The 72089-nt window shown below is 39.5% G+C and overlaps 1 protein-coding gene and 1 long non-coding RNA gene across 2 annotated transcripts; both read left to right on the top strand.

Moving 5' to 3' along the window:
- The first annotated feature begins 37448 nt into the window (after positions 1-37448).
- On the top strand, positions 37449-62223 carry LOC131233825 (protein PAF1 homolog). The gene is made up of 12 exons (XM_058230639.1): positions 37449-38609; positions 48639-48707; positions 50778-50885; positions 50975-51155; positions 51448-51527; positions 51632-51751; positions 56124-56229; positions 57495-57581; positions 58298-58366; positions 58549-58620; positions 58716-58874; positions 61830-62223. The coding sequence occupies exons 1-12, from the start codon at positions 37678-37680 to the stop codon at positions 61968-61970; spliced, it is 2124 nt and encodes a 707-aa protein (XP_058086622.1). The 5' UTR covers positions 37449-37677; the 3' UTR covers positions 61971-62223.
- On the top strand, positions 59351-61264 carry LOC131233826 (uncharacterized). Its single transcript, XR_009165361.1, has 2 exons — positions 59351-59420; positions 59498-61264. It is a non-coding gene; the product is annotated as an uncharacterized LOC131233826 (long non-coding RNA).
- Positions 62224-72089: the final 9866 nt, after the last annotated feature.

Below are 72089 nucleotides of genomic sequence, written 5' to 3'. Positions count from 1 at the left end.
AGTTTTTTCCACATTAAATCGTTGTGTTTTTTTGGTGCTTGGTTTGCACGATTGGATTACTTTCCTATATTCATCTTGTGTGCTTCTACAGTCTCCTAATAGGTCCATCATTGGATTAGGGCTTGGACCCAAGTGCATATATACCTAAGCTTTGTGTTGCAGAAAAATACCTTCACACAACCATGCAAGCAAAGCCCGACCAAAAATAAAAAAATCAAAAGAGATAAATTGCACAGAAATTTACATGCTTATGTAATGTTCTTACATTCATATGATAGCAACATAAGGCTTTTGCTTTTATTAAAACAAGAAAAATTAAATAATATAAAGTCCATTTCTCTTCTGATCTCTCATGGTATACATGGTCTCTAAGAGATTTTTTGGATGGTAAGTTACTTTTGCCGCAAGTAACTTATCTTGGTTTTTACTTAATCAGTAGATAAGCATGTTTAGTAAGTATGCTTTTAAAATACTTTGAAAAAAAATCTCAAGTTGACATGTCAAAACACCAAGTTCGATAATGTTATAACCGTGGTGCCCACTTTAATGAATATATTAGATATTCACTTTATCCATCTGTTTTGTCTACTCATTTTAGAGTATTGACCCAATAACGAACCAGATCCAAATCTCTAGTGGACTACACAATAGAAAACAATGGTGATTGCACGCTCTCCATTACAAACCTCCAAGGGCCCACCGTAATGTTTATTTGCAATCCAACCTATTGATAAGGTCAAATAGATGAGAACGAAGGGAAACACAAATGGCAGCTTGATCCAAAACTTTTGTGGCCCCCAGGTAGGGGTGTACACGAGTCGAGCTTGGCACAGCTCGACTCAACTCAGCCACTAGCTGACCTCAACTCGAACTCGGCTCGACTCGGTCCTTGAGCTTGACCGGCTACCTCGGCTCGGTTCAATCAATAGCTCAGGCCAGTTTGAGCCAAGATCGAGCCTCTACGGTATTTTCTCAAACATATGGAGTGCACCTTCAATTTCTCATGGAATGTAAAGCAGCAGCATTGGTTTATAGGTATTTCATCAAACACTCAGCAGGCAACATAAAAATCAAGATACAAGGGTATTTGTTTCATATCCATACCCTACTTGCCACCAGCTGACACTTCGTTGAGTCATTTCATCAAACACTTACTGAGTGATGTAGAGTGGGTTGCGGACAGTTTCATGGCCAAGATGGACCAGAAAAGGGCCGGTCGACGACAGAAGTGATCTGGACTGTCGAACCTTAAATCGGGCGTATCTCACAATCTGGAATGAGTTATCGGGCGTAAAATATATGATTTTGGGGTAGAACGAGCTACTTTAGCCAACCAACCTCGCTATTCTGGGTTGCGCAAGCCGGAATTGTGAAATACCCCTGGATCGACGGTCGTTTCCCTGTTTTAATTTCATTTTTACTATAAATAGTAAGTTTTAGTTTGATTATAACTCTTCATACATCGAGCTTTAAGAGTCGTGCCCAACGTGAAAAGAGCTTAGAATAATTAGGAGAACGGTTTGGTGAAGCCAAATAGGACACTTACTATTTTTGGCCGAAAAACTTGCGCACTAGTAGACATCACAACCGTCTATAAATAGTAAGTTTACTATTTATAGTAAGTCGCGGATTCTAGGAGTTTTAGTTGTAATTTGATTCTGATTTCTTTCCCATAGCTTAGTACCCCTATTTAAAGGGTTGTGAACTCGTTTTTATTCATTAATTAATCAATTTTGAATTTATTAGAATTTATTTATATTTTCTGCTTTCTTTCCTCGTGGATTCAAGAAGTCTATGTGAGGAGTTCAAAGAAGCTCCGTGGATTCGAAGTAGTTATTCTCATCACGTTCATCCCGACGACCAATCCATGGGGGCAATTATCTAGATCGTGCTAAAAGAGACTATCGAGGTAAGGCTTAACTTCCTAGTTTTAACGGTTTATTACGTATAGAAGATTTTCTCGATTGGCTAGCCAAAGTAGAGAGATATTTTGATTATATGGACGTGTCAGATCATAAAAGGATAAAATTGGTAGCGTTTAAATTAAAATCTAGTGCTTCTGCATGGTGGAAAAAATTACAACTCTCATAAGCCCGTCAGAATAAGGCGCCCATCTCATCATAGCCACGGATGAGACGTCTTCTTCGATCACGATTTCTCCCCGGTGATTATGAGCATATATATATTATTCCAGCAATATCAAAATTGCCGACAAGGAAATCGAACCGTCATAGATTACACTGAAGAATTCCAATGGTTGGTTACACGAAACGATTTGTCAGAGTCTGAGTCACGAAAAGTAGCACGGTTTATAGGTGGGTTGCGACCAACAATTCATGATCGAGTTCAAATATACCCATTCGGGACCGTAGATGAAGCAGTTCAATTGGCGGGTAGGGCAGAAACACAACTTGTATGAGCTCCTATTCATCCATATCCTTCAACTCGACCCATCATGACGGGTCCCACGTAGGATCTAGTGTTGACACGAGGTAAAGATCCAGTAGAAGAACGTCCTCAACCTCCTACAACCACAAACCGTGATATGAGGAGCAACTCATCCAGACCTCAACGTGTAGCACCCATAACAGCGGGCCCGAGTAGGATTCTAAATCCTTATGCTCGGCCAAGGTCAAATAATTGTTACCGTTATGGCCAGCCAAGCCACTTATCAAACACTTGTCATCAACGTCCCGCAGCGCACTTGACTATAAACGAAGGGGGCACTGAAGATGAGGCCGTAGAAAAAGATCATGGCTTTGATGAATATGAACAAACCACTGAAGAAATAGTAAGTGGTGATGAAGTGATGGGCGAGGATCGTAGCGAATTTCTAGTTGTAAGGCGATTACTATATGCCCCACGAAAAGAATTACATCCACAGTGACACAATATATTTCGTACTCGGTGCACTGTCAACGGAACGGTCTGTGATATAATCATAGACAGTGGTAGTAGCGATAATATCGTCTCAAGAGTGATGATGGACAAGTTGCAGCTACCAACGATGAAACATCCTTCCCGGTACTCAATTAGCTGGATAAAAAAGGTGAATGAGACCAAGGTAACTGAACAGTACACTATCTCATTTTTAATTGACAAAAATTATAAGGATCAAATACTTTGTGACGTGGTCGACATGGAAGCTTATCATATGCTACTCAATCGACCCTGGCAGTCGGACCGTGATACGACCCATCAGGGACGAGATAATGTCTACATATTCGTCAAGGATAGTCGAAAAATAATCATTGACCCTATGGCGACCCATCGGGGACGAGATAATGCTTCTAAAGTAGAGGAGAGTTTCCTCTTGACTATTCAGGATTTCATGGAGGAATCTAAGGAAACCGGCGAGGTATACGCCGTAGTGGTAAAGGGTGAAGAAGAGGAACCCTCAAACATCCCTTCAAGTTTAAGACTGTTGCTAAACGAATTCAAAGAAGTCAGGCCTGAAGATTTACCTGATAGATTGCCCCCCATGAGGGACATCCAACATCACATAGACCTCGTCCCTAGGGCTAGCCTTCCCAACCGCCCTCATTATCGGATGAGTCCGAAGGAGTGTGAGATACTTCAAGGGTAAGTAGAGGAATTGATCCGTAGGGGTCTCTTGAGAGAGAGCATGAGCCCATATGTCGTACCAGCATTATTAGCACGAAAAACAGATGGAAGCTGGCGCATGTGTGTAGACAGCCAGGCAATCAATAAAATTACCATTAAATATCGGTTCCCAATACCATGGTTGGATGACATGCTCGATATGCAAGAATGGGCCAAGGTGTTCTCTAAACTAGATCTAAGGAGCAGGTACCATCAGATTCGTATCTGACCTAGTGATGAGTGGAAAATGACATTCAAGACCAAGGAAGGGTTGTTTGAGTGTCTGGTCATACCCTTCGGCCTATCGAACGCACCAAGTACTTTTATGCGTTTGATGAATCAAGTTATAAAACCATTCACTGGCCGATTTGTGGTAATATAGTTTGATAACATATTGATATATATGGAGGATGAGGTGGAGCACAGGAAACATCTCAGGCAAGTGCTGCAGGTCCTACAAATTAACAAGTTGTACCTCAACTTGAAGAAGTGTAGTTTTTTTAACTGACAGCCTGTTATTTCTAGGATTTGTTGTAACATCCACAGGCCTTCATGTGGACAATGAAAAGATGCGAGCTATTAAGGAATGGCCGATCCCGACAAACATTCATGAGGTGAGGAGTTTTCAAGGGTTAGCGACTTTCTATTGTCAATTTATTCGAGATTTTAGCACCATAGTCGCGCCTATAACAGATTGCATGAAAAAGGGACTATTCCAGTGGACTGATAAAGCTGACAAAAGCTTTCATGAGATCAAGCATCGTTTGTCTAAACACCGATCTTGGTGCTTCCTAATTTTGATAAATTATTTGAGGTTAAGTGTGACGCTTCATACATCGAAATTTGAGAAGTATTATCACAGAAAGGCAGGCTGATAACCTTCTACAGCGATAAGCTCAGCAAAGCCCGAAAGAAGTGGTCAACTTATGAGCTTGAGTTGTACGCAGTTGTTTAGGTGCTGCGACATTGGCGGCATTATCTGATTCAAAGAGAGTTTGTTCTGTACACTGACCATCAAGCATTAAAGTTTATTAATAGTCAGACTAACGTGAACCGTGTGCATGCTAGATGGATTGCGTTTTTACAGGAATTCACGTTCTTTTTGAAGCACAAGTCAGGGCGGTAGAACAAGGTGGCTGATGCACTTAGTCGTCGTACATCACTACTTGTTACGATGAGCAACGAGGTGGTCGGCTTCGACTGTCTCAAGGAGCTGTATGGTGAGGATGAGGACTTCAAATATTCTTGGATGAAGTGCTAAGAAGGTCACCCCAATGACCTTCATATACAGGATGATTTTCTCTTTAAAGAGAATCGATTGTGCATCCCCCAAAGTTCTCTGAGGGAGCAGATTATTCAGGAGCTACATGGAGGTGGCCTCGGTGGACACCTTGGGTGAGACAAGACGCGAGCTCTTGTGGAAGAGCGATATTACTGGCCGCAATTAGTATGTGATGTGGGGAAAGCCATATAACGTTGTCAAGTTTGTCAGACCTCCAAGGGGTAATCTCAGAATACGGGCTTCTACACCCCGTTACCTGTGCCTGACGGTGCTTGGGAGGATTTATCAATGGACTTCGTGCTTGGTCTCCCACGAACACAACGCAGCATGGATTCGGTGTTCGTGGTGGCAAATCGTTTCTCCAAGATGGCATACTTTATCCCATACAAGAAGACCATCGATGCAACACACGTGGCAAATCTATTCTTCAAGGAGGTCGTACGGCTACACGGGGTCCCCAAAATCATTACTTCTTATTGTGACACGAAGTTCATTAGCCACTTTTGGCGAACTTTATGAACTCGATTCGATACACGACTTCAATTCAGCAGTGCTTACCACCCACAGACTGGTGGGCAGACCGAAGTTGTGAATCGCACGATGGGAAACCTCCTTCGCTGTATTTCAGGAGAAAAATCGAAGCAGTGGAATTTGACCTTGTCTCAAGCAGAGTTTGCATTCAACAACATGGTGAACCACTCGACAGGAAAATCACCGTTCCAGATTATCTACGGACGAGTGCCTCGCCACACACTTGACTTGGTCCCTCTACCCAAGCACTCAGGCACGAGCATTGCAGCAGAACATATGACAGACAAGATTATGGGCATCCATGCGGAAGTGCAGACCAAACTACATGCCTCGAACGAGAAGTACAAGAAACAAGTGGACAAGCACCGGTGACAAAAAGTGTTTGAGGTGGGCGACCGTGTTATGGTCCATCTGCCCAAAGAGAAATTTTCAACCGGGACGTACAACAAGTTGAAAAATAAGAAGATTGGACCCGTCTCAATCATTCGAAAGATCAATAACAATGCTTATGTTGTTGATCTTCCAAATGACATGGCGATCTCACGGACTTTCAATGTCGCGAACCTGACCGAGTATCATAAACCAGAGCAGGATGAGAATTCGAGGACGAGTTCTTTTGAAGTAGAGGGGACTGATGTAGAGTGGGTCGCGGACAGTTTCATGGCCAAGATGGACCAAAAAAGGGCCGGTCGACGACAAAAGTGATCCGAACCGTCAGACCTTAGATCAGGCGTATCTCATAATCCGGAATGAGTTATCGGGCGTAAAATATATGATTTTGGGGTAGAACGAGCTACTTTAGCCAACCGACCTTGCTATGCTAGGTTATGCAAGCCGGAATTGCGAAATACCCCTGGATCGACGGTCATTTTCCTATTTTAATTTCGTTTTTACTATAAATAATAAGTTTTAGTTTGATTATAACTCTTCATCTGTCGGGCTTTAGGAGTCGCGCCCAATGTGAAAAGAGCTTAAAATAATTAGGAGAACAGTTTGGTGAAGCCAAATAGGACACTTACTATTTTTGGCTGAAAACCTTGCGCACTAGTAGACATCACGACCGTCTATAAATAGTAAGTTTACTATTTACAGAAAGTCGCGGATTCTAGGAGTTTTAGCTGTAGTTTGATTCTAATTTCTTTCCCATTGCTTGGTACCCCTATTTAAAGGGTTGTGAACTCATTTTTATTCATTAATTAATCAATTTTGAATTTATTAGAATTTATTTCTATTTTCTGCTTTCTTTCCTCGTGGATTTGAGAAGTCTCTGTGATGATCTAGAGAAGCTCCGTGGATTCGGTATAGTTATCCTCATCACGTTCATCCCTGCGTCACTGAGCAACATCAATATCAAAATAACCGAGTCACTGAACTGGTTCGATCCAAGTTCGACTCGAGTTAGGGTTCGATCCGAGTCAAGTCGAGCTCGGACAAGCTCGAACTCAGCTTAAAATTTTTTCGAGCTAAAAAAATCAGTTTAACTCAGCTCTAACTCGGTTTCAAATTGAGTCGAATCGAGCTTTTTCGAGTCAAGTCGAGCAAGCTAACTGAGCTAACTCAGTTCGTGTACACCCCTACCCCAGGAAGGTTTAAATGGTGAGAGTACGTTCAACATGTTTCTTATGGTATACGGTCCACCTAAGATTTGGATCTGCTTCATTTTTAGGCTCATGCCCTAAAATGAGCGGGTAAAATGGATGGAAGACATGGATATACAACACATACATCAAGGTGGGTGTACTTGAGTATTGGATATCCAAGTCATATTTGAGCCCACCTTCGAAAATAAGATGAATAAAATAGTGGACAGGATGGATTTCTTAAAAACATCACAGGTGGATATCCTAACATGACATTTCCATTCGTCTTTATTAGAGCATACTCACCCATGGTGGCATAAGTTACTTTTCATAAGTTAAAAAGCAATAAAAAATAATTTAAGAAAATAAGTTATTTGATTTAATAAGATATTTATTTAAGTTGATTAACCAAATTAACTAAATTAAGAAAAGTAGCTTATCAACTTACCTGGGTTAAAAAAGCTATTTATTCGAAGGTATCCAAACAGGGCCTAAAAGAATTACTCCATATGTTTCTCTTTTTGTAAACAATACATAATCTAAAAAAAGACATCAAGTTCTAAAAACAGTAGAACTCGCACACAACCACCTTCATAATTTCCTAAATTCATGCATGTATGAAGCCGTTGGCTACTCTTAACTAAAAAATAAACAATTTCTTCTGTCAAGTGGGCTACATTTATGTACATCGTACAATATAAATTGATGGCTAAAAAATATTTAGCCATTCATTTGTTTCCTTACTGTGTAGACCATATGAGGTGTGAAATGGTCTTCTTATTTTTAACCCAAAGTTCTAAACAGTCTAGACCACTTGATGGAAATCTCATATCTCAAACATATGTCACATTGTAACACATGTGCACGTGTGTGCATGTGAAGGGGCTCTACACACTCGTGCATTTAGAATGTTGTCTCTCACTGAGTTATAACTCAAAAGCTCTAGTTTATATACCTATTGAAGTACTGAAATTACATTCATTTTCTGTTTATTTTGGATTAGAAACCAATACATGCATCATAATCACCAACAACAGTAGCGCTTTCTTAGACCATAGATTACGGCTTTCTTTATTCTATTGGACTCGCCCGAGTCAACTCAGTTTTAGTCTAGAACAGGTCAACACTCGACTCTTTCAAATCAATCCAAATGAGTCTAACCGTGATTGAACATGTAATGCAAGTAAATAGGACATGGGACTGGTTCAGCTCCGATGCGCCCATGCAGCAACAGTTCGATTTCAACTCATACGTCAGTAGGTAAAGATTCAACGCGTGAATGAACTAGATTTGGATGGTCTAACTTTTTTAATAAGAAAAATAGAAGAAGTCCTCCTTTTTGAGATTATTATGAGGAATTTGTCACAGATCTTCCTATAATGTAATGTGGACCGTCAATAAAGTCTTAGCAATGATAAATTAAGAGACCTAATCACCTACGTGCAATATAGCTTGAAATACCATACCATCTTTCCTACCAACACCCACTCTTCTAGGAAATGGGTGCTACAAAAACATGGGGCCCACCATGAAAATGACTATTGTGAAGAATAAGTCTGATCAGATCACGAGGTGGGCCACAAGTGTATGTCAAGTGAAACCATCGGTCGTTTATTGATTCTAACAGTGTGGCCCACCTAATGAGCAGACCAGGCTGATTTTTGTTCCAGGCAATCTTCCTTGTGGGGCCTACCGTTCTCACTGTACTGATGTCTTGCACAAGTAGCATGTTGGAGGAAATTATCCAAAGGTACGAGAAGTTATGGTACATGCCTTAGGTGACCGTTTCTCATGAATTAAATCAACTTCCAAATCTCTCCTTTTTTCCTTCTCTACTTTCACACACGCAATGGGTAGAAAGCTAAGAGCACCGACGACGCATGAGTCAATGCAAACGACAATAGGAGACCGATGTATGAATGTCGACAATCTTGTCAACATTTTATAAGGAAATACGAGGCCAACCTACTACAAACGTTTCTGCTCTAAGCTTAACCTACAAAATTAACATGTGGGCCCACTGTTATATTTTACTGAAATCAAATCCAGCCATCGTTTGTGGCCCATATTTTTCTTATTGGAGCCGAAAAATCAGACAAATCCAAAAATCAGGTAGGCCACAGCAGAGGGAACGGTTGGGATTATGACGTCCTTATAAAAACCTTCTAGATTGCATGTGTGGTGGCCCACTATTTTTTGTATATTCCATCCAATCCATTCAAAAGATGCATACGACAAGGAATGATGGACCCACAAAAAATTACGCAATTTCAAAATTCAGATAGGCTCAAAATATTTGAGTTCAGATGGTTTAGGCACGATTTAATTTACATGGTGCAGCCCACCTAAGGTTTGGATTGACTGAAGTGCTTGAGAGGGAAGGAGGATAGGTGGGGCCCTCACATGATGGAGTGATTGGATGTCGTTAAAACGTCAAGGTTGACCCACACCGCAATTTGGACGTTAAGCTTAGCTTAGACGTTTGTATCATATCCAACCGAAAAATTAGATCCACCGCCCAAGATCCTTTGGGGCCTGTTTGGCCGGACCGATCCCACGGTATTAGGAAGGATGGGATCCCGATATCCCGGGATATGCTTGACGAGCCAAACGGACCCGGTGAACTTGTCCCGGGATATAAGCAATCCCATGGATCTTAAAACAATCCACTGACATCACCATCATTAACTTAAAATTGATCCCATCCCTTGGTTGAATGGATTGGAAGGGAAAATCCCGGGATATGCCGGGCGTGCCAAACAGACCCAGTGAACTTGTCCTGGGATATAAGAATCTCATGGATCTTAAACCAATCCACTGACACCACCGTCATTACCTTAAAATCCATCCCATCCCTCCTAAACCCATGGAATTCGCGGGCCAAACAGGCCCTTGGATTGTAAGTTTGTGCGAGTAGGGTCCATGTGCTCGTGATCCAGACCATCTATCCGATTTTTTCACACAGTAGATGGAACATGACCCAAAGATCTCCTTATTCGAACAATCCTACCCACTTCACAGCTGTCCTGTAAATGGACGGTGAAGAAAAGAAAGTTCCCGCAACAGTCCACATTCAGCAAGATTAGATGGCTACGATTTTCAATCTCACCCGTTTTTATGTAGAACGGTCCATTGACCATGGGGCATGTCAGAAAAAAAGGACAGGATCATCAAATCGTGGGCCCCACCTGTGTAGAAAGTGAGATAACATACACATACATGGTCCGTCCCCTTTGTGGACCCCACTTGGGTACTTGGCCCGTGCACAATCCATGTCAGCTCGTTTTTTGTTTCGTGCATTTTTTTGGTACTTCCAGAAATGATCACATACAATGTTGTGCGTTCACTGTAGCATACGACGATTTTATGTTCTTCTTATGTGTAGCTTCAGCCAAAAATCCCAACCGTTGAAAGGTGGAACATACGATACAGATCATCTGAAATGAAAATCATAACGATCCACTCATCAGGTGAGCCAAACACATGCATTGTTTCAAATCATCGGTTTTCCATTGATTTTAATGGAGTCGACCAACTGATAAATGACTGGTCCTGATTTTTTATCCAGGTGGTCTTCATAGTACGATCCACTTTTTTGACGGCTAAGATTTTCCACTGAAGGGATGATCAACGGAAATAAAAACATCGGATGCTAAATGATTATACAAATCTATTTTCAAATGATGAAATAACATATGAATGTTTTTATATTTTGATGGAGCCAATCAGACGAGCTTTCTTTAATGAATTGCGTTCTAATTCCGCGTGAGAATGTACAAACGGCAATACTCCTCTTATAGTTCATCACCATTCTGAAAAAGGTAGTGACTCATTCTCATCAAACGTGGCACTCATTTCCAGCCATCCGAACCATCCAAATTGTGGACCACACTTCACACGGCGTATATCTACAAATTTATAGTCATCAAGAAATCCTAACCATTCAATCAATATCTATCAAATGAACGGATAAAAGTAAACAGTGACCGGTCCAAATTCCAAAGGAAAAAATCAGATGGGATATGTGTAATTGGTATGAGTGATTCGGATGTTCTGGATTTCCATACTATTACACCACATGTACGGTTCACGAGTTCCCACCATCTCTAAAAGGGTGATGAATTATCATAACGAGATGCCGGTGTCCAAATATTCCTCCCGTTGGTGATGGTTTTCCCGTAATTAGATGATGCAACCTAATATCACACCACAAAAATAATAAATAATAAATAATAAATTCTGTGGCCCCTATCGGCTATCAGTTGGATTATTGTATTGGGACTTTCTAAGCACGTCGGTTGCAATCCATAACCCAAATCTGATTTTTTTTTATTTTTTATTTTTTATTTTTTATTTTTTTAAATGGGTGGGATGATCCTTCAGAACTTGAATGGGACACATAGATAGTCTGATCATTGATCTAGACCGTCCATTTGGTCTAAGGCATAATGTATGAGCTACTGAGTCAAAATCACACTTATTGAATAATCCTAACCATCTAAATCAACCAGTTACAAAATGGATGGTCTAGATAAGTTACTACAAATTTGTTAGATCATCCAACTAATCTATCAATTCGATCGATTGATCCCGCCATGGATTGGTTACATCTCTCCAATGTCACTTTGATCAGATGATCATGACCACCCTACTATTCTATTGGGAAATCAATGGCTATAATTAAAAAATGTCAATTTTATGATGGTTAGGATATTCGATCGTGTGGTTCAAGCACCATGGCCCAAAAAGACTAGGCCATGTTATATAAACAATCAGGAATATCGATGTTTTGAGCTCTCCACGTACCCTCAGTGCAAAGTAGATGTATAGGGTATTCTTCCACACGGTGAGTTTCTTAAAAGCCCATGCACATACAGCCCATCTTCACACAAGCACACGTGCCAACATGGAAAGCGTGTAAAGAGGTACAAGACTTCCATCAGGTGAGCCACGTTGTTTAGGTCTTCTAGCCTAGAGTTCACTCTCATGGCCACTGTGCGCATATAGCATGCATTGAAGATCGTTGCTTTTCAAAGAAACAAAACAAAACAAAACAAAATAAATAAATAAATAATAATAAATGATAAAATATCATAGGCCAAAAAAGGCTTGATTGCCGCTGGGCAATGGATTTTCAGGACAGACGAATAATTAGGGTTTTCCTTGAACACTGTCTTTTATTATTCTCGGATGCGACTCAGTCATTCCCAATTATTATAAGAGACTGGTTCAAGTAGTTTGATGGAGGAAAAAAATTACCATTTTGATGTAAAGCAGACCACAGATGTATTCTTAGCACAGTTAAATTAAAAGAAGCTTGAATGAAAGTGAAAATAATCTATTAAAATTGAGCTCAATTCCACCTAGGGCATACCGTATCTGATCTCGAATGTGTCTGATTCTTGAATATAAAGAAATTATTGTTCAAAAGATTGACCATAAAACAAACCTAACTTTTAATATAGCATAACCTACTAATCTTTATATAATGGTGTTTTTGAGGTCAACCGATCTACTATGCTAGTTGAATTTATCTGTTTCACTAGAATATACGGTGTCAAAATCGATATTTTAAGAAAATTTTATTATTTCGGTATTTTTATTTTTGTTGTATCTCTTTATTATTGCAGTTTCATAATTTCCTTTTTGTTTTAAGTTGATTGTAATAATACATGAAATTCTCCAATAAGGCTTTGAATTTTAACAAATTTAGCCTTTGAAAGAAATTTTGTTATTTCAGATCATTTTTACTTAAATTAAAATATCAGATCTTCTATATAAGAATTTAGTCATTCAAAATTATTATACAATAAAAATATTTAAATTTTCTCTCTTTCTTCTGCAAATTTAAGATATTCTCTCTTCTGCGTATTTAAGATCTTATTTCGTGAGGAAGACCATAACCTTCCTCTTCACTCCGTCACATCTAGGTGGACTAATATGCACAAATTGTGAAATGAGAAAGAGAGAGAGAGAGAGAGAGAGAGAGAGAGAGAGAGAGAGAGAAATTCTGTGGCCCACCCGAGGAGTGAATCAGCTTCACTCAATGGCCAAAGGATATAATCAATGCGGCCCACCTGATGCATGTGTTAGCCTTTATATTGGAAAGGCCTTATTTTCTATTTCTTAGATTCAAGGTTCGAAATATTAGAATTCATTGCCTCAATCTCACGTGGATATGTCTTTTTATATCATCACATGCTAATGCACAAACCAGTATTATCATTTATCACAGATGAGAACTTATAAGATCCCTTGGACACCTACCTTCACATCTAACACCGTTGGTTTCAATTTGCAGGTAAAGGAGCCATTTAAGCCATCTCTTAGCTGAACTAGCATCATTAGATAGCTGACATTTCTTCACCCAACTAAGTGAATCGACGGTCGCAGCTCGTCACAAAATTGGGACGTGGATGGGTGGGCCAGGATCAAGTCAAGATCACCCTAAGAAATGGACAGCACGAAGTCCAAGCCCAAGCCCAGCCCAAACTAGAAACGGGCCGAGCATTTTACGCCCAAACCGGATCCGTTTTGGAGTTTCTACATATCTACACACACATAAAAAGGTTTTAGCCAAAGGAAAAGATAATTATGTATTTTACAATAAATCAAAACCATATGTTTCACAATATACGGTTGGGATTTTGCCTTCTCTAAATGAGAGAGTGGCTGAGATTTTTTCCACTTGAATGTAAAAGAATCAACCCTCACAAATGCATCTTTTTTTATTCCAACATCTGTAGCTCTTGGATATGGTTGCAATGATCCACACTATCTATATGATGGGCCACCCGGGGTGGGAAAAAGCATGCTATAATGCTATTTTAGCCGTGGGATTTGGGTGTCAACCGAATTGGGATGGCCCAGCATTGATGTTGTAGGGCTGGATTTGGGTTTATCATTTAGACCCATTTGTTTGAATCTTTTGATAATCGATTAGTCTGTATCTGGGCTGTAAATTTTTCAAGGCCCAGATTGGCCTGACTCAATCAAAGTTCAAAGACTGGGCATTTGGATAGTGGGCTCAGGTTGTCCCAAGCCCATTCAAAAGCTTGAGGTCTGGACTGGGCTTGGACTCAGGTAATCTCATGGACTTAACTCAGATATGTTTCAACCCGGTTCAGGACAGGCCACACTCACATGCCAACCTGTGTGAAATATGCATGAGATGAATATAAGCACTACCGGGCCTGATTCAACCAGGCCCATATGTTACGCATATGCCCCAGCCCACTTAACTACAAGCACGTGTATGTAACATCTGAGATTTATCTAGCTGGCCAAATTAAGATGAGTGGACCCTAAGCTAAATATCAGGTCAGCCCAAACCACGAGTGGGCTCCTCTTGGAGCTGGCAGATGCATGCGAGACTCGTGGTTCAGTGATCTGCACCATTGATATGATGGGCTCTCTTGTGTACGGAGGATATCCCATAAAACTCCAATATTGGAAGATCCTAACCCTTAACTCGGTAGCTGCAAATAGATGATCAAGAAAAATACAAAAATGATCTACATTCAACAGAAAAATGGGCAAAAAGATTTAATGATAAGGATAATCTAATCTGTGAGGAAAATTTTTTGAGAGATCCTGATGGGCCCACCAGATAAACGGCCCAGGTCACCAAACCATCTAGTATGCAATCATGAACTTTAGTAAACTACAGTACTTTAGTTATCTGGGCCTGTATGGGTCATGGGCTCTCTCTCGGTATCAGGCCCGTTAATAAAGGGTTCAGGCTCGAACGCACCCTCTTCTAGCCCAAACCTGGCCTGTTTATAGGCCCAAATCCAACTGCCATACAAGCAGCATCGTAGCTTCACAATCTCTATTTACCATCCAACGGACCTTATAGTGGATGGATCACCATGCAAAAATAAACCAACAGACAATCTTAACCGTCCACATTTGGGCCCTCTGGATGGATGGTCCGGATCATCAGATGATGATTGACAGGCGTATGATGATGCAAGAGCTTGGTTTCTCTTCTTTGCTAACAAGTATTCCTACTGGTAGAGTCAACGAGCTCGATGGGGTAGTAAATGGCCGAGCTGGTCTGGGCTTAATCATGTCCAAGTCCAGTTCATGACCCATGGACGTGAGCCGAGATAGGCGGATTACGCCCATATCCGTCCCAGATCGTAATGCATCCCAGTTCCTCACATTTATTGAGTATTGACCATGTATTTATATACCACTACCGGTAGAGCTCATTTATGGAATTTAATACAAATGCAGGCACCACACGGTTTACAAATCAAACCATGTTTATCTACACTCACCCTCAAAAGTCATGTTTATCTCAATGTGTACGGTTAAAACCAAGTAAACCATATTCATAAGTGTTAGTGACGCGGCGATGAATGTGATGAGGTTGATCACGGTCTTCCTCAAGGATAATTACTTTGAATCCCCGGGGCTTACATGGACTCCTCACTCAAATCTACCAGGAAAAAGTAAGGAACATAGAAAATATATTCTATAAAATTCGTAATTTGATTGATGAATAAATAAACAAGTTTACACCCCCTTTAAATAGGGATGCTAAGTTATGGAAGAAGTTTCGGAATTAAACTACAACTAAAACTCTTAGGCCTTGTTTGGGCAAACGGCTTTGGGTGTATTGAAGCGTATGGAATTACCGCGTCAAGTGCATTTATTGTCGTCAGTGGATGGTCGGGTGGTTTGGGTGTAAACACCAATCCCATACCCAGCAAGTGGGCCGTTTGGGTGTTATGGTATTACAACCATCCCACCAACAGTATCCGTTTGGGTAATCTAGGAATTGCTTCCACAAACCATTAGTACCACTGACATAACAGGAGATCAATACCAAGCTGTGGGTGCTCTGGCCATCGAAAAGCTCGGCGGGCAAGCTTTCATGGAGCTTGTTACTCCTCAGATTGATGTGTCTGAGGTTAGAAAGAGACCCAAGAACATAAGTAAGAAAACCCAATAGCCTTTTTTGGGGAATGTTGATAGAAATTACGTTGAAATCCTTGCATGTTATTCCATTCCATGAACATGGATTCTCGTCGGAAAATTTCCATTTGCTTAAGGAAGCTTCCGGGTCTTCTTGGATTGATGTCTTGAATGAGAGAAGAGCCAAACCTTCCTGATTCAAGCAGAGTACAGGAGGGTTGGAGATGGAGAACAGAAAAACCATGCAAAAGAGGGAGAGAAAAACCATGGGTGAGAAAAACCAGGAGGGTTGAATGAGATCGTTACAGAGAAATGCAAGAAACCCAACTGAGGGAGGAGTGTTTGGATGGAATCTCTGCTCAATTCTCTGGTGGAATTCTTGTGCGGAATGCATGTGGGTGGTTTTAACCACAGTAGAAAGTGGTTGTGGTTGGTTTTGTGAAGAAGGTAGAATAATAGATACATGAATCTGAGGAGGGATTTCAATCCCTCCATATCTCCCCCGTATACAGTAAAGGACGGACGACTTTATGCAAACGACGCCGCCCAAACAGGAAGAGGGGTAGGGTAAGAGGGATTTGACAATCCTATCCCACCTAATCCCCTTTAATACACCGAAAGCCGTTTGCCCAAACAGGCCCTTAGAATCCACAACTTACTATAAATAGTAAACTTACTATTTATAAAAAGTTATGATTCCTACTAGTGCACATGGTTTTCGGCCAAAAAATATTAAGTGTCTTATTTGGTAGAACCATGTTCTCCTAATTATTCTAAGCATTTTTCATGTTGGGCGCAAGTCCTAAAGCCCAACGGATGAAGAGTTATACTCGAACTAAAATTTACTATAAATAGTAAAAATGAAATTATTAAAGGATTTAGACCGTTGATCTGATGGTATTTTGTAAATTCGGCGTGGGAAACCCGACGTAGCGGGTTGGGTGGCTAAAGTAGCTCATCTTATCCCAAAATCATATATGGTACGTCCAATAGCTCATTCTGATTTGCGAGATACGTCCGTTTTAAGTTCTGACAGTCCAGATCACCTCCGCTTCGATCGGGCCTTTTCTGATCCATCTTGGCCATGAAACTGTCCGTGAGCCGCTCTACATTAGTCCCCTCCACTTCAAAAGAATTTGTCCTGCTTTAATTCATGATACTCGGTAAGTTACGTGACGTTGAAAGTCCGTAAGATCGCCATGTCATCCGGAAGATCAACAACGTAAGCGTTGTCATTGATCCTTCGAATGATTGGTACTGATCCACTTTTCTTATTCTTCAATTTATTGTACATCCCGATAAGAAATATTTCTTTACGTAGATGGATCATAACGTGGTCACCCACCTCGAATACTTTTTGTCGCCAATGCTTGTCTACTTACTCCTTGTACTCCTCGTTCGAGGCATGTAGCTTGTTTTGCACCTCCACATGAATGCTTATGATCATGTCTGTCATATGTTCTGTTGCAATGTTCATACCAGGGAGCTTGGGCAGAGGGACCAAGTCAAGTATGTGGCAAGGCACTCGACCATAAATAATCTGGAACGGAGACTTCTCTGTCGAGCAGTTCATCATTTTGCTTAATGCAAACTTCGCTTGAGATAAGGTCAAATTTCACTGCTTTGGTTTTTCACCTAAAATACATCAAATGAGGTTTCCCAACGTGTGATTCACAACTTCAGTCTGCCGATCAGTTTATGGGTAATGGGCACTGCTGAAATAAAGTCATGTATTGAATCAAGGTCACAAAGTCCGTCAAAAGTGGCTAATGAACTTTGTGTCACGGTCAGAGGTAATGGTCTTACGAACCCTGGTAGTTGCACGACCTCTCTAAAGAATAGATTCACCACATGTGTTGCATCAAGGTCTTCTTGCATGGAATAAAACGCGCTATCTTGGATAAACGATCTACCATCATGAACACTGAATCCATGCCGCGTTGTGTTCGTGGGAAACCAAGCACAAAATCCAAAGATAAATCCTTCCAAGGGCCATCATGGACAGGTAACAGGGTGTAGAAGCTCGTATTCTGATATTTCCCCTTGGAGGTCTGATAAACATGACAACGTTGCACTGCTTTTCTCACATCACGCATCAATTGTTGCCAATAATGCAACTCCTCCACAAGAGCTTGTGTCTTATCTCGCCCAAGGTGTCCACCAAGGTCACCTCCATATAGTTCCTAAATAATTTGCTCACTCGGATAACTTTGGGGGATGCATAATCGATCCCTTTTAAAGAGAAAACCGTCCTATATTTGTAGGTCATTGGGTTGACCTTCTTAGCACTTCATCTAAGAATCTTTGAAGTCTCCATCCTTGGCATACAGCTCCTTGAGATAATCAAAGTCGACCACCTCATTGCTCATTATAACAAGTAGTGATGCATGGCGACTAAGTGCATCAGCTACCTTGTTCTGATGCCCTAACTTGTGCTTCAAAACAAACATAAATTCCTGCAAAAACGCAATCCATCTAGTATGCACACGAATCATGTTAGTCTGACTATTAATAAGCTTTAATGCTTAATGGTAAGTGTACAAAACAAACTCTTTTTGAATCAGATAATGCTGTCAATATCACGGCCCCTGAACAACTGCGTACAGCTCAATCTCATACATCGACCGCTTCTTTTGGGCTTCGCTGAGCTTCTCGCTGTAGAAAGCTATCAGCCTACTTTCCTGTGATAATACTCCTCCAATTTCGACATATAAAGCGTCACACTCAACCTCAAACAATTTGTCGAAATTAAGAAGAACCAAGATCGGTGTTGTCGACAACCGATTCTTGATCTCATTAAAGCTCTTATCAGCCTCATCGGTCCACTGAAACAGTCCATTTTTTCATGCAATGTATAATAAGTGCGACTATCATGCTAAAATTCTACACGAATCAACGATAGAAGGTCGCCAACCCATGGAAACTCCTCACTTCATGAATGTTTGTCGAGATTAGTCATTCCCTAATGGCTCGCACCTTTTCATCGTCCACACGGATGCCTGTGGACGTTACAACAAATCCTAGGAACAACAAGTTGTCCGTTAAAAAACTACACTTCTTCAAGTTGAGGTACAACTTCTTAACTTGTACGATCTGCAACACCTACTTGAGATGTTCCCTGTGCTCTTTCTCATCCTGACTATATATTAGGATGTTATCAAAATATACTACTACAAATTATCTAGTGAACAGTTTTAACACTTGATTCATCAAACGTATAAAAGTACTTAGTGCATTCAATAGACCGAAGGACATGACCAGCCACTCATACAACCCTTCCTTGGTCTTAAATATTGTTTTTCATTCATCATCAGATCGAATACGAATCTGATATTACTTGTTCCTCAGATCTAGCTTAGAGAACGCATTGGCCCCTTCTAGTATATCGAGCATGCCGTCCAACCACAGTATTGAGAATTTATATTTGATGGTAATTTTGTTGATTGCCCGGCTGTTAACACACATGCACCAGATCTCAATTTTTTTTGTGTTAACAACACTAGTACGGCACATGGGCTCATGCTCTCTCTCAAAAAAAAATCCTTACGAATCAAGTCTTTCACCTGCCCATGAAGTATCTCACACTCTTTTGGATTCATCCGATTGTGAGAGCGGTTGGATAGGTTAGCCCCAAGGACGAGATTTATGTGATGTTGGATGTCCCTCATGGGGGCAATCCATCGAGTAAATCTTCAAGTCAGACTTCTTTGAATTCGTTTAGTTATAGCCATAAACTTAGAGGAATGTTTGAGGGTTTTGATTCCTCAGCATTCACCACTACGACATGTACCTCGCTGGTTTCCTTAGCTCCATGAAATTCGAAATGGTCAGGAGGGAACTCTCCTCCACTTTAAAAGCTTTAAGGTGGTTCTCTGGTATTATAGAGGCAAGGATTATCTTTCTACTGTCCTTGATGAAGACGTAAACATTGTTTCGTCATCGGTTGGTCGCATCACGGTCCAACTATCATGGTCGTCCGAGTAACATGTGGCATGCTTACATGTCGACCACGTCACAAAATATTTAATCCTTATAAGTTTTACCAATTGAAAATGAGACAGTGCATTGTTTAGTTACATTGGTCTCGTTCACCTTTTTTTATCCAGCCAATTGAGACGGGGAAGGACGTTTTGTCATTGGTACCTGCAACTTATCTACCATCACTTTTGAGACGATGTTCTCAGTACTGCCACTGTCTATGATTACATTATAGACTTGTCGTTGACGGCGCACCACGTACGGAATATATTGTGTCGTCGTTGATGTAATTCCTTCCATGTGGTGTACAGTTGTAACACCGAACTTTTCAATACCCGAGTATTGAAAGTTCTCGAGTGTCAACCATGACTTAGTATGTACATGTTTTACGATACCAATTTAGCAATCATAACCTTACATCCATTCTCGAACATGAATCTGATTGTTAAGAATGATGATCATTCATAAATCAAGTCATCCGACCATTGATTTTAAGACAAGATTATCATATGTCCAAGTATTCTCACTTGTCCATCATAATCAACCATTCAGTCAACTATCCATCGATAGGTAAAGATATATGACCGTCCACTTTGAGTTTAGACCACCCGACATAGTAAACTAACTACTTGATATCTGCATCTGTTCGTACACATATCAAATTGAGATTCTGATCCGTTCATCTTGATCACCACCCATAAATGTGCTTAATTAACCCACCATCAGAACTATAATTTGAGGAACTTACACATGCAAACAAGTCACTTGAATCTAACGGCATATATTTTCTACCTCTTAATCACTCCAAAAATCTACTTGTATTCATTCATTTACAAAACTGACAGTACAACCACCTACATACATTATCAAAGTACTAATCATTAAGTTTTCTTATTTTTAACATGTCATCGGACTGTCTATTATATTTGGATTCACCAAATGGGCCGCCTAAATATCAGAATAAACTGCTCAGTTCAAAGATCGTAAGGTATATGTCACAACTACCAGCTGACTTCTTTATTAGATATATGAAAGTGTTGATTTAGACCTCGGGGCGGTATAGCCCATTAAAAATGCATCTTGTCATTTATAAGCGATTAAGGCCCAAAATGGGGTGATGGAAAGAGAATGAAAAATAAAGAATGTCTATCAAATTTTAATGCATTTGGACGGTGAAGTCCGACGTTACGAACGGTGGAAGTTAAAAATAAAAGATGGCAAAATCGTAAATACTTAATGTCATTAACCTATACCCCTGGATTCTAGATCATATAGTTCTCATGATTCATTTAATGTAAAATTGTATACCATACCTATTTATCATAAATTAACCATACACGTCGAATTTTATCCTTTAAATCATTATAAAAGTGGCCCAACTGACAAATCAGCCCCTTAGCCATTGATTTTGGTATCCATCAAGTGAAGAAAGGTCATGGGTCGTTGTAGAAGGATATTTCCCTTCGTATGAACGACTTGGATTTTCCATCATATAGACCAAGTGTGAAATATGAGAACCCCACCTTGGTAAGCTTTTTCCTAGGCGCAAAGTTATCCTTTTTAGGCTTACCAATATTTATAAATCTGGACCTTCCAATCTAACTACTTTTTGCCGTCCATTGCAACTCAAACTTAGACAATACGTTAGCTTCATATGACTAAGATATCATATAAAATTTAGACCCCGATCTATGATCATACACTGTTGAATGATCACCGCCTTGACTCCAATTCATTTCTTTTGGTGCAAAAGGTGAAATTTCATATTTAGGTTTTTTCCACCATCGATCAACTACCAAATTTTGCATAAACATTTTTCTATTATGAATACACATTTTTCTCAAAATTGGGCCCTGATCATTAAGCATAGACCATTAATTGAGATCAAGAACATTTTGACACTCATTAGGAGAACTTTCAAGATAAGTCTCCGATCAACTCTATCTTTTGGCCCATGGCCTAACGTGACTATACGAATTCGATGAGGGGTGTAGATATCCTGAGAACTCACCACAGTGGACCCCCACATGAGCCATAGACAGCCTTATCAACAGAAAAAGGAAAGTCGTGCGCAAGGAGGATTTGAGGTAGAAACTTGCGCTCGCATCTCCTATTTAAACAGGGATTGAAAAACTTGAAAGACCCTCCAAAGTAAAGATCATGGACCCACCACGAACGCTCTAACGGCGGATCTCATCTTAAGGAACTTACCAAAACTCAAACTGTTATCGTGTTTCACGGAAACAACTGGAAGTCGGCGTTAAGAATTCGTGGCCAAAACCATCAAGGAAGTTGGTCCGAAACTATGATCTTAAACCACCTTAAGCTTTCATGGAACGATCTAAACCAACCATGACGATCAGATCGAAGAAAAACCCCGAGGACCCAAATCTGTCATTAAAATGGGTTCTCTTCCCCATCAAACCACGGCAATCATAGAGAGCGTTCAGCCACCGTTTCTATGCTCTATTTGATCACAGTAAGGCCCACACAATCAGCGAATGATCAATGAAACATAAAAACAAAAATCCAGCATCATGGATAGCCTACGCGCACGCACGACGGTACGTATGAGATTCCTTCGCACGCCGTGTAAGCTCGAACCAAAACTCTCTCTAAATATAAAGACTCTTTCCAAGTTCTAATTAAAACCTCCTTCCACCAACAGGCTATCCAGCAACAAAAAAAATAAAATAAAAAGAGAATCAGAGAAAGAGAGAGAAACAAGGGAGAGAGAGAGAGAGAGGACGAATCCAAAAGTACCATCCATATCTCATCAAAGTCAAGTCAAGTCAAGTCAAACTTGGACTAAAAAGGAACGCTGAAGCAAGGTAAGTACCATCCATATCTCATCAAAGTGTAGGTTTTTAATATGTGTAATAATGAGATGAAAATTTAAGTAAGATTTTAAACTAGCTTAGCTTAAGTTTGAACCTAGTTATACAACCTATGAAGTGTTATGAGCTAACCATACATGTGATGATTTAACCATATGAATCATGTTAATTATGCTACAGTTGAGTACGGCAACACATATAATTCAAATTCTAGCAACGTTAGAGTATGATCAAGTTTAAAAGGTGAGGATTTTTCCTTTAAATTTTATGATGAGATTAATTTGATTGTCTTATTTTTACATGTTTCAAGTTTAATGTTATCCATCCTTACTGTATGAATTCTTATTACATAATTTCAATCACTATATTATTACTTTGCACGCAAGTATTATGTTGGAAATCTCACTTCTAGTGCTCAATATATTATCATGGACGTAATGCGTTTCGAGTAGCGGCCCTCTTGGTTGACATGTAATCCCGTGGGTTGGTGAGTGGTGCACAATCGATATAAATAAATTGCCATGCATGTTACATCACTTCTCGGGATTGGATGTTACAAATAGTCGCTCTATGAACACATTGTGTCACGTAAATTAATCTTTCAATTGCGTTGTTGTGTCGCCCTGAGACGTTCACTTAAATCCACGTTAACGTTGGACATGCCGACGAATCTCTATAGTATGGGATGCAGGGCGAGCCGGATATCTTTAAACTACCTTCCGCATTATGATCATGATCACTGAGTGTGATGGACCACACATACTTTGCTAGGTATGCATTTCATATATAATGTTTCCGCATACCGATACCACTTGTATTTGTTGAGTATAAGATGTATCGGAACCCTTTTGTTATTCTTATAAATTATTTGAATCATTGAAAACTTTAAATAACAATCACCACTATGAGTAGGGCGTTGACCCTCTCTAACCATACAGATATTGCAGGTGAATCACAGGTTGATGATACGAACGATAATCTTCTATGGAAGATTCTTTCAAATAAAGATGAATGATAGCACCATGAATTATTTTATTTATTTTTCACTACAAACTTTGATAATGTAATAATCTCTCATTAATAGTGCGTTAAAGAATTATTTGTACATTTTTTACTCTAGTAGAATAATAAATACAGTCAATGTTATTCTCGTGGATGGTTACCTTCACGAATGTAACTAGATGTAATCCAAATTAAAAAAAAAAAAAAGTGTGATTTTGAAGCATCCAATGTTTACATTTTTAACACCCAAAATTCTCGAGCACGAGTATGTACTCGAGCCACGAAAATTCGGGATGTTATAACAGTAATCACCTCACGACTAGAGATTCACCATGATCCTTGCTTGTCCATTCATCACCATCTGTTCCTTCATCAATGGCTTGTTCATTTTCATCAAAGCTAAGGTCTTCTTCTGCGTCCTCACCATTAATGCTCCCTTCGTTTATGGTCAAGTGGGTTGTGGAGCATTGAGGACAGGTGTTTGATAAGTTGCTAGTTGGCCACAGCGGTAACAATTGTTCGGTCTTAGCTGAACATAAGGATTTGGAATCCTACTCGAGCCTGATGTTGTGTGCTACACGTTGAGGCCTAAATGAGCCGCTCCCTGTATCACGGTTTGCGGTAGCATAAGATTGAGGATGCCCTCCTACTAGTTCTTTTCCTCGTGCCAGCATTGGATCTTATGTAGGACCTATCATGGGGGGTCGAGTAGAAATTCTTGTCAGTTGCGTTTCTACCCTACCTGTCATTTGAACCACTTCATCCATGGTCCCGACTGTATGCATCTGGACTCGGTCCTGAATTGTCAATTGTAATCCACCTATAAATCGTGCTACCTTCTATGATTCAGTTTCTGATAGATCGTTTCATGTTGTCAAACGCTGGAATTCTTCATTGTAGTCTGTAATAGTTTGATTCCTCTGTCAGTAGTTTTGGTATTGCTAGAACAATATATGTTCGTAATCACTATGAAGGAATTGTGATCAAAGAAGGCGTCTCATCCGTGGCCATGATGAGATGGGTGCCTTATTCTGTCGGGCACGTGAGAGTTATAATTGCTCCCACCATGCAGAAACACCAGATTTCAATTTAAACGCTACTAATTTCACTTTTTTAATGCTCTGGCACATCCGTATAATCAAAATATCATTTTACTTCTGCTAGTTAGTCGATGAAATCTTTTATGCGTAATAAACTGTTAAAACTATGAAGTTCGGCCTTACCCTAATAGTCTCTTTCAGCACGATCTAGACGATCGCCTCCATGGATTGGTCGCCAAGCAAAGCCTTCATCAAAGTCCTCATCACTAAAGCTTAAATCATCTGGTATAGCCCTACGATTCACCACTAGTAGTGCTCTACAGATGTTGAGATTGTGCCGTACAACAACTACAGGCGGTTGAGCATCACCTAGATAGGACCTGGGGCGGAAGTAACGCATTTGCAAAATGGTCGAGGGTCGCCTACAGCCCTTGCATAGTCAACTGATTCTCTTGGTGGAAAGCTTCCATTCTTTTCGAAAGATAACAAATCCCTGAATCATCATACACAAGATTTTGGTTCATACATTCATTGTTTGTCGTCGGCCCGAGGGGAGTCCTCGCTCTGATGAGGTACATCACCATCTTCCTTAAGGATAACTACTTCAAATCCACGAAGCTTCTCTGGACTCCTCACAGAGACTTCTTGAATCCACGAGGAAAAAGCAAGAAAAATAGAAAATAAATTCTATAAAATTCATAATTTGACTGATGAATAAATAAATGAGTTTACACCCCTTTAAATAGGGATACTAAGTCATGGAAGAAGTTTCGGAATTAAACTACAACTAAAACTCCTAGAATTCGCAACTTACTATTTATAGACCGTCGTGATTCATACTAGTGCGCATGGTCTTTAGCCAAAAATAGTAAGTGTCTTATTTGACTGAACCATGATGTTCTCCTAATTATTCTAAGCACTTTTCATGTTCGGTGCAACTCCTAAAGCCCAACAGATGAGTGTTATTCTCGAACTAAAACTTACTATAAATAATAAAAACAAAATTAAAAAAGGATTTAGATTGTCGATCTGATGGTAATTCGCAAATTCGGCATAGGAAACCCGACGTAGAGGGGTTGGGTGGCTAAAGTAGCTCATTCTACCCCAAAATCATATATGGTACGTCCAATAGCTCATTCCAATTTGCAAGATATGTTCGTTTTAAGTTCTAACGATCTGGATCACCTCCGCTTCCGATCAGGCCTTTACTGATCCATCTTGGCCATGAAAATGTCTGCAACCAGCTCTACATCAGTTTGGGACAGGGGTGTCAATGGGCCGAGCTCAGGCCTACCAAATTTAGAATTTTGAATAAGCATGGCCTGATGCCCCGGCCTTTTCGACCGAAAATAGTTCAAAATTTGGGCCAAGACCAACCCTAGGCTCAACCCGTTGACAGCCCTAGTTGGGGACAACATAGATTGGCATATGACCATGCCATGTGTACAGGGCTGTCAATGGGTCGGGTCTAGGGTAAGTCTCGGCCCTGATTTTCGAACTATTTTGGGGCAACCTATTCAAATTTCTGATTTTTCAAGCCCGAGACCGGCCCATTGACACCCCTGATCAAAGGAAGCAGACGGCATACTGAGTAACTTAGTATGGGCCCACCATGATTTATGTCTTTTATCCACACCATCCTTCCATTTTACCAACTCATTTTAGTGCATGATCACAAAATTGAAGCATATCCAAAGCTCAAGTGGACCACACTATAGGAAACCATATGAATTGAACGCCTACAGTTGAAAACTTCCTAAGAGCCATAAAAGTTTTGGACCAAGATGACATTTGTGCATTCCCTTCATCCATGTATATGTGACCTTATGAGCAGATTGGATGACAAATAAACAAAGCTATGGTGGTGGGCCCTGGGAAGGTTTCAACTGTGGACACCGTTATTCTCACTGTTTCCTGTGGTATGATCCACTTGAGCTTTGGATATGATTCAATATTGGTATGATGCCCTAAAAAGGTTTGTACAAATGGATGTATGGCATGGATAAGACATGCATCCATGGTGGGGCCCATAAAGTTTACTCGGTACACTTAGGCTTACTAAGTAACTCGGCACGCAATGTGCTTCCATGATCAAAACCAAGTGGCCCACCTTATACATCTAAAGCAATGGCTTGAATGGTCTTGATTACAATACAATTATGCCATGTGCATGGTTGACACAAGAGACCCACCATCCATAGTTGAGTCATCAATTTCAATAGTTTGGTTTGACCTACAACTCCATATAAAGAGTCACCATCATATCAATATTTGTAAGGGCTCTTTTAATAGCTTTTATTTAAAATGCATTGGAATCCAAATCACAATTACATTGGAACCAAAGTAGTTAGTTACCAAGGAGGTGGGGCCAACGGATACTTTAGGCCCCACCCCCATTTAAATTTCTCTCTCTCTCTCTCTCTCTCTCTCTCTCTCTCTCTCCCCAATGACTCTTTCTTCTCTCTCTCTCTCTTCTCCCCTCTCTCCCTTCCCTATAAATAAAGCTTTTATCGAATAAGAAAAGGAATGACTAATATATTTTTTCCTTTTATGAGATCTTTTGATCATCCTTGAGAGTGAGTAAATATTCTTCTATTTGGGTGAGTGAATCCCCAAGCATTTATAATATGTTGTCGCCTCCATTTTCAATTAAAGCAATCAATCTTCTTTTTTCTTCTATACTTCTTCTTGTGTCCTTCTTTTCCCTTTATTTGTGTGTTAAATCGGTATAATTTGGTATCGAAGCAAGTCAATCTTCTTGGTGTGAGCACGAGACCAATGCCACCGTATGGCTCCACTCAAAGAATTTCATGTGTGAGCCAATGTGGAGGAATTAAAACAAGCCAACAATCATGTTCAACGTATGATGGAAGAGGTTTTGTGTATGCTCCCCGATCAAAGCCCCACGAATGAACCGATAAAACCTTCTACATGTATGCGACCATTATTTAATGTTCTTGATATGTTCGGTGAAAAAGTGTTCTTCGACTCTTCAAGTTCTACTAAAGCTCTATAACAACAAGCTCCACCGCAATAAACTTTGGTGATAGAACGATTTCCACATGCTCTAAAAAGTGACGATAAAAGCATTCGAATAGACGTTCCTGACTTTGATGGTAAACTTAATCTATTGTGATTGGATTGCTTCCTTGCAAACTTTCTTTGAGTGGAAAAAATTGTTGAAAGAGAGGAAAGTCAAATTTGCTTCTACAAAACTCTAAGGTCACACTTTAGTTTAGTTATGACAATACCAAGTCTTGAATAAAGAGGAACTCAACAAATTAATATATGGGCCAACAATAAAATCAAAGTTAAATGATAATTTCCTTCATCTCAACTATTCCCAAACTTTGTATCAAAAGTTTCTTCATCTTTAGCAAAAAATTTAAAAAAATAAATAAAATGATCAAGATGTTACCAAGTACACCTAAGAATTTTATAAATATTTAATTCGAGTAAATTTATAAGAAACAAGTGACTAATTAGGGCATGTTTGATTTTTCAAATACCGTGTAAATGCTTTGTAAATAGGTAATAATTATTTACTTAGGTAATTACAAGATCACTCCCAAGGCTAATGTTGACACCTACTTTTGAACACTAAAACCGATGACCAATGCCAAATAAATGTGGTGCCCATCGTGATGCGCATGGCTTATCCACACCGTCCATCTATTATGCCATCTGATTTTAGGACATGAGCCCAAAAATGAGGCAGATCTAAAACTTGATTGGACCACACCATAGGAAATAGTGGGAATTGAACACCTATCGTTAGAAACCTTTTGGGGCCTCGAAAAGTTTTGGATCAACCTGATACTTGTCTTTTCCCTTTATCCATGTCTATGTGACCTTATGAACCGGTTAAATGACCAATAGACATCAATATGGGTCCAATATAGGTAACAACTTTCAACAATGGAAATTTTAAGGCTACTGTTTTCCTTGGTGTGGACCACTTAAGCTTTAGATTTGTTTAATTTTTTCGCTCACAACCCAAAATGCTTTGTTAAAACCAATGGACGGCATGGATATGCCCCATAGATTACAATGGAGCCCACAAATTTAAGTCAATCTTTTTTTTTCCACAAGTTTTTAAGGTATAAATACAACTCGATTTTCAAACAAGCTAAAACAGTAATAATTGCCTATTTACAATCCATTTACGGAGGAGTTGAAAAATCAAACAGGCCCTTATTAGTAAGATACTTAAGTGGTTTGAAATCATCTATCTATGATGAGATAAGTTTACATCATCAAAATAATGTTGAATAAGCATATCAAAAGGCCTTAAAAGTGGAAGAAAAATTGAAAAGAATTTCTTTTAAGTACTTTGAGAATAGTTCAAATGTTGGAACCTCCAAAGATAAGAAGCTTGTTATGCGGTCTATTGAATGCGAAAACTGACATGATGGAAAAGAGGCTAAAGTGCATGTAACAACTTTATGTGAAAGAAGTCGAGATAATACATGTTTTCAGAGTTGAGATAAAAGACATTTGGTTTATGATTGTCTTCAAAAGAAAGTTAGCAACCATTTAAATCTAACCGATGAAATTAATGATATTGTTGTTTATGATTTCAAAAATGACAATGAGTCATACCAAGAGGTGTGTGACCCCGATAGTGGTGCCGAAATTCTTGTGATATGACAAATCCTAAATGCCCCTAAAAGCTAAGAAAATTATCATTGGTTTTAATTAATTTGGGTAATTGTGAAAATATGGTTGCCAAGAAAATGGTCGATAAGTTAAAACTAAAATGTGAAAGGCATCTCAATCCCTACAAAATTTCTTGGTTTAAAAAATGAGGCGAAGTCCCTATCAATGAAAGGTATTTTGTGAAATTTTCTATTGATAAGTATTGTAATGAACTTTAATTGGATGTTATAAATGATTGATACATTTTACCTGGGTGGGCATGGCAATATAACTGTGATGTTTATCATTATAGTAGAAAAAAATATTTATTCTCCCTCTTAATGAGGTGCAAACACAACCCATATCCCATGTTTGCTGAAAAGATCCCTCGAGACTAAGTTCTTCCTTATGTCTGGGATATGCAGTATGTTAATTAGGATTATCTTCTTTATAGAGGTAAAGAGTAATTCCACAGTTCATTTGCCAACGACCATAGATCAACCTTCATTTTCCATTTGAACCTCTTGACCGTTGGTCACGTCTTCATTAGTTTTGGAGGCATATCTATCGTTGCATACATGGACTATGACACTTGTATCATGCCACCAACCGGGGACTTTCTTTTGAATTAGGTCCACTTCCGTAATCATTGCTATGATATTATCGTCTACTACATTAGACTCTTTCTTAGCCTTTTCGCTGTCCCTACAGACTCAAGCGAAATGTCCGATCTTGCCGCAGACATAATAATAACCATTGAATTTGTCGTTTTTCTTCTTTTAGGTTTTATTGAATTTCGCTTGATCTTTGTTTGGTTTTAGAGAATCATTTTTCTCAAAGTTATTATTCTGGGATGGTTTTTCTAACACCCCGGTGTAGCTTGGCTGTGGTCCAAGTGTGGGTTGTCATCCGAGTCCCATTGGGATTGGTCGGGCTTCGAAAATAACGCTTCAGTTGATATGGCGCTGGATAATGTTAGTCCCACATTGAATGGATGGGCGCCCTGACTTTAGGCTATATGTGGAGCTCCCACCTTCCCTGTATAAGGCCTTTGGGGGGAAAACTCCGAGAACAAAACCGTGCGGGTGCGCGTGCGTGCCCAAAGCGGACAATATCGTATAGTGTCGGTGGGGCTGTTACAGATCTCAAGATTTATTGTTGCGCATTTTAAGTAATATTGATCCAAATTTTATTTTTTAGTATTCTTACTTTCATTTTTTGTTTCAAGGTTACTCTCTCATTAGTTGTGCTTAGATATTATTTACTTATTTTACTTGCACCCCTTGCCAACTTTAGGTCATCATGAAGTTAAAATGAAATTCATTTGAAATTTATAAAAATTATCCAAGTTTTGTTTTGGTTAGTTAGCAAATGATATGATATTTTCTAACAGTTTAAATAATAAAAGATGTTAATATAGATGGAAATAATAGAGACTACTCAAATAGGACCACATGAGTGTTTCTTACAACCGTGTGCTTGCATGTGCGTGCTTAAGGGTAGCTTAGTAATTTTTTTTAGTTTTACACATAGTTAATAACGTTTCCATTTGTTCTTGCTTTTTGAGGTGGTTGAGAATGGGATTATCCCTCATTTCGATTCTTTAGAGATTTTCTTTATATTTTTAGCCACATCGCAGAAGTTTGCAGCTTTCTTATCTATATCAAGTGTCGTCTTTCATTTTTATCACTTTAAAATGCCTTAGTGATATTTTGCTCGTAACAAGATCAAAGATGTTGCCTGCTCGTCTAAGGTATTTCCATATATCGTAATGGATATAGGTTTGTTTTGATCATTTGTTGAAATAATTTATAAATTCTGAGTTTGATTTTACACATTTCATGCATGATATGCGCTTCATTGATATGCTTTTATTACTATTGAAAAACTTAATGTTTTGTTGTTTGTTAAATTTTTACCAAAGTTGGAAATTAATTTTGAAACTCGTCATTTCCTTGTTTTTAAGGAAAATTGTATGGGCGGATTGTTAAAATGAGGTGTTAATGATAGTCATATTTTTTAAATAGGTTGCGAATTGTTTATTTGGTTATCGATTATTAATTTTTATGAGGTATTATGCTATGCTTAGGAGAGAGTTTGTCTTGTATATTTAGGTTTTACTTATGCAAGGAATGATCGTGGTTTATAATCCAAAACATTATGTAATAGATTTCATCCTTGATTACCAATCTGCCAAAATCCTTTAGATAGAAAGATCCTAGCAATAGAATATTTTGGCCTTTTATTGGTTAAAATTACTAGCACATTTTCTTTTTGAGCCGGTTATTTGTTATGCTACTTAATGAATTGCAATGATTTTTAATTTCAAAGATTTTTTGGTTCATGCACCATATATGGTGTGGCCCATCATATCAATGGTCTTGATCACTAAATCATGATACCCACATACGGTGGGAGTGGTACCCTACAAACTTTTGAGATTCATAATAATGGAGGCATTAACACTAATGATTTAACTTTATTGAGATTTTAGGGTTTGGGAAGACGAAGTTTACTTCTTTTTCGTGATATAGAAAAATGGCTAACATGCTTTTAAACATGTGCTCACACAACAAAAAAGAGGGCATGCATGTTTTGGCCATTCATAGCTTTGAAAAGCGAAGTTATTTGATACTCCAACTACTTATGTTGTTTGATACATATGCATTTATAGTTTCATGGAATTTTTTAGGACTACTTATGATATTTTTCATTTTACCCCTTTAATAAATGTCCACAAATTTGATAGGCAGATCATTAAATAGGTGTTATTATTATTATTTTTTTTATAAAACATCTAAACTGGGACTCATAATTTAGACAGTTTAATTTGAATTCCTTACATGATACGTGAGCAATTTCTTAGTAATTTCTAATACCTAGGTATTGTCCATCAGGAAATGCAGGATTATCAAAGTTTTTCTCTTTTTTGAATTTAAGGCCATCTAAAAATGCATGTACTTGATTTCTAGAGCGATGATATAGTTGGAGGCTATCCACCATACATCTCAAGACCATTGGTGCAAACAGGGTCCACCCACAAATTCTGCAATTTTAGTGGCTTGTGAGTGGGTCCATTTCAAGGTGCCCAGCAGTGCAAATATTTTCGTATCCTTTTTCAATTAGAGGAGTAACTATGATTACCATTGTTGAAAGTGAATTTCTTGAAAAAGCCTTTTGTAAGTTCTTTTGTGTAGGGAAGGCAGGTAGGCCTACGGTGATGTTTGTGAGAAATATACCTGTCCATCCACCTTGCAACCTCATTTCAAGACACTTGACAAAAAATGAGGTGGATCTAAAACTCAAGTAAGCTACATCAAAAGGAAACTGTGGCAATTGAGTGACCACCATCAAATTATTTGTATGGCCACAAAAGTTTTGTATCATGCTTAGTTTTTGCATTTTTAGTTCATCCTAGACGGAATGACATTACAAATGGATTGGATGGCATATAAACATTAAGGTGGAGCTAAGGAAGGTTTCAATGGTAGGCATTTCTTTTCCCACCTTTTCCTCTGGCATGGCCTCTTTGAATTCCAGGACCATCTGAATTTTTATCTCATACCTCTATATATCCCTATATGATATAAAAAAATGGATGAATGGGATAGATTTCTCACAAACATGATAGTGGGCCCAATCTAGCTTTCCATCACGAACTTGGGAGCAGACTAGGTATTACTCAGCTAACACCATGGTGGGTGTTGTCCTTACCATGGGCCCACCTTGTTAATGCGTTGTATATCCACACTGTCCATCCGTTTCAACAATCTATTTTAAGATGTAACCCCATAAATCGAGCAGATGCCGACAACACTTGGAAATGAAAGTGATTAAGTGCCTCACCATTAAAAATTCCAAACGGCCCATCATCTTGTAGGGTTTTCGTAGTGCTTATTTTACATCAACCAGTTAATAATGACAATAAGACCCTGACGAAAGGAATAACAAAATATCATATTGATCCAACACTTTTTTAGCCCACAAATTTTTTTTAATGATTAATTATCTCTATTTCTAGTGGTGTGGTCCACCTGAGATTTGGATCTTCTTAAGATTTGGAATATCATCTAAAAATGGGATGGAAAAAAAAAAAACGTTGAACGGCATGGATATACAAAAAGATATATGAAAGTGACCCCACGTGGTTAGAGTAACACACACTTAGGTGTTGCCCGGGTTACAGCCAACCCGCTCCCACTAACTCGCGGCTTTGGCGGAAATCCGGCCATAGTTATCACTCTCTGTGTACGTAAGTATCATGACGGCTGCAGATTGCCTGATGAACCCGGCTCCACATGGATACGCGGACTTTGTGGGCCCAAATAATGTATTTCTTTTATCCACACCTATTTTTCCAGCTCATTTTAAGGCATTAGCTAAAAATAGTAGCATATACAAATCTCCAATAAACCACACTGTGGAAATAATGTATATGTTTTATCCACACCGTTCATCTATTTTTTCAATTAATTTTAGAGCATTAGCTAAAAATAGAAGCATATAAAAATCTCCAACGGACCACACCGTGGAAAACAGTGAGATATTAATGTCCACCGGTAAAATCTTCCTAAGATCCACATTGATGTTTATTAGCCATCCAACCTATTTACAAGATCACGCGTACGTGGATGAAGAGAAAACGCATCACCTTGATCCAAAATTTCTACGGCACTGAGAAGTTTTCAACCATAGATGTTAAATTTCCATTATTTTCTATGGTGTGGTCTATTTAAACTTTCGATATGCTTCAATTTTAGGGTAATGGCCTAAAATGAGCTTGGAAAAATGAATGGATGGTGTGGATAAAACAAACATAACACGGTGGTCCCCTTAGAGTTGTGTAGCGGGGTGGTGTTGGGTCACCATACATCCGGCGTCCATTACAGCACACGCGGAATAATAGCCTACAAAAGGATAGTTATTGGAACAACTCCGGAAAAGATGATCAACACTTACATTCAATGATTAATAATAAAAAAAACAACTCATAAAATTAGATATTCAGGACCGTCCAATCTCCATGATTTTATTTTCGGTCCATAGGCCATCCATTTGGTGGTCCACTAAATTGACCACCATATCTTGCTCGTTGGACTTTTAGAAGACTGTCCTTTTCCCCTGGAATATGCTCTGGGCCTCGTGCCGTGGATTTGGTCCACTGACTTCAAGCGCGGTGTTCACAAGGAAAATCCTATCCGTCCAATCTCGAGCACTATTCTATTGAACGTCGATCCTCGTCTCAATCTCTAGATTTTAAGGGCACTGTCTATCAACAACGAGGCCCACTGGACACATTTTCCGTGCAAGTCCCGATGCCGATATCATAACATTAGCAGTGTCTTGATGCATGCTCTCCGTAAAGTGGGGTCTACACTACACTGATCGATGTTGTTTGTCTCATGGGATCCGGTAGTAAAAAACTCTTTCGTAAGAAGATCCCCAGTCTTTCCTAAACTATTCCCTCAGGGTCTGTTTGGACGGTAGGATTAGAAGGGATTAGGTGGGATGGGATTCAAAAAACATAATTATTATCCATGGGATGGATTGTCCCCCGTCGCGGTGGATAAGATTAATCTCATGCTTTGTTGGTAATATGGTGGTACATTGAATGGATATACCTATTATTATTTGAAATTATTGAGAATAACACACATGTGTTATATCTAAACTGTTAATTTGTATTGTAACCTCATTTTATGGCATGGGCCTAAAAATAAGATAGATCCAAAACTTATGTGGCCCCAAAGAAGTTTTCAACGGTAAGTATTCAATGCCGGTTGCTTTCTATGGTGGGGCCCACTTGAGCTTTAGATTTACCTAATTTTTTAGCCTATCCTCTAAAATAATCTTGAAAAATGGGTAGATGGTGGGAATATAGCCCACACATCATGGTGGACCTACAACAACTTGCTAACATTGAGTGAAATTGGTACAGGACCAATGCAATTCCATTTAATGTAATTCCGAGCTTTTCCATTCTTCTCATACATAGAGTGGAATTGGCACAGGATCGGATGAATCCATCCCACCTAATCCCTTCTATTCCAACCGCCCACACAGGCCCTTAAGGTCTATCTTAGGCCACTGATTAAAGCATCAGGAACCTCTAATCAAGGTGAGTCTTAGGGCGTGTTTGGGCAATGGGATTAGAAGGGATTAGGTGGGATAGGATTCATCAGGTCCTATGCCAATTCCACTTCAGGCTTGTTTGATTTTCCAAGTGCACCGGTAAATAGGAAGGAAAAGAGTTATAATTACTTCCCTGTGCATTTACAAGACACTTAATTTGACTACTTACTTTTTGACACCGGATGACTGAAAACATTACAAATTATATATGGGTCCCATTGTGATGCATTTCGCTTATCAACACCGTTCATTAATTATGCCTTTTGAATTTATAGTATAAGCAAAAAAATGAGGTATATCTAAAACTTAAGTGGACCACACCATATGAAAACAGGAATCGAATACTTACCGTTAAAAACTTTGTGAGGCCACTGTTTCTTTTGGTGTGCGCCACCTGGGTATTGCATCATCCTTATTTTTTGGCTCATGCCTCAAAATATTGTAGTAAAACATATGAACAGAATTGATATACCATATACATTACCTTGAGGTTCTAAATTTTTAAATAACTATTTAAATCGTTTCCGAATGCAGAAGTTTCCCAGGATTTTCCAAGAGAGGAAATGGTAATAATTACTTCCTGGGTATTTACCCAAGCTCTTGGAAATCAAACACCCTTTCATGTTTGGGAAGAATGGAAAAGCTTGGAATTAGAATTTATTGGAATTGCATTGGTCCGGGCAAATTTCACTCAATGTTAGCAAGTTGTGTAGGTTTCGCCATGATGTGTGGGCTATATCCACACCGTCCATCCATTTTTTGAGATTATTTTAGAGCATGGGCCAAAAAATCAGCTAAATCTAAAGCTCAAGTGGACCCTACCATAGAAAGCAACGGGAATTGAATACTTACCGTTGAAAACTTCTTTGGGCCATATAAGTTTTGGATCTACCTCATTTTTATGCCCATGCCATAAAATGAGGTTACAAAACAAATGAACGGTTTAGATATAACACATGTGTGTTATTCACAATAATTCCAAATGATGGTGGGTATATCCACTTAATGTACCACCATATTACCCACAAAGCATGGCAATAATCTTATACCATGGCATCAGGGACAATCCCTGCCATGTAACAACTAACAATTATGTTTCTTCAATCCCATCCCACCTAATCCCTTCTAATCCCACCGCCCAAACAGGCCCTTAGGGAACATCACATCCATGTTTGGACCTCTAAGATCAACGTTCTCGATCACCCTACGATAGGCCCCACTAGTAAATAACAGTGCATCAAGACACTAATCACGTCCCGTCCCACCCCCCATCCGTATATGACTTTCCTATGCATGTGGGGCCCACAATGATATCTGTGAGGAATCCACTTCGTCCATCAGTTTCGCCTGCGCACAGTAGAACGTGAGCTAAAAAATTAAGGCAGATTAAAAACTAAAGTGGGCCACATGATACGAAACAACGGGAATAGAACTAGTCACCGTTGAAACGTTTTAGGAGACCACCGTGATATCTACATGCCATCCAAAACCATTCATAAGGTTATTTACAATGGGATAAGCTGGAAACATGCATATTAGCACGACGCTAAACTTAAAACTTGTGTAGCTTATGAAAGCTTTCAACCGTAGGCATTCAATTCCCACTGTTTCCCGTGGCGTGGCCCATTTGAGTATTGAATCTGCTTCATTTTTAGACATGCATCCTAACATGATCTGGAAAAACTGATGGAACGACTGGATGTCACACGGGAATCGAAGGTGGGCCATGCATGGCTTAGCGTCCTTATTATTCATCCACTCCCATGGCCCACGGAACCATGGCCCCCACCTGGCTGCAGTCGATGGCCCCGAGGTCCATGCGACAAACGTAGTACCGAACATATCCTCGGGCCGAGGTCCGTCACAATCCCTCTCGTATAAAGTCCCGTCCGACTCTAGCAGAAAAAAAACTCCTTCCTTTCTCTCTTCTAAGATCTCGCTCCCGAACACAGTAAGCTGCCGAATATAAAACCCACGCCCCGCCGCTGTTTCTTCCGGTAAGCTTTTTCTCCTCCCGATCATCCAACCTTCTTACCCTACACCATCTGGCGCATTGTAGAAACGCCCACGAGATGCTATTTCTTCCTTCTAGGGTTTCAAGCTATTAGCTTTCTCTTTCTCACACGCTCATGGCATCCTTCCGACCCTTTCCTCCTCCCCACTCCTTCGGTCCGCAGAGCCAAACCCCTCTCCCTCCACCTCCCCAAAATCACTACCCTCAGAACCGGAGCTTCAGCGGATCTCAGCCGTCCGTTCCTTCCTCTTCCTACCCACCTCCTCAGAATCCTCAGAACTACAACCAAATCCACCCAAATTCAAATCACCATCATGGATACAATAGCAATCCTCCTTCCCATCACTTCGGTCAATCAAGGATGCACCAGCCATCCCAACAGCAGCAATATCCCTTCCCACCATTCCAACCTCCATCTTCGATAAATTTACAACAGCAACCGCACCCTCAACCACCGAATTCCCTATACTATCCTCCTTCTTCTCAGTACTCCCAATTCGACCCACATGGGCCGACCCCACCACCTCCACCGCCGCCCATGCCGCCACCCCCTTCATCTCCGCCCCCACCGCCCCCTCCCACCCTCCCCCCTCCACCGCTGCCACCTGCCCCTTCAGTCCCGCCACCACCCCAGCATCAGTCGTCGGCAGCTAAAGAAGCTGTAGTTGGGGTCCATGGGCGCGAAAAGCTGGCATTTCCGCCAAAGCCACAAAAGGGTTCCACTGCTCCTGCTGGGAAAGTGGGCTCAGTGCAGGTGTCCAATGGCCCGCCTGCTGCAGTCGGGAGAGTTGAGACGGAAGAGGAGAGGCGGATACGGAAGAAGAGGGAGTATGAGAAGCAGAGGATGGAAGAGAAGCGGCGGCAGCAGTTGAAGGAGTCACAGTCGAATCCTCTGCATAGGGCACAGATGGCGTCGGCATCGGGGGCGAAGGCGCATGGGTCAATGGCAGGGTCGCGAATGGGGGAGAGGCGGGCTGGACCATTCTTGGGTGGGGAGAGGATCGAAAACAGGCTGAAGAAGCCGACAACGTTTTTGTGCAAATTGAAGTGAGTACCTTGTTGCACATATTCAACTCTTGCCATCTTTTTGTTTGTTTTTAGAAGGATTGATTTCATTTCTAATCTGTACGTTGATACCATCGAAGCTATTTACTGTTAAATGTTAACCCTGACTGATAACCATTTAAAATTAACAAAAATACCGTTAAAGACGTGAACATTCTTAAAAGTTCACTAGTCTTTCACAGAACTCGTGGAAAATAGCCATCATAGACCACAGAAAGCCCTTCAAAATGAGCTAAAGATTTCTCTAAACAGATATCTGAGTGCAATGCTATGCCTCTTGGAAGGTGATTGTCTTGGGTTCGCATGCGGGATTTAAAGATGGGTGTTTCTCTCTTCCCAGTGTCCGTTCGAAGCGCCTTCAATTGACTCTTGAATTTTCACTTTAATCTGGTCCTGTGATAGTCTTAGAATCTTGGTTTGGAAGGCTTATTACCTTGGATCACTTCAGGTTTCGGTGCTTCTTTCTTGCAATTGTACTCCTGACTATTAACGAAGTTCCTTATGAAAATAACTTCCTAATGTCTTAGAAGTCGCATATAGTCATGTGCCAGAGCGCAATTAATACTCATCTTTACATTTTCCCTGTTAATATGAACAAAAGGTTTGTGAAGATTCTATTACTCTCTTTCCACCAACCCCAAAATGTTCTCAGAGGGGAAATTTTCCTTCTAGAATTCATGAGACGAGATAATTGCAAGCCACTACGATGGAGGAGCATGGATGCACCTCCTATGTAGGATTTTAGCTCAACAATCAATCTGTTTTTCTTTCAGTGCTCTATAAATTATTGTTCTTGAACACATTTCCTATCTCTCCACTCAAAATAATTGCCTAGATCTATGAGATGAGCATTTATTTAGGCCATTCTGGTGTCTTTTTTCTATGTTAGGTATAGGAAAGAATGGGAAAGAACAGAGATTAAAGAGATATCTTACTCTCTACCTTAGACATCTATTTATAGACCTCAATGGTTACAAGAGATAAGCATGGCCTAAATGAGAATAAATCAAAAGATCATCTACAATGTGATTCACCTCAAGATCATACAAAAGAGTATTCTTAACACTCCCCCTCAGCCTGGAGCATAGATGTCATGCATTCCCAGCTTTCCAACTATGTAAAAATGTGATGCAAAAGGATCCTTGTTGAGAATATCAACATATTGTTCTCTAGAGCGAACAAATGGAGTATATAACAACTTAGAAGAAATCTTCCCCCTCACAAAGTGACAATAAGCTTCAATGCGGTCCACCTATCCAAGGGACTCCAATGTGCGAGGTTCATCCTTCCTCTGGTGAGTGTGTGGCGTCACTCAAGGAGTTGGGGTGTACACGTGTTTGGTCGGATCTTTTTTTTTTGCAGGACTATTGTCCTCCTGCCATTTCTCTCATGTTCTCTTGACTGAAGTTGCTATTTGTCCTCGATCTGCCACCCAACCATCCTCGGGTGCTGATAATGCTACATGGATGATCGAGATCCTGCCATCGATGAAGGTTGCAAGAAATCACCCCCCGTTGCTACCATGTAAGGGCAATTCTATTTCTTGTCTCGATACATTGTTTGCCTCATCTCACTCGCTGGCACCAGGTTGCCATTTCTCTATTGAGTGTGACTCTTCCTTTCGGCAGATGGTCTACGAGAAATCTCTATCAGATCCGGATGCATTTATGGCTGTTAGCAGGCCTTCTTTTCCAAGACTCGCCTCGAGCAGATCCTTGGACATGTGGACATTGGGAGAATTCCCCCTTTGCGTCCTTGTGTCAGTAGTGTGCTAGTTGATTCTCCACATGTTGACTCTCTTGATGCTTTTTTTGAGGCACTGGGGTAGAGGTGTGTTGCTTTCGAGGACACATGTCTTCCTCCGTCAGTGGATGGCAATGTTCTCTTGCCATGTGATGACCCTCTCTTTATCCCAGGCGACGTTAGTCAGGTGAATGACATTATTGGCTTTTATTATTATGAGGCATTAGATTTTTAGGGAGAGAGAGAATCCCCCGACATCCCAAGTTCAGACGCATGTTTGAACTCAACGGATGACATGCTCGATGCAAGCTCGCCTATAGACACGTCAACAAAGCTCCCTCTCTGCTTCGTTGATGGTCTTAGGTTAGGTCTCTTCTCGCTGTGAGTAACTCAGTTCCTTCTTCTAGAGCCCCCCCTTTTATTTTCTTCTCTAGCCTTCTATGATCCCTTCAGGTCCTGGGTCATTCTGGAGGAGTTAGGTGTTCATTTCGTGGAGGGTTTTGGCCCTTTTGGCCTTGATTGCCCTTCCCAGGCTTCCCTCGGAAGCTTCCCCTTCGGTCTGCTATCTAGAAGGGGAGTCTCTAGGGGCAATGTCGTTGGGTTCTGATAATGTTGGCCCTTCTGCAACTTTCCCTACCCATGTCTTCTTGCAAGAGCGTGTGGAGGAGCTGCTAGCTATCATTAAAACGAAGAGGTGGATCGGGGATGCTATCTGCCATGTTGGTAGGTTACTTGGGGTGGTTTTTGGGGATAGGGACGAGGACTTTATCACCCTTTTTTAGCTAGTTGCTAAAAGGGACCATCGGGCTTCCTTTGTTAGTTATCCTAGATGTTCCCTGAAGTTGATTAAGGGGAGTAGAGAACTCATTAACTTGGGGGTGGATTATGATGGTCTTTTCGAGGCCATCACTCGTAATGATAAAAGTGGTAGAGGGGCCATATTAGTTTTCCAATGAAAATTTGGTCTAGTTTCTAATGCAGGGGCATTTTCACACTGGGTTCGAGTGGGGTGGCTTGTAGGATGCGGGGGCACACTCGGGTGAGCGGCCCATGTGATTTGGGGCCCACGAGGGGGTGAAACCCATCTGATTTGGAGCCCACGAGGAGGGTTTGCTTGAGGACCTAACCGATGAATGTGGGGCTTGAGCTATGAGATAAATGAATTAATTTGCCATGCTCTATCAGTTCGAGCTTTTAAAGCAAGTGGTTAATTGTCCCGCATCAAATTAGTATAAGAGCAGGAGTTCTTATGTTCGATACTCCTCACCAGGGGTGATTAATGCAGGGGCATTTTCATACAAGGTTCGAGTGGGGTGGCCTGTAGTATGCGAGGGCATACTCGGGGTGGGCGACCTATGTGATTTGAGGCCCACGAGGGGGTGAAACCCATGTAATTTAGAGCTCACGAGGGTTTGTCCGAGGACCTAAACGATGGATGTGGGGCTTGGGCTATGAGATAAATGGATTAATTCGCCATGCTCTATTAGTTCGAGCTTTTAGAGCAAGTGGTTAATTGTGCTACATCAATTTCCCAGGTGTCCACGTGCTCTGGCTTCAGTCTCTGGATTCCTTTCACATAAGAGCTTTCCCACTTGATTAGTGAGATTGCCTACTGTATGCATGAGTTGATCTGCTCGCTCTGTGAGTGCTCGGATGAATAGAGCTACTTGTGCGAACTCTTGCTGTCTCTTCTCGTGTCACTCCCTTTAATGTCATTAGGAGATGGCATAGAGTGAAAAATATCCAAAGATGACTTACTTTGGTACTAAAATGGTGCAACTCGGTTGTCAAGTCGATGAGATTTCGACACTAAAATCGCAAAGAACTTCCTCAACTAAGAGATTGATTTTAAATCAATCATAGTTGATTTCAAACAGGGTGTCTCGTATCCGTTACGATATGGCCGTATCGCCCGATACGTAACGGTAACGGCCGACACCATTACGCGATACGGGATCGAAACGGGCACCCTCCCGATTCTACGACTGTAATGACCGTTACGGCCCCGTAACGGCTATTACGGGCCTCTTTTTTTTTAAAAAAAAAAAGGAAAAAAAAGCATACCTTTTTTTTCTTTCTTTTCTTCTCCTCCTCCTCCTCGGACTGCTGTGGCCGTGGCTGCGGCCATTCTTCTTCTTCTTCTTCTTCTTCTCTCTCTCTCTCTCTCTCTCTCTTCTTTTTCATTTCGGTATCGAAAACGGAATGGAAGCCACGCACTTTAAAATTGTTTTTTAACGTGCTCTGTGGTGCACGCTGAACAGTGCACTTGCACTATTTTGTAACATGGGCCCGCCTTAATTTATGTATAGTATATCCATGCCGTCCACTATAATGTTTATTTTCCATTGAACCTGTTGATAAAGTCACATAAACTTTGACCTTAATGAAGGGATAACACAAATAGTAGCTTGATCAAAAAAAAAAATGTCTTAAGAAATTTTTAATGGTGGGAATTAAATCCTTATTTTGTGGTTCACCTAAGATTTGGATCAACCTCATTTTTTGGACCAGGCCCTAAAATAAGTTGGCAAAAAGGATGGCCCACGTGGATATACAACAAATGCATTGAGGTGGGCCCCACTTTTAAAGGAATACTCACTAGTGGTCCACCGAAGATTTAGATCTACCTAAATTTTTGGACCATGCCTTAAAATGAGTTGGCAAAACAGATTGATGGCATTGATATACAAATACATCGAGGTGGCCCACCTGGCCCACTTGTGGTCCACCTGAGATCTGGATTTACCTTTTTTTTTTTTTTTTTTCCAATTGTTTTTTGAAATAAGACCATTTGATATTTTTCATTTTTTATTGTCGAATAAATGTCCACCAATCCATTAGTGGGATAAGTGCCAATAGATTGCATTAATTTGAGGTTAGTTTGGGGCATCAAATGGTCCTCGAACCAGCCCCGAATCGACAACACTATTTACCTCTATTTAATTTTAATTTTTTAAAAGATTTATGGAGAAAAATGATATCAAATTATTAGGCATATGAATTACATAATAGGATACAAAAGTCCATAAACTCTATATATTGAAATAAAATGCATGTGAGTCACGAAGTATGCAATGCACAAGTACTATAAATAAAAGGAAAACTTGAAAATATAAGATGTTTTGGTATTACATTCATTATAATAAATTTACATAGATATTATATAGTTAGAAAACTAAATATAAAAAGTTTGCAAATAATTCTAGGTTGTTTAGTTCATAAATTCATCAGATAGTCCGATACAAGTTCTCACCAAAGAGTGGACCGTTACACCACCATAAACATGTTCCAATTTATAAATGAATACATATTTGGAATGCTTAGAATATTCCGGATTTAATCCATATTTTTTTGGAAAAAAAAATTGTATCGTTACGGGCCGTTACGCCCCCGTATCGCCGTTACACCCTCGTATCCGTATTAGTATCGGTGGGCACCATTACGCCAACCGATACCGATATGGAATACCTTGATTTCAAATCAATCTAATCTTCCAAAGATGTTTAAAGCCTAGTAATAGTTAAAGCAAATATAGGAAATAATTTTCAAAATCTTTAATCACAACTTTAATTCAGCCCCCATATCACCAATCACATCTCCCCTTATCTTTCATAAATAGTAAATTGTAATTCTTAAAATTTACTCCCCAAATCTATAAATAACAGTCCAAAATCAGCATATGTTGGGTATTCAGTGGGCTATGGCCTTGCATAAGATCTCCTTTGATTGTCGATCATATAGTCAATGCTGACTTCAATAGGAGTATTTACTAGATGAGCTCCAAGCAACCTAGATTTTGAAAGCAAATATAACATATTCTTTGGAATATGAATATCTCCCTCTTTGATCTTGCCACCTCTATCCCAGGAAAATATTTGGGAGGCCTTAGATCCTTCATATCAATTGTTGTTGGCATAACGTTCTTCATGTTAGCTATCTTGATAATGTTGTTTCTTGTGAGAACAATGTTATCCAAAAAAAAAAAAAGAGTAGTCATGTAACCTTTGTTGCACTTTATAAAGATGAGTGATTAGAGGAGCACTTGACAAAATCCAATATGAGAAATCATGTTACCAAACTTCTTAAACCATGTCTTAGGGGATTGTTTAATGCCACAAATAACCTTAGTTTGCAAACTTTTTCTATCTCCCGCTTAGGCCTAAAACCTAATGGCATATTTCGAAGCTTGCCCTAAGGTAATCATTCAGCACATCTTGTTGGGATGGAGTTACAATGAGCAACAACAGACACTAGAAAATGGACAGAGTATAGTTTGGTTGTTGGAGCAAAGGTCTCTTCATAGTAAACTGCTATAATGCTATGTAAGTCCATTTGCTACAAGTCTAGCCCTGTATCTAAGATATTTTGTAATGGTAATGGTGGCCATAACGACTACCAATGTTACCTTTACAACACGGGTTGTAATGGCCGTTATGGTCTCTTTTTTTATTGAAAAAACTAAAAACCTATATCTGCCTCATAACGGGGCTGTTACGGCCTTTACGGGTCATTTTTTTATTGATGGCTGTTACGACCCCGTAATGTGTAACAGTTGCCACCTTACCTTTATGTAACGACGTTTATGGCCCCATAATGCCCATTATGGCACACCATGTCCGTATCCCGTTAGACTATTTCAACGTGTAAGCCTAGTTGCTACAAGCCTAGCCCTGTATCCCATTAGACTCTTTTAACATGCAAGCCCATTTGCTACTAATCACATGTTTTCTTATTGGAAGATCAACTAATTCCCATGTTCTATCTTATCAAGGCGAATATTTCCCCTACCATAGCTGCTTTCCGGTTAGGATCAACTTGGGCATCTATAGTGTTAGAGGGAATATGAACAGAGGAAAGGGAAGACAGGTATGCATGGTAAAGTTGAGATAAGGATTCATAGGACACAATGTTATCAATAGGATGAGATGTACATGAGTGGGTTCCTTTGCAAAGAGCAATTAGTAGATCTAATGACTTGGCTCTGAATCCAATGATGGGTGGTGATCAGTAAGAGTCTTTAGTTGTTTATTTCTTATGGTGTATGCCTTAGACAATGTTTTCTGTATAATTATCGTGTAATCTATTGCACCCTTGGGATATGGTACATGATATATCGGGATATGGTACATGATATATCGGTTGTATCGTGTAATTTATCATTGTTGTTGGAAAAATTGAGAAATTGGTTGAATTTTTCAATGAAACTTTAGGGATTGTTAATAAAGATGCCAATACAGACTTAGAAATTTTTTTTTTTAAAAAAAAATCATAAAAAACAAGTGCACATAATAGGTTTCCTTTGTACAGGGTCCTAATCTATCCACTGCCTAATTGAACTGATGTAACTATATTTAAAGTCAAGTCATAAAACTTATAAATGTATGAAGACATGTATGGAAACACAAGCATTACATTCAAAAGCAAAAGAAGAAGTAGAAAACTAGAAATATACCTGTGGATTTCGAAAAAAATATATATATATTTTTAACATTTTAAAATTTTTTAGTTAAAAAATTAATTTTTGCTCGAAAATCTCAAAATTGCCAAGAATGTGTAGATCAAGTTATATACATTTTTTATTTTGTGTTTGGACACTGAGATTAATATCGATTTGGGAAATTTAATTTTTTCCCTAATTTTCCGTAACTCGGCCCATCTCCCCCAAATCTTGAAATTAAAGCGTTCCAAATCCACAATTTTTCATGCAAAACATGAAGAATTGTGGATTTCTTACCATTCGACAATATTTACAACACAAAAATGAAAAAAAGAATCAAAACTGAGAAATACACACCTTTGTTATCCTGTGGAGAGAAGTATGATACATTGCTAAAGAATGTAACATCTTTGGAAACATGACATTTTTGATTCATAGGATAGCAGCGGTTGTAACCCTTCTGAGAGTTGGAATATCCTAGAAACACGTTTTGTTGATTGAGGTCCTAATTTATTTCGAGAAGGACAGAGAATTTGCTCAAAGCAAACACATCTGAAAGGGTTACATGATGATGGCCCCATCCTAAACCATAGGAAAGAAGAAGAGTGTAGGAAGGAGAGAAAGGAGTCTCACCCTCTAACTCACACATTTATTTATACAACTCAGTGGTTACTAGAATAAGCATATCATAAATGAGAACAAAATATCCTCTACCATATGGTACACCTTCGCAACATACAAGTGGATTCCTAACAGTTATTTTGCTATATTTTTCTTTTTTACACGTCTCATGTAAATTTATCATGTTAAATGCATAGATTCATCTGAGAGTTGGAATATCCTAGACACACATTTTGTTGATTGAGGTCCTAATTTATTTCTGGAAGGACGTAGAATTTGCTCAAAGCAAACACATCCGAAAGGTTTACGTGATGATGGCCCCATCCTACACCATAGGAAAGAAGACGAGTGTTGTAAGGAGAAAGAAAGGAGTCTCACCCTCTAACTCACACATTTATTTATAGAACTCAGTAGTTACTAGGATAAGCATATCATAAATGAGAACAAAATATCCTCTACTATATGGTACACCTTTGCAACATACAAGTGGATTCCTAACAGTTATTTTGCTATATTTTTCTTTTTTACATGTCTCATGTAAAATTATCATGTTAAATGCATAGATCCATGAGTGTGTGCATAGTTCTATGTACTCCTGCCTTTATTTAGGTTATTCTAGGTCCTTTTTCTGTTTTCTGTTTTGGTATGTTGCTTCTTTTGCATATATAATGTCATTTCGTGATGTAGATGTTATGTTTTAGGCATTTACACAAACTATTTTATAAATCTATTTTGTTTAATTCTTGGTATTTTTGGTCTGTAAGATATAAAAATATTTGAAGAAAACAATGAATATAGAGTGACAGAAGAAGGAAAATATCCCCATGTCCTACATCTTTGTGGAGGACTCCCAGTGCTAATGTGTCTCCCTTGGGATTTTCACCCGTAAGGACCTGTTTGGCTGCCACTTAAAATGTGTTAATGTCATTTTAGTTGACCATAATATGTATTAGAGATCATACGTTATATAAATGGATGGTTATCGGTTTTTTATCTTCTCTCTCTCTCTAAGTGGCTCGTTACAATTTTTAATCCCTACTAAAACTTATGATTAGAGATCAAGTTTTAGTAGGAATTAAAAATTGTAACAAGGCACGCAGAGAGAGAGAGAGAGAGAGAGAGAGAGAGAGAGAGAGAGAGAGAGAGAGAGAGATGATAACCATCCATTTATATAACGTATGTAATCCCGGGGAGGGGAATCGAACTTGTGTCTGTGGGGAGCACACCCACGACGCTCGCCATTCGCCCAATAGTTGACCGCAGTCGACAATAAGGAGAGGAAGTGGAGCTCCTTAACACTCGTCCAAGTAGCTCATCTTATGTCTCCTTCATTAGAGCCACCATATCCAAGGGGCCCCAAATCCACTTGCCAATGCTGCTAAAATCACCCCATGTGATGGCACTTCCACACCTGCCAAGCTTGGGTTACCAAAGGCATTGCCACAAAAGTTGAGGGTTTGCACTCCTGAGGTAGAAGGCATCGAGGAAGTGTTAATGCTAGTTCGATTGATTCTCTCATCAATAAACTCCCAATGCCTCAAACAAGCCACTCTTTAAATTTGTCCTATCTAATGGAGTGAAACTCCTTGCATACAAGTCACACACCAGATGTTACCCCATCTTATTTTCTGAATAACCTTACAAGCTTCCCTTTTTCTAGAGGCCCTGCTATTTTGTTCTTTTCAGTTACTTTTTTGGTATTCTATTACTACTATTCTTTTGCTTCTTTCTTTCTTTTTCTTTTTCTTTTTCCATTTCCCTTTTTGAATTACATGGGTTTGAAACTAGTATATTTCTTGAATCCATCAAACTGAAGTCAATAGGTTCACTCAAAAGTCAAATATCAACATTCGACATTGGCCAGGAAGACGACAAGAAACATACCATGGAATATACTAAACACACAACCAATGTGACAGCTGAGTACCTTAATGCCGCTGTGTTTACTTGCTACTTTATTTGTGTTCCTCTATTTGGTTTGGCTTATAGAAGGGCTGTGTTTTCTGTTGGAAACTTATTTTTGACCTTTTGGGTTTGCTTGGTAACATGAAGTTTACTTTGTCAAAAAATTATTGTGGTGCTTGCTTCTGAATGGGAAGTTCAGTGTATCTGCTAAAGTAACTTTCCTAAATAATGCAGGCTGGTCATTATCTATTACCCTTGCCATCAATACTGATAGATTTATTCTTTTCGTCTTGTACTCTTTGAAGGTTCAGGAATGAGCTGCCGGATCCAACAGCTCAGCCGAAGTTACTGGCTTTGAACACTAATAAAGACCAGTATGTTTTCTCACTCTTTAAGTCTAAGCACCTTGTGAAACCTTCTGCCACACTTCACTTTTCATGTGATGTTAAGTCAACTTATTTCTTCAAACTGATAGATTTATAAGGTACGGCTGACTATATGTTAATAGCTCTTTTCGTTGACACATTAGATTGTGTACCGAATATATTTCAGTTTGCCGTCTAAATATTTTGATTGATGCGAGTCTCATGTCACATTCCTTCTCATGCCGGCGTGATTTACATCAAATAATGGATGCCGGTATATCATCATATATGGTTTGGGTAATTTACTCGAGTGAAGCATGGCTTAGCCAATATGTATTGCATCAGCTGGTATGTACTGGTATTTAAAAAAAGAAAGAAAGATATCATTACATTTTTTTTGTATGCATAGGCAATGCAATACAAAGTCTTCCACATTGTTATGGATCAATATGTTTCCTTATTCTTAGAACCTTGTGAAACCTTGTGCCACTTCCATGGAAACATGTTTGGTCAACTTATTTCATGGAAAAAGATGTACATATAAGGTATGAATCACCATTATAAGATTCTATTTCCTTGACACATCAGGTGCTGCGCTGAATATATCTATAATTTTAGTTTGCCATCTAAATCTTGTGTTGATTAGGGTCTCATGTTGCATTCTTTCTTATGCTGGCACGATTTATAATTTGGGTAATTTATATGTGAATGAAGCATGGTTCAAAATATCGGCTAATACATCTCACATCATCTGATATATATCGTTACTTTGAGAAGATGATACCCATACATTTTTTTGTATGTATTGGCAATGTGGGCTTAAGTCATTTAGGGGTTGTTTGGATGCATGTCAATGGGAGTAAATGAGGGAAAATTAGTGTAAATGGGGCTTATGATGCGTTTGGCACTGTGTAAGTCTATTCCAAATGCATTGAATTGGGTGTAAATGGGAACCTCTCTCATCATCCCCTTATTATTTTTAATTTCCTGTGAATATACCACAAAATTCTAATGCATTCCAATTATTGGCTGCCAAGTAAAATATTTAGATTCCAGTGCATTTCAATTACAGGCTACTAAACACAACTGAGGATTTCAATTACACTTGATTCGAGTGTAATTGTGAATTGGATTCCATTTACCTCCAATTACAAGCTCCCGAACTAGCCCTTACATCAATTCGGCCAATTGCAGTTTGTATCAGTCGAGACATGCAAACACGAGTTCGAGTTCCCTCTTCATGGATTACCTGATGCGCGTGGTTAGTGGGTGATTGCATGCATCCGCGGGGAATAGTCTTGCCTCTGCAGGGAATAGTCTTGCCTCAAAAAGCGGGGGGCGGGGGGTTGGACACCCTATTGTCATAAAAAAAAAAAAATAATCAGCCAAGACATGCTTCCATGCCAATATTTTGAACCTTGATGGAGATTAAGGGGGTAGTTGAAATTGAGATAATGTAGAACAGTACATACCAATTTTGGAGCATCAATATTCACATCAGACTCCAATCCAAAGAAAGAGTGGACAGGTTTCTGGAGTCTCAACAAACACACACACACACACGAAAAAAAAAAAGTAATAGAATGTTAAAGCATGATGGATGCAGTGTTTCCAATCTTCTGTACATTTTTAATTCCTAAGCAGCCGCGGTGATGACATGATGATGGTCCATCACTCATTTCTAAGTTCTGTTTGCAAGTCCAACATGAATAATTATAGCTGCTGGCTTCAAGGACGCTTTGTTCCTTCATCAAATTACATTTTGTAGATTTACTGTGTTGGATACTAGCCAAAAAATTTGCCCTTCCAAGCATCTGAATAAGTTGTTCGAATTGGTACCAGTTAGAGTTCTGATTTTGGTTTATGGTGGCCCATGTGTTCAAGGGTTTAACACTTCTGTTTCATGGAATCTTGAATTTTCTGATTTGATATGTTGAAACTGATTTTTTTGTTGACTTTTCAGTTTGAGTGACACATGGATGTGTATAACTCCTAATTCAATTGTTAGTTTGCATGTTGATTAACTGCATGTGTTCCTATTTTACTATCAAAATCTAAAATTTTGGTTGTATGTTGCAGATACACCAAATACACCATCACATCACTAGAGAAAATGCACAAGCCCCAACTTTTTGTTGAGCCCGATCTTGGGATACCTCTTGACCTGCTTGACCTGAGTGTATACAAGTAAGACCTCTGAATATTATCAGATTCCTCTTCGTCGAGGGCTCTTTTTTCCTGTTCATTAAATATTCAAAATGGTTCTCTTTCACCAGTCCTCCCAAAGAAAGGCCACCCCTTGCTCCAGAAGATGAGGAGCTATTGCGTGATGATGAGGCAGTAACCCCTGTGAAACAGGATGGTATAAGGAGAAAAGACCGGCCTACTGATAAAGGTGTTTCTTGGCTGGTTAAAACACAATATATTTCTCCTCTGAGCATGGATGCTGCAAAACTGGTACGAGAAAACTGCTGCAACTTATGGGAATTGTGTTTCTAGAACTTTATTATTATTATTATTATTATAAATGTTAGGGCATGTTTGTAATCAAGGTGGGCAGAATGATTTTCTGGAAAATAATTTTCATTTCCATTACTTACCACTTACAATATAATCTCTCTCTCTCTCTCTCTAAAAAAAAAACCTGCTTGCAATACTCAACAGTGTTTTATTTTATAATTCAAAATGCATGCTTACTCCAAATGTTACCTTACACATGGCTATTCAAAATTTTAATTGGCCTTTGCAGTCCATATCTGAAAAACAAGCGAAGGAGCTACGGGAATCAAGGGAAGGACGCAATCTTTTCTTGGAGAATCTTAATAATAGGTTGGTTGACTAAACCTAACTATGATTTTTTTCTTCCATGAAAATGTTAGACCCCATGATTGACCTCTATGATCTTTGTTGATTAAACTTAAATTCATTTCCAGGGAAAAACAAATCCAGGCAATTGAAGAATCGTTTAAGGCATCCAAATTACGCCCCGTCCATCAAACTAATCCTAATTTAGAACCTGTTGAGATTCTGCCGCTGCTACCTGATTTTGACCGGTATGCATTCCAATTTGCATGTTTATGATTCTGTAAAGTATTGCTAAAAGTTATTAAGGTCATAGTGCTATGGTTTTGTTCTTGAATTGTGTGGATGCATATACATGTGAATATGTTGTACGTCTGATTTCTTAAATCTCTGGCCGTGAAAGTTGGTGGTATATCAAAGGCGAGGTGTATCCTTTCTTATACATATACATACATACATTCAAACAAACAAATATATATATATATATATATATATATATATATATATATTTATAGTTCTTTTATGAGGAATGGAAGCAAGCTGTATCCTGTAATAAAATTGATCCTGTGGCATAAAGCTCTAGTTTTTAGGCAAGGACACCTATTTTCCCCCTTTTCATTTCCATTGTTAGGTTACCAAAGGTATTAGCTTGTTGCCTGATCTGTCTTGGACTCTTCGGATAGTGATCTTGTAGAAGGTTTCACATTTGGAAAGCTAAAGATATTCATTTCCCTCCTCAACGCGTCAGTGACATGTTCATTGTGTGTTGGGCATTGATTGCAACAGTGTCAGGCGATATATCAGCCGATACTATTGGTATCGCAGCTTCCTGATACGAAATTGGGGAATTCCCCAGTATCGGTTGATATATCACAATATATCTTAATGTATCGATGATATTTCAATTCATTGCCATATATCGTAACTACCACAGTTATAAATTCCATGATGTTGTTGATACATATCGCGATACATATTGCACTTTGCAGCTTCTTTCTTGGGACCATTACTATAAAAGAAGCAAACAAGCATTCGGATAACTTTCTCTTTCATAGAAGTTCAAAAGAAAGTTGAGGTTACCTTTCACCTCTTCCCAAAATGCTTGGTAGAAAACAGCAGGATAGCTGTCTTTACCATGTCCATCTCCCCCAACTTCACTGCTTAACCTTGGGGCTTGACCTACCTAATTAGCTGGTCCAACTTGTCTGCCTCTTCCTTGGAAATCTGATTGAATGGCAGGTTATCTAGCTTCAACCTTCCCCACTTTTCTTCTAACATTAAATCTCAATAGAAGTTCACAATTGCTTCACAGATTTCTCATCTCCCTTTCACCCTTACCCCATCCACACCTCGCCATGAATCCCGTTACTTCTCACATTTGCAATTCCATGGAAGACGTGTTTTTATCACCTTTTTTCAACCATAATGCCCTTGACCCCTGAGGTCATCTTTTTTCTGCACTTCTTAAATTTGAGTTTTAAATGCCCTCTAGACCTCAGAGACACGTCCTTCCTCCTTCCTATCTATTGCTTGGAGCTTCTCCAAAGTCAAAGCTTTAGCCTCCTCGACATGCTCTAAGTGTCTCCTTGTTCCACTGCTTATTTTTATTTTGTTTTATTTGATCATGTTAATCACTAGATGATACAAGGCCCAGCTTTCTCCAGCCTGAAAGAACTTCACCACTCCAATACCTTTTCCACAAATCTCTGAAGCCACATCAACTCAAACCAAAAAGGGATGACCCCAAATTTGATTGTGGGCCCCAACATGATCAGGCAGTGGTTGGATGCTGGCTGGGCCAGAACAAACTCCAAGTACTCTCTTCGCAGTCCACCAAAACCAAATGCCTGTAAAATCTTGTGAGCACCAAGGATCTGGCCTGATTATTAGACTGGTGAACTTCATGCCTTGCAAGAGGAGGTCAATTAATTTATGTCTATCATCCCAATCACTGAAACCCACATTGTTGGGAATACTACAAGCCACCCAGTTTTTGAGAGGAGCCGAGGATTACTTAAAATCACCCTCACCCTACTCCCACCCCACACCACACCACAGAAATCTCCACCTACTATGCAATACTATCCAGCTCTGCCTAAAAATCCTGCCTCAAACCTGATTCACTCGTACCATACATCGCTGTGACCATCCAACTACACTTGCTGCTTATTTCTCTGAGCAGAAATATTGAAAATGTGCCCGTTATTTCTCTGAGCAGAAATATTGAAAATGTGCCTGCCCACTAGTCTTATTTCTCTACCTGTTTTGGATTCTGAATACCTACAGTGCCTCCCAAGGTGTTCCAAAACAGTAATGGTGGCCGTAACGGCCACCACTGTTACTGTTATGATACGGGCCGTATTGGCCATTTTTTTATTTTTTGAAAAAACTGTCAGTGGACTGTTACGGTCTGTTACAGGGCCGTTACGGGGCTATTACGGCCTGTTTTTCTGTAACGGCCGTTTCGTCCCCGTAACGCGTAACGGTTATGACCGTTACTGTTACGTAATGGCCGTTACGTAACCGATTTTGAATACCTTGGTGCCTCCTGACTTCCTTTTCACATCCAAAGCTATCTCTTCACACCTGCGGTCTCACCATACTAACAGCATTATCCTGCTGTATATTCATCTCCTGAAACATGACTGGAGATTTCTAATTCATGCATACATGGTTCTCCTGAATCTTATTTAGTAGGCAAAATAGTCCACTAACATTCCCAGAAAGGATCTTCATCATAACCACCTTGCCACCTCCATTTCCACCTCAGCTATCATCTCCCCTCTGGTTGCTTCTCATAACCTTTGATTTGCGCCACTCTTTTTGTACTTTTCTGAGGTTGAGAGCCTCAAAACAGAGCCTAGATTCCTCATTTTCACCAAATGGCATCCTGACTAGTTCACCGACTGGACATATCATAATTTGAGTTGATTTATCAGTTAATTGAATAATTGGATGTTGCAATTAGACTGAAAGAACAACAGAAGCAACAAGAAGGTTTTATGTCTGTGTATATGTTGTCATAATCATTGTTGTTATTATTATTACTATTTGTGCTCAACATGCTAGTCCGGCAGTACATGCTCTGGACATCAACAGTGGGTAGCACATAACAGTTGTGCGAAGGGGGAGTTTGGGCTTTCATTGTGTCACATGTGAGCTGTGTATCTTTTGGGGAAAAAAAGACGCGAACCATGCTGGTAATAATGTATCAGTGCCATTTTGAGTAACCAACTACTCAAGAATCACCTTTCATGTACATGGGTGCATCCTCATCATGGCCTTCTTCATGAGACTCATCCTGCTGAGTTTCACCATCTGCAATGCAGAGGCATTTACTCAAGCTCTGCGGAACCTCTACTCTTTTTCCTTCACTCTCTATTACAAAATTTAAGTTGATTTGTAAAGAAATTGAATAACTGGATTTTGCAATTTGACTGATTAAAAAAACAGGAGGAAATTGAAAGTTAGTTGTCAATTACTGTTGTTCATGCATGTGGGTGCCTTGCATAGTGTTTTGCCTGGTAATTACCCTCTGTGAACATACTTCGCTTGCTAGTTCTGGGGGCATGTTAGTATTTTAGTGGCTTTCAGTTTTGTGTCTCTACCCTGGCTGGTTCCAAGAGCCCAGGTAAAAGAGGATGGTTGATGGTTAGTGGACAGCTGATTGTAAGCTTTTACAAATCTATCATTTAAAATCGAACTCGTTGTTTTAGCTGTTGTTGTTGTTCATGCATATGGGTGCATAATGCATGGTGGTTTTCTGTTCATGCATGTCAGTGCCCCATCCGTAGTGGTTTGACTGGTAAGTGCCTTCCGTGATCCTACTTTTCTTGCTTGCCCTTGAGTCGTGTTGGCATGTTAATGGCAGTCAACTATGAACATGAGCCTCTACCCTGTCTGGTTCCAAGAGCCAGGGTAAAAGAGGATGGTTGATGGCTGGTGGGCAGCTGATTGTAAACTTTTACCTATCTATCATTTAAAATCCAACCCCAAAATGCTGGGAGAGGCTAAAACAATAACAATGATGATATGTAGGGCACAATGTCTTATTCTCATGAATAAAAATAATTCTTATGACCTTGCTGAAGCAAGATCCTCAGAGCTGCATGAGTAGAATGGGTGATCATGAGGATCATTTCACTTTGAAGAATGCAGTGTCAAATATGTGCCTCTGGAGGAATCCAATTCTAATGTGCACCCTAGACTTGGACAGGGTGTGCTGATGTTGGATATTTGCATGAGGTGTCACACATGAAGAGGTGTCCATGCAGATATTTTATGAGGCACAAACTATTCATGTAATTGCAAATAAAATCATAACATTGCTACATAATTTGTGGAGCTATGTAACCAAATATGTAGCCATTTAAATAATTCACTTCACATTAGTATGTAGACGGCACGATAGTAACAGCATGAATTATGCCTTTTCCAAAAAAAAATTAAGAGCCAATATGACACTTCTGAAAATGAAATGTTGTGATAGAGAAGATGATTTGGATGTTTCGTATTGATTGCCATTTGCTACTAAATTTTGACTTTGATAACTATGGTATAGGTGTAAAGCCCAGAACTGTTTATTGACATTATGCTAATTGGTTGAAAATGTTGTTTTACCAGGAGCGATGATCAGTTTGTTGTGGCTGCCTTTGATAGTGATCCTACAGCTGACTCAGAAATCTACAACAAGTTAGATCGATCTGTTCGAGATGAGCATGAATCACGGGTAGACTTTTCTTTAAGAGGCTCATCTCTGTTTGTGTATTTGTGGCATAAAACTGCTTGTGACAACTGACAACCTATCTCTCCAATAAATAGTTTAAAAAGAAGTTCATTTATCAATGTTTACTGTCTATAATAATGCTTGAGAGCATTATTCATAGTAAGCTTTTCTTTAAGAAGTTGATCTTTCTTTTCTTGTGTATATGGAGCATAGTACTGCATGTTACAATTGATAACCCATCTCTCCATTTAATGGTTTGAAAAGTTGTTGTCCATTTATTATTCTTTACTGTCAGCAATCTGCTTGATTCTTCCACTAGCCATTCATGTGCAAATGTGTTGACCCAATGGGTGATTAGATCCAATCTGATCATAAATGGGTCTAAATCTGATATTGGACCCATTCGCTTCGATCATCAAATGGGTTGGGTCTGGAATATCTCAAAGTTGATGGTGAAACCATTATGGGAAGAGGTTATAAACTATTTGAGAGGTTGGGCACAACACTGGCAACATGAACAAACATGACACTTCTAGCCAAATGGTGCTGAAGGTATGGGTGTGAACCTGCTGCGCTATGGCACAACGTTTCTAAAAGCAAAAATATGGTGAATGGGAGGGAGGGTGGACATCAGGAGAGGAGATTGGATTTCACATACTTTTTTTTCTGCTTATCTGATTCTGTAGCTGAGGGTGGTTAAAAGGTACATTTTGTTGGGTGAGGAATGAGATAGCAGAGCTATGGTGGCCTGGTTTTTGCTTGAGGAAGCCAGGGAATTAGCTTCCAGGCTACACATTTCATTCCTGTGTCTCTAGTGATGCTAATTCTCTTGATGCCACCTGCACAATCAATTGTGTTCAGTTCGTATCACTTAGCATTTGGAATTCCTCGTCTTTGTTGTAAATATCCATTAGAAAAAAGAAAAGAAAAATTCTAGCCTTTCGAATCTAAGACATTTCTTCAAATGGGAAGATGCAAGTGAACCATGGAATTTATACATTTTGGTTATATGACCAGTTAACATTCTTGATGATGATGGGTGTTCTGAGGTCATTGGTGCATACTTCTTCTCACATGACGAAGCTACTAACAGTATTGTCAATGCTTCTTACAACATAAAATGTCAGACTAATGCTGGATTTTACTGTTTGTGTTCCGATTGGTGCAAAAAGTTGCCTAGTGTCGATGACTTTTACGAGTGCCCTGCTCTTTTATACACCTATTTCCAGTTATCTCTATCTTCATTAATCCTTCATCCTTCTTCACAGGCTGTCATGAAAAGTTTTGTATCAGCTGGCTCAGATCCATCTAAACCTGAGAAGTTTCTGGCATACATGGTCCCTGCACCAGATGAGGTATAGGGCTTCCTACTCCTGTTTCGTCAACATTTAACAAGATAGCAATTCTTTCATATCTCATGAAATGAAGCTGCTTTAGTTAAGTTTATAAGTATGGCAGGAAACAGTTTCACAGTTGGTCAATACACACACGTATACATGCATGCATACATATGGGAAGATCTCTAATCCACCCGTTTGGCCTATATGTTATGGTCCACCCAGTGAATAACTTCCCACCTTTCATGTTTGTATGGCATCCAACCCGTCCAATAGGTTGGCCTATCATTAGGACCACCTTGTGAAAAAGTCTGCCATATCAACTCATCAAGTGAGACCACAATTGTATTTTTCTATTCATCAATTACTGGATATTGTTGTCATGGTGTGGTCCACCTGATGAGTAGATGAGGATGATTTTTGCACTAGGTGATCCTCATGGTGGGACCAACCTATTTCAAGGGTTAGATTTCACATGAGCTTAACAAGTTGGAAGTTATCATTTTGGTGGGCTGCACCTTCTGGTCCAACCAATTGGACATGAGACCTTCTATATATTACACTATATTATGCTGCATATATGATGGCATATGCTCATTTGGTACTGATAGCAGTGTGGCTGTTAAATGTACACACAAGCTTGGATAACTCGTAACTGTCTTACAGGTTTTTAGTGCTTATACAATTTGTAATGGTAAAACAATCCTACTGACAGTTTTTACTCGGGTTGGCAGCTGTCAAAGGATATGTACGACGAAGATGAAGATGTCCAGTATTCCTGGGTTAGAGAGTATCATTGGGATGTATGTGTCAAAGATACTGTCGTACTCTATTTTCATATACTTTCATTCATTTTCATTCCTGCTGTCTCATTGAATCCATTTGAGTGTTAGACATGATGTTGTCTGATGGATTGTCTCAAATGGAGTATTTTCTAGCGCTAGAATAGCTGGAACCTGAAAATTTGCTATTTCATGCCACACAGGTGAGAGGTGACGACGCTGATGATCCCACAACATACCTTGTCAGTTTTGATGAAGAAGCCGCCCGCTACTTGGTATCATCTGGATAAGCTTATATATATTATTTATTAGGTGATATGTTGGCATTGCCCTTGATTCCTGATGCCTGACACCACTCATTGTCTCGCAGCCTCTCCCGACAAAGCTTAATTTACAGAAAAAGAGGGCTAAAGATGGCAGGTCCAGTGATGAGGTTGAACACTATCCTGTACCTGCGAAATTGACTGTAAGGCGGAGCTCAGAAGTTGCTTGTAGGGAAGTGAAGGATTCAGGAGCGTCATCGAGTCATGTACCGTAACTTTGCACCTTTTCATTGTCTTACCTCATCATGGCGTAGTTTGTTAGTGTTTAATGTTTGATGACAGTCGTAGTATTTCAGTTGAAACGCTTCCTTTCTTGTTTACCCAAAAACATGTTCAGTTCTGAACTTAAAAAAATGTGCTTGAGTTAACATTGCTATTTACATCTTTCCATTTTTGATGCATTTGGCAATACTGTTCCAATGCAAAATGCAGAGAAATATGGGTGCTCACTTTGATAAAAATCAGGTGTAATTGCAATTTTCGTATAAGTTGCTCATGGCAATGAAATCTGGAGCAGGATAGTAGTTCCATTTAGTGAGTTGGGAAGTGGTTTGCAAACCTATGCAAAGGGAGGAGATGGCATTAAGGACCTTAAATCCATGAATATTGCATTGCTCTTTTTTTTTTTTTGGGGGGGGCGGGGTTGGACGGTGAAAAAATCAGGTTTTGGGAAGATGCGTGGGTGGGATCCTCATTAAAAGATGAGTTCAACCCTTCTGTTATGGTGGCTGACTGCTTTTACTGAATTGGAGGTGTTGTTTGGGAACCCAAAGTTGAGGATTACAAGACCCTCCTTGAACAGGTGGCTGCTGCTTTTACCGAATTGGAGGTGTTGTTTGGGAACCCAAAGTTGAGGATTACAAGACCCTCCTTGAGCACATCCACCTTTTCACCCAGGCTCCTACGAACTCAACAAAATGATGTGGAAGGTTTTCCGGGGATGTTCAAGGTCAAGTCTTTTTATTCTCTCGTGAGAGAGTGCGATCATCAAAGAGAGGTGGGGAGCATAAGTTTTGTTTGGTTTTATAATGTCCCTCCAAAGATAGCTATGCTCGGATGGTTGGTTGGAAGGAAAAAAGTTCTAACCAACGTCAACCTCTAGAAAAGTGTTATGGTGATCCCAAATATCTGTATCTTGTGTATGCATGATGAGGAGACAGTGGACCATCTTTTTGTGCATTGCCCTTTTGTGGGCCCAATTTGGGTGGATATGTTGAGCAGCTTTCACATGATGTGGTCTTCTTTGATGTCGGCGGGTTGTTTGTTGTATGCTTGGCATGGAGTGGGCCTAGGGAAAGAGAGTGCCTTGGAGAATGTCTTTGCTTGCAATTTGGTGGGCTGTTTGGGAAGAAAAATGCTAGGTGCTTCAATAATTTTAGGAGGTCATAGGAGAGCATTTTCTAGAGGGCTAGAGGGCTGGTAATTGAATGGGCGTGTAGTGTTTCAAAATTAAAGGGTTGTAATTTGGATATGCTTGGGTAGTGTCCGGTTGTTCTCTCACTGCCCCTTTATGTTGTTGCTTTTGTTCTTTTTTCTTTTAATTCTTTAATAAAATTCTCATTATCTTTCAAAATAATAATAATAATAATAATAATAATTCTGGAGCACCCTTTCCTTGGATCTTCTGTTTGTTTCGTGTATCTACATTTGACGTAACTCTGTGTTCTATATTTTCTTACCGAATGATTACACTTTTAAGGTCACATTTTTTTTTTCCTCTGCCATCAAATTTGTTCTCATATGCGTAACCTGCTCAATGACAAGATTGGCTTGATCTTTTGGGGCCATGGCAGTTACACCGTGGGGCTCAATGAATGAATTATCCAGATCTTTCACATATGTGAGAGTGGTGTTTGAGACCCCACTTTCTGGAGGAGCCAGGCTCCTCCGAACTCAACAAAATGATGGGGAAGGTTTGCTGGGGATGTTCAAGGTCAAGTCTTTTTATTCTCTCGTGAGAGGGTGCGATCATCAAAGAGAAGTGGGGAGCATAAGTTTTGTTTGGTTTTATAATGTCCCTCCAAAGATAGCTATGCTCGGATGGTTGGTTGGAAGGAAAAAGTTCTACCAACGTCAACCTCTAGAAAAGAGTTATGGTGATCCCAAATATCTGTATCTTGTGTATGCATGATGAGGAGACAGTGGACCATCTTTTTGTGCATTGCCCTTTTGTGGGCCCGATTTGGGTGGATATGTTGAGCAGCTTTCACATGATGTGGTCTACTTTGATGTCAGCGGGTTGTTTGTTGTATGCTTGGCATGGAGTGGGCCTAGGGAAAGAGAGTGCCTCGGAGAATGTCTTTGCTTGCAATTTGGTGTGATGTTTGGGAAGAAAAATGCTAGGTGCTTCAATAATTTTAGTAGGTCATAGGAGAGCATTTCCTAGAGGGCTAGAGGGCTGGTAATTGAATGGGCGTGTAGTGTTTCAAAATTAAAGGGTTGTAATTTGGATATTCTTGGGTAGTGTCCGGTTGCTCTCTCATTGCCCCTTTATGTTGTTGCTTTTGTTCTTTTTTCTTTTAGTTCTTTAATAAAATTCTCATTATCTTTCAAAATAATAATAATAATAATAATTCTGGAGCACCCTTTCCTTGGATCTTCTGTTTGTTTCGTGTATCTGCATTTGATGTAACTCTCTGTGTTCAATATTTTCTTACCGAATGATTACACTTTTTAAGGTCACATTTTTTTTTTCCTGCCATCAATTTTGTTCTCATATGCGTAACCTGCTCAATGACAAGATTGGCTTGATCTTTTGGGGCCATGGCAGTTACACCGTGGGGCTCAATGAATGAATTATCCAGATCTTTCACATATGTGAGAGTAGGATTTGAGACCCCACTTTCTGGAGGAGCCACCAAATCTGTTTTGGAATAAACGATTGCTTCTCCAATCCAGTCACTAAAGTACATTTTCTGTCAAAACTGGAGAGTCCGTGGCTCAAAAAAGGCAGAAGCCACAAAAGTGAATGCCAAGTGTAATTTAATTAATTATGCTCTCGTAAATGAAAAATTACTTCTTCCTGCCATTAATCACGAAAATAAGGAATTCAATTGCTGCTTTAAGATAGTTGTGTTGGCTTTAAGCTCTGCATTTTAGTGCAAGTCATGGAATTGTTTGCTTCATTCCTAGATATCTTGATTTGTATTATGTTTTTACAGGGCGATCTAAAGTCTAAAGTAGATATTTCAAATTTGAAGAGGGGAAGGTCTGCTGGTGAAGATGATCTGGAAATGCAGGACAAAGCAGCACGAGTGGAAGATGAAGATCACTTTAGTGGGGCAGAAGACATGTCTGATTGATTGCTGGTGATGTAAATGATGCTCTGTTCAGAGGAAAACTTCCAATTCACAAAGAGATGTATAGCTCCCAATGTTTTGTTATGCCTGGCGGAACTGCTGGAAAAATACTTGGACTGGATTGGATCTCCAAGGTAGCATCATTCTTGATTGTGCTATATGGACATAAATGGAAATCTTTGTTTAAATTTCTGTGAGCATATCAACTGTATCCATACAGAATTGAGCTTTAATGATAGATATCATTTTATCCCTATTTCTCTTTGTTTCCATGTGGGTGCTGCAATTCAAGTTCTTCCTAGAACTACTCATAGTTTAAAAAACCCCAAAATATTGACTCGATGTTCATTTGAGTTGGGTCAAGTAGAAGACTTGACTTGGTATTTGATAATTAATCATCATCACCATCATCTAAGCCTTATACCCAACTGGTTGAGGTCAACTACATGAATTCTTCTCCGTGATTCCACTCTATTGAGTATTTGGAATGTCATATTGTTCAGAGAATCACTCTATTGAGGGTTTGTAATGTCATATTGTTCAGATTCATGTTGAAAGTTATGGCATGCGTTTGATGCAGGCAGGTCAATCAACAAGTTGATAGTAATCAACGGGTTGATATTTAATAGGGGTCTTGATGCATGGCTCAGCATTTCAACACTGTGGTCATGGGTTTGAGTGCCCATGTGGGGTGTGTGTGTGTGTGTAAAGAAAAAAGGTTGATATTTAATAATTAATAAATTATTATATTTATAATTATAGAAAATATTTGAAATAGTTAAAGTTTTATGTAAATATTATAAAATGACAGATTTAACAACAAAGGTAATGTGTGTAGTGGTAGAGGTGCCACTACCTCTCACAGAGGTCTTGATTTCAATTCTTGCTCCCTATAATTTTTCAATTATATTTAAAAAAAATTACTAGTTTCAAAAACTGAGACTTGATCTGAGTTACCACAAGTCCCATCGAGTTGACCAATTTTGCGAGTTGATTCGACAAGTCTTCCCAAGTCCAGGCCAAGTCAGACTCAAGACCAGAGTTTCCTAAAGGCTTAGCTTGAAATCTTGCCCATTATATAACTATGAAACTAATAACCTTCATCAACTTCGTACATGGCCTTCCGATGGATAGATGAAGTTCCAATTGGTCTTCCTAACTATACATTCTCTTTGTAAGATCTTATGTCATCATTCCTCTACTATCATACTTTCATGATTCATTTGCTTTGCTCTCTCTGTGTGTGTGTGTGTGTGTGTGTGTGTGTGTGTGTGTGTGTGTGTGTGTGTGTGTCTAACATACTTTTATGATTCAAGTGCTCTCTCTGTAGATAGACAAATTAGATAAATGAAAAGGGAAATGATTTTAAATCATAGACTTGTCTCCTCGATGATTGAAACTTATGCTAGTGCACCAAAATAAATGGTATGTGAACTTGTAGGACTAAATGATAGTTTGTTTCTTAAAAGATATTAGGTCAGTCATGGCTTTGTGCCTATTGATATAGCACATAAGGCTTGTGAGGGCACAATTCCAATCCTCTAGCTCAACCTGGACTTGGGCTGATAATTCATGGAGAGTGGAGACATTGAGAATGTTGTTGCTCACAGGATTTGAGTTGGATGGATCTAGTAGAGATGTTGTCTCTAGAGTTTAATGTGATTGCCACATACTAACAGAACTGAAGGGGAAATTTGGTAGGATAGCTATAAACCTATCCATGCTTTATGGAACATATATTAAGGTGCACCTAATAATCTAATATATTAGGGTTATATGCTATTCTTTAAATATATTAGGGTTATATGCTATTCTTTATAACAAGGAAATCCATTTTTAAGGAAAGATTACAAGAAATTATTAGACTTACCTGTTCTTCACTTATAATAAAACCCTTTACAAATACAACCAACCCCTCACATTGCGGCCGTTTGTCACTGAAACACGTTGTTGGAGATAACATTGGTTGCTATATTCGTACTAAAAAAAAAAAAACACCCTTTTCTCCACCTTTTATTTGTGGTGTTTCTCTACACATGAATAAAAAATCTTGCCTTTCGCTATAGCATCATATAACTTGCACTAAAAGTTTTTGACTCATGAACAAAGTATATCTCGAATACCACTCATACATAAATTTCTTCTTCATACCCTCATGAAACTGGTACATGCACATCATTGGTTTTTATATGAACAAGCTAACAAATTCCCTTCATTTCAACCAACACTTTAAATTCCAAACAAGATCACACGGCTAAAAATTTTTAGACATAATTTTCTGACAAATCGAAATGTAGGGGGCACGGCATTGCATTCAGAGCATTTCTTTACTGTTTTAGGCATCATGAAATACATCAAATAGCATTTGCAGCCTGCAACTACATGAACACCATTTATTCTTGAGCACTAATCTAGTGACCCAAGTGCATTGAAACCTTGTCTTGCACCTAGTTGCATTTAGAGTTATTGGCATTCTTCCACAACTGGGCAAAAGTCACAGTAATCAGATGTCGCTATGCATACATGACACAGGACCTATCTTCCAGGAGTGATCTGGTACCTTCATTTTTACATGCCACTGATTCGATGGTTTGGATCATCCAATCAGTATGGTTTCAAGGAAGCCTACCAGACTGTGTAACTGGAACTAATGAACGATCCAGCATATAGGTGACGTAGATGCCAAGGAGTCCAAATGCAACTATGTGCGTGGAAAGGTTTCCATGCACTTAGCCCACTAGATCATTACTCTTTGTTTTCATCATCATCATCATCATCATCTTCTCTCCTCTATCCCTCTCCTGCTACCACTGGAATCGTTATAGAGTAAAGCACTTGGTGCATGAAGTTCAAAAAATTACCTTCCTCCTGCGTTCTCTTGAGCTTGTAATATCATAAACAATGCAAAAGTTTATAAACCCACATTCCACAACTTAGCAAAGCTCTTCAATGCAGATGTTAGTATAGAAATCCAAGGATAACTAAACCGTACCGCAAGTGTTCTTAGCAATTCTCTTCATTGCAGAAGTTCATAAACCACCTTCAATACTATAATTCACCTGTCAAAATAAAAGATCTCTTTGACACTAGCATATTGCATTCATAAACCACCTTCAATACTATAATTAACCTTTCAAAATAAAAGATCTCTTTGACACTAGCATTGCTGTTCGAACAACAAAGAACTTTGGACACTCATTATACTTCTCCAACCATGCTCACAAATAGAGCAGAAAATCTCATTTGTAGCCATTACAATATTCTGTTGCGACGCATTGGCATTCTTAAAAACAATGTAGTAGTAACTAAAGGAGATGGGGAAAGGCAAAAAAGAAAGAAAAGAGTGATGGCAGTTCTTCACATGCTCTAGAACTTGCTGACTTGACTCAAAATTCAGACAGTTTTGAGCATGACTCAGCCAAGTTTTGGAGAGACTCATTGAGTCGACTAGTAAGGTCGGCCAGGTCAACCCAATGCAACTTGCAATGACTCGGCCAAGTAACTCGCCCCATCAAGCAATTTTCAAATCAAATATTAAGGTGGGTGGGGTGTGTTTGGAATACTGAACCTTTGTTATGAGAACCAGAGTATTAAAACCGTGTGCTATAGATGATTTTGTTGTTGGTTTTTGGCTATTTTAAGTATTTAATCTTATTGTTTGTATTATTAATAATCCTAAAATTTCAATTGTATTATTAAATGTAAAGTTAGTAATAAAAACTCATCTGAATCTCTGAGTCCGACCCAACCCAGCTATGCATTGAATCGTTTTAGATGTGATTGAACTGGGCATGGAATAGATCTTGGGATGCAGATTCTAAGAACCAAAGCTAGTGGTAGAGGTGTTTACCCATCCATCATATTGCTATCTAGTTGAAGCTGCTGCAGGTGCGCATGGTATTAGCAAACCTCCAGAAGGTAAGGTTTGATATGTAAGAATAGGGCTGTTGAAGGATGAAAGACGAGGTGGAAAAAAAAAAAAAAAGAAGCTTCAATACAAGAACTTCATATAGGGCTGTTGATGGTTTGTTTTTTTTGTTTTTGTTTTTGTTTTTTTTTTTTTTTGGACCCATTAAGAAATCTGGTCGGTATGGGTCTCACCTTTTTTGGACCAGTTAAGAATCAGGTCTAGTCAGTTTCAGGTCCACCAACTTGGACCCAACCCAACTCCAGACCAAGGTCTAAAGACTTGATGGGTACCCACACCCGATTGGATCTGGGTCCAGACCCAAAAGGACCTGGACGTAGACAGCCAACTTCATAAGACTGGCAGACTTCTCCAACAATGTATACAGTAAAATAAAATCTCACATTTAGCCACTCACTGGTACCATCTTTCTACTGAGATGCATTGGCATTCTAAAAAATGCGAGGGCAGTAGCAAATGAGTTGAAAAGGAAGGCTTAGTATCGAACCGGCTTGGGTCCTAAAGAGTCTGAGTCGACTCAGACAACTCGCATCCCACTCACCCAAGTCTTAAAACACATTATCTGGACCGTTGCATGGGATCGTCACGCTAACAAGAGCATGGCAAATGTCGACACTGAGAATCTCGCACATTTGCAATGTCAAAACATGGGTTGTATAGGAGCGTCCATCATAGGTCCCTCATCTAGATGAACAATAATAATAATAACAAAAAAAGTAAATTGTTTCCTCTCAAGCCACGCATACATTAAACATATGCCCATGGTTTTAAAGAGGGATTTTGCCCGTACTGGCATCTTTGTATAGTCAAATTCTCGAAAGAGGTTTCCAAATATTCCAAGGGTAGCCTTTTGACAGGTCTTGAGAAGTTTTTTAGACCAAATCACCCTTGTTCTTGATTCAGTAGTTATACGGTTTTTGAGTGAATAAGAAGTTACATTGTATTTAATGAGGAGAAAGTGATGTGGACAGAAGCCTTTTTGGGCGTGGGTAAGGCCCAACTCATGGGGCCGACATTGATGTATGTGTATAATTTATGCCGCCCATTCCTTTTGCCGTGTCATTTTATAACTAGGACCTAAATATTAGCATGATCCAGAGCTAGTGTGGGCCACATAATAGAAAATAATGGTGACAATGGCATCCACTGTTGAAAATGAATCTTATTGACAATGGCCCTATGAACTCTAGATCAAGCTAATATTTAGGCCCTAGCCCTAAAATGACACGACAAAAAGGATGAACAGCACGGATTAGAGATATACATCAATATGGGTCCCACGAGTTGGGCCTTATCATGCCCATGACAACCACGACCCATACAACATGACGACCACGACCCATATAACATAACAAGTTCGACCCTTACCACATTACAACCACGACCTATACCCATATAACATGGTAAGGGTCGTGGTTATAATGTAGCAAGGGTCGTGGTTGTAATGTAATAAGGTTCATGGTTGTTAGGTTGATGTAATTAATAACTTGATTATTTTTAAATAATAGGAATCGAGGCCCACAATGGGGTGATTCGTTTCATCCACCTTGTCGGTTAGCTTGTCGTGGGCCTAAAAAGTCCTGACTTGGCAGTGTCAACTTCTAACGAATATCACAATGAGCCTGGAAAGTTTCAACAGTAGGTGTCATTATCACCATTATTTTTTATTATGTGGCCCACAAGAGCACTGGATCAAGCTGATATTTGAGCCCTATCTCTAAAATGACACGGCAGAAAGGATGGGCAGCATGTATTATACACATACATTAATGTGTGCCCCATGAGTTGGGCCTTGCCCACGCCCATGACAACTACGACCCATATAACATGATGACCACGACCCATATAACATAACAACCTTGACCCTTACCACATTACAACCACGACTCATATAACATGACAACCACGACCCATACCTATATAACATAGTAAGGGTCGTGGTTGTAATGTGGTAAAGGTCGTGGTTGTAATGTAATAAGTGTCGTGGTTATTAGGTTGATGTAATTAATAACTTGATTATTTTTAAATAATAGGAGTCGATGTCCATAATGGGGTGATTCGTTCTGTCCACCTTGTCAGCCCAATCGACTTGGGCCCAAAGAGTCCTGACTTGGGCAATGTCCACTTCTAACAAACATCACAGTGAGCCTGAAAAGTTTCAACAATAGGTGCCATTGTCACCATTATTTTCTTTTATGTGGCCCACACAAGCTCTATATTATGTTGATATTTGGGCACTAGCCTTAAAATGATACGACAGAAAGAATGGGCGGCATTGATTATACACATACATCCATGTGGGCCCACGAGTTAGGCATGACAACCATGACCCATATAACATAACAACCTTGACCTTTACCACATTACAACCACGACCCATATAACATGACAACCACGACCCATACCCATATAACATGGTAAGGGTTGTAGTTGTAATGTGGTAAGGGTCATGGTTGTAATGTAGTAAGGGTCGTGGTTGTCATGTTGATGTAATCAACAACTTGATTATTCTTAAATAATAGGAGTTGAGGCCCATAATGGGGTGATCCGTTCCGTCCACCTTGTCAAATAGCTCGTCGTGGGCCCAAAAAGTCCTAACTTGGGTAGTGTCTACTTCTAACAAACATCATAGTAAGCTTGGAAAGTTTCAACAATGGGTGCCATTGTCACTATTATTTTCTTTTATGTGGCCCACACAAGCTCTGGATCAGGTTGATATTTGGGCCCTAGCCTTAAAATGACACCGCAAAAAGTATGGGCGGCATGAATTATACACATACATCAATGTGGGCCCCTTGAGTGGGGCCTTGCCCACACCCATGACAACCATGACCTGTATAACATGACTTTATACGACCTCGACCCTTACCACATTATAACCACGACCCATATAACATGACAACCACGACCCATACCCATATAACATGGTAAGGGTCGTGGTTGTGATGTAGTAAGGGTCGTGGTTGTTAGGTTGATGTAATTAACAACTCGATTATTTTTAAATAATAGGAGTTGATGCCCACAATGGGTGATCCGTTCCGTCCACCTTGTCGGCCAGATTACCGTGGACATAAAAAGTCCTAACTTAGGCAATGTCCACTTCTAACAAATATCACAGTGAGCTTGAAAAGTTTCAACAATGGGTGCCATTGTCACTATTATTTTTCTTTTATGTGGCCCACACAAGCTCTAGATCTGGCTGATATTTGGGCACTGGCCCTAAAATGACACGGCAAAAAGAATGGGCGGCATGGATTATACACATACATCAATGTAGTCCCCATGAGTTGGACATGACAACCACGACCCATATAACATAACAACCTCTACTTTTACCACATTACAACCACGACCCATATAACATGCTAAGGGTTGTGGTTGTAATGTTGATGTAATCAATAACTTGATTATTTTTAAATAATAGGAGTTGAGGCCCACAATGGGGTGATCCGTTCCGTCCACCTTGTCGGACAGCTCGTCGTGGGCCCAAAAAGTCCTGACTTAGGCAGTGTCCACTTCTAACAAACATCATAGTGAGCCTGGAAAGTTTCAATAGCGGGTGCCATTGTCACAATTATTTTCTGTTATGTGGCCCACATGAGCTCTGGATCAGGCTGATATTTGGGCTCTAGCCCTAAAATGACACGACAAAAAGGATGGGCGGCATGAATTATACACATACATCAATGTGGGCCCACGAGTTGGGCCTTGTTCACAGGCAGAAAGGCTTCTGTCCACATCACTTTCTTAACATTAAATACGACATAACTTCTTATTCACTCAAAAATCGTACAACCATTGAACCAAGGACAAGGGCATTTTAGTCGGAAAAATTCTCCAAAACTTGTCAGAGGCCACCGTCAGAATATTTGGAAGGTGGAATTGACCATACAACAATGCCAGTACGGTAAAAAACCCTTTTAAAAACTATCCAAGTTGGGTGCGACACAGACCAATCGACTTGGATTCTATACTACCTGATCCAGTTTCATACAATTAAGTCACCCCGTCCTCCCCAACTCTGTTCATTATTTTTTACACGCATATGGATGTAGCCCAACCCTAGATGCATCTCCCCATGTGCAAATGTAGCAGACATATGGAATATTTGAATTGTCCATCGAGCCGACCATCTAATATGTGAACCGGCCTGATTTTTATTTTTATTTGTGCCAGGGCATGTACAGGGTGTTGTCCACACTTGATGGATCGATCCCACGTATGCCACATTTGCACATGGAGGGTGTGTGAGGTGCTGGGCTATCTATACTTGCACATGCGGCACACAAGTAGGGGATCTGGATTTTTTTTTCATCTGTACTATGCTACTGCTGATGGGTAGGGGTGTACATCGAGTCGAACCGAGTCAAGCGGCCTCAACTCGGCTCGGCTCGGTCACCAGGCACACCCAGCTTGAACTCGGCTCGGTGACCGAGCCAACATCTCCAGCTCGACTCAGCTCGGTCAGTAATTGGACCAGTTCGAGCCAAGTTTGAGCTCGAGCTTTCAAGCCGAGTTCGAGTTCGAGTTTAATTTTCTAGTTTAGTTTTTGAACTTTCGAGTTTTCAAATTTGAATTCGAGTTTAATTTTCGAGATTATACGAATGTTGGAACTCGGAATTAAGAAGTCAGAAGTATCAAATAAAATTATAATTATAATTTTACTACATACATAATACATTTAATAACACAAGTTACACAATAAAGTATAAAATAAAATATCAAATACAAACTGAAGACACTACTGTAGAGGAGATTCGTTTGCCGAGCTCGAGCTGCTATCCAAATCTTCATATACGTACTCATTCACCTCTCCTGAATTAGAAGTGGAGATAGGTTTTTATTGTCCTCTTGTATAGTTTGAATTAGATTTTTCAAACTTTCTTTGTGAGAAGATTTATACGTAGTTCCCAATGCCCCGTAAAACGCACCAAGACTGGAGAGAAACTTAGATGAATTCTTACTCTTCTTCTTTTTAGTTGTGCAGTTTGAACCTGCTTCTACATTATGTTGTCTTAGAGGACATCGCTGATGTGTAGAAGCCTTTTCCATATTGCGCTTTAATGTGAGTTGGAATTGTTCTTCTTCCAATGTTAATAATTTAGCTTCCTCCTTTGCCTTAGAAAGTTTGGATAGGGGAGTGGAAGGTTTTTTGTTTGAATCAATAAGTGCTTGCAAGAGAAGTTGGATTTCCTTTAGAGCTTTAGGACACGCTTTTGCATCTCCATCCCGATAGGATAAGTGTAACCTGAGCTGATTAGTTTTGTTAACAAATTTGGCTCCACGCAAATGACACAAAATCTTCAACTTTGTAGAGTTTGGAGAATGGACTAAGGAACCATAGTCCCAAACGTCGGTCGATGGTTCACTTGAAGACATATCTACATATTGTGTTGAAAAAATTAGTATTTTAGTAATAATGCAATACAAAGTAAAACAAAAGCAAATTATGGATGGAAAAAAAAGAACCATTAATGCATTGCACATATAACATCCATCAACATAACATAAATATAAAATTAAAAGAGTATCCATTATATCACTTTCAAGTTTAATAAATAAAAAAGAAATGTTAACCTAAATCCATTTATGTTAATGTTGTTTCATGTGCTGCGGCTTGAAATACATTCTCATCCTCTGCCTCATCAATATCTGAACTTTCTCAACTCGGACACAACCAATCTTGTGTACAAATTAATGCTTCCATTATATCTAGTGCAAGGGAGCTTCGAGTCTTGCTCACGACTTTACTCCCCGTGCTAAAAGTAGATTTCGATGCCACCGTTGAAATAGGAATTGACAATATATCCCGTGCCACTGCCGATAGTGTAAGGTATTTTCCTTCACTAACTCTCATTTTTCACCACTCCAAAACATCGAAGTCTGAATCCTGCCGCATTATGACTGACTCCTTGATATACAAGTCTAACTCTGATTCTTTCGTTTCAGTGTTTGTATTTTCTTTTGCCAAGAAAGACATGTATTCATTGTCAAGCATAGTGTCAGAGCTTGTAGTAGCATGCGATCTAACTTTGTTAACATTAGTGTAGATCCTGTGGTTGTGTACATATTGTACAATGCTTCAATTGCGTCACGAACCTTCGAAGCTTCAGTTACTACCTTTTCTTCAGAATAAATCTTCATAAAGATAAACTTAACATAGCTCATCTTGCATCGAGGATCAATAACAACAG

This window comes from Magnolia sinica, chromosome 18, assembly GCF_029962835.1.
Source record: "Magnolia sinica isolate HGM2019 chromosome 18, MsV1, whole genome shotgun sequence".
Taxonomy (NCBI): Eukaryota; Viridiplantae; Streptophyta; class Magnoliopsida; order Magnoliales; family Magnoliaceae; genus Magnolia; species Magnolia sinica.
This window is presented reverse-complemented; position numbering and strand designations above follow the sequence as displayed.

What these genes read in the sequence shown, in the direction of transcription:
- LOC131233825 (XM_058230639.1), top strand. Translation starts at nt 37,678, where the DNA reads ATGGCATCCTTCCGACCCTTTCCTCCTCCCCACTCCTTCGGTCCGCAG. An exon ending in TTAGAGAGTATCATTGGGAT is followed by an intron (nt 58,367 to 58,548) that starts GTATGTGTCAAA and finishes CATGCCACACAG; the next exon opens with GTGAGAGGTGACGACGCTGA. An exon ending in CAGGAGCGTCATCGAGTCAT is followed by an intron (nt 58,875 to 61,829) that starts GTACCGTAACTT and finishes ATGTTTTTACAG; the next exon opens with GGCGATCTAAAGTCTAAAGT.